The 72,089-nt window shown below is 35.7% G+C and overlaps 7 protein-coding genes across 7 annotated transcripts; 3 read left to right on the top strand and 4 right to left on the bottom strand.

Moving 5' to 3' along the window:
• Window positions 1-14,326: 14,326 nt before the first annotated feature.
• LOC131630029 (uncharacterized) lies at window positions 14,327-17,990 on the bottom strand. The gene is made up of 3 exons (XM_058900823.1): window positions 17,980-17,990; window positions 16,555-17,346; window positions 14,327-14,351 (listed from the first exon to the last, which is right to left on the bottom strand). Exons 1-3 carry the CDS (start codon window positions 17,988-17,990, stop codon window positions 14,327-14,329), a joined length of 828 nt encoding a protein of 275 aa, XP_058756806.1.
• Window positions 17,991-19,477: 1,487 nt separating this feature from the next.
• LOC131630030 (uncharacterized) lies at window positions 19,478-20,046 on the top strand. Its single transcript, XM_058900824.1, has 2 exons — window positions 19,478-19,724; window positions 19,804-20,046. The coding sequence occupies exons 1-2, from the start codon at window positions 19,575-19,577 to the stop codon at window positions 20,044-20,046; spliced, it is 393 nt and encodes a 130-aa protein (XP_058756807.1). The 5' UTR covers window positions 19,478-19,574.
• A 5,188-nt stretch (window positions 20,047-25,234) lies between these two features.
• LOC131630050 (heat shock cognate 70 kDa protein-like) lies at window positions 25,235-28,200 on the bottom strand. Its single transcript, XM_058900845.1, has 2 exons — window positions 27,882-28,200; window positions 25,235-27,024 (listed from the first exon to the last, which is right to left on the bottom strand). Exons 1-2 carry the CDS (start codon window positions 28,099-28,101, stop codon window positions 25,382-25,384), a joined length of 1,863 nt encoding a protein of 620 aa, XP_058756828.1. The 5' UTR covers window positions 28,102-28,200; the 3' UTR covers window positions 25,235-25,381.
• Window positions 28,201-33,841: 5,641 nt separating this feature from the next.
• On the bottom strand, window positions 33,842-35,877 carry LOC131630051 (heat shock cognate 70 kDa protein-like). The gene is made up of 2 exons (XM_058900846.1): window positions 35,658-35,877; window positions 33,842-35,508 (listed from the first exon to the last, which is right to left on the bottom strand). The coding sequence occupies exons 1-2, from the start codon at window positions 35,875-35,877 to the stop codon at window positions 33,842-33,844; spliced, it is 1,887 nt and encodes a 628-aa protein (XP_058756829.1).
• Window positions 35,878-41,997: 6,120 nt separating this feature from the next.
• Window positions 41,998-43,896, top strand: LOC131630031 (putative pentatricopeptide repeat-containing protein At1g16830). The gene has a single exon (XM_058900825.1). It carries the CDS (start codon window positions 41,998-42,000, stop codon window positions 43,894-43,896), a length of 1,899 nt encoding a protein of 632 aa, XP_058756808.1.
• An 8,235-nt stretch (window positions 43,897-52,131) lies between these two features.
• LOC131630032 (heat shock cognate 70 kDa protein 2-like) lies at window positions 52,132-54,114 on the bottom strand. Its single transcript, XM_058900826.1, has 2 exons — window positions 53,895-54,114; window positions 52,132-53,807 (listed from the first exon to the last, which is right to left on the bottom strand). Exons 1-2 carry the CDS (start codon window positions 54,112-54,114, stop codon window positions 52,132-52,134), a joined length of 1,896 nt encoding a protein of 631 aa, XP_058756809.1.
• A 6,982-nt stretch (window positions 54,115-61,096) lies between these two features.
• Window positions 61,097-61,837, top strand: LOC131630033 (uncharacterized). Its single transcript, XM_058900827.1, has one exon. The coding sequence runs from the start codon at window positions 61,097-61,099 to the stop codon at window positions 61,835-61,837; it is 741 nt and encodes a 246-aa protein (XP_058756810.1).
• The last annotated feature ends 10,252 nt before the right edge of the window (window positions 61,838-72,089 follow it).

The following is a 72,089-nucleotide window of genomic DNA, read 5'->3' on the forward strand; positions in this document are numbered from 1 at the left end:
CAGGATTGTACGCCTTAGAATTGATTATGAATGTGTTTGAAGTTGTTTTAAAGGCTTTTTGAATGGCCTATCGTAGTTTGAATTTGATCTGAAAGGCATTTTGAATTGCCTGGGATAAAAATCCGTAGTGTCGTGGTTTGATGTGTTTTAAGTGTTTTGGGCGTACAACCCTGATTTAATATGTCACCGTTAGATGCAGTGACCAATAGATTTGGTCAGTATAGCTAACGGATTGAGGGGCATCGCTGGTTACTCAGATCGATAGATTGATCGTCGCGGGCAGCAAATTAAATGTATTTTGAAATTATATTTTTTTATCTCTCGTCTAGTGTGACTAATAGCTATAGTCGGGTCGAGGAGAGAATTAATTAAGGGATAATTAAATGTTTTATTGCTTTATTCAGATATTTGATCAGTACGACATAGAGAGTCGACTAATTCGAAGGCGGGATGAAATAGATATTCATTCGCCATTTATCCGTTAAAGGGGAAGTTAGAGTTTATTGTTCTTATTATTTTTATCTCTCGTCTACTGCGACTAATAGATTTAGTCGGGTCGAGGAGAGAATTAGTTAGAATTAATCGAATTAATATTTTTGCCAAATGGCAATGGGATAGGGCAAACCCTAATACTATAAACCTTTATAGGTTTTATTGTGATTTTATAATTTAAATTAATTAAATAAATCAATCGAAATACTCGAATAAATCGGGAAAAATAATATAAACCTAAACCTAATCCTAAATTATTCTACTCCTAACCCTAATTTATTATTCTAAATCTAAAATAAATTGATTAAATTACATGCATATTAATATGTATAATTAAACAATGACATAAATAATAAATAAATAAAGATATATGTAAAGAGACCTGGGCTGGATCCTGTATGGTGCTCCTTGAAGTTTATGATATACCTGCGTCTCCTGGCCGTTAGATCTGAGTATTGGCATGATCTGACGTCATCGCGTGAGGGTGTACAACGAATTCCCCTAGTTGCGCAACACCGGATCCAGGAGCTTGTTTACGCAAGAAATTATACAAATAAAATGGTACACGCTGGGTCTCGAACCTGCGTTTTGAAGGTGACGTGCGCTTGGCCCTTGCCGTCTGCGCTGGGATGGCTAGTTGTATGATTAGCAAAACGAATGCAATATAACAATAAAAGAAATATTTGAACTACCACAGATTTCGCGCCCATGCACCTGCGTTCCTTCTTCTTCGTAAAACCAAAAAAATACGCAGACCTATGGCAACGGTTTTACCCCGTTGCTAAAACTCTTTTTCCCTCAAACCAGTAATCCCTCACCAATAAATATCAACCAAAAGCCCAGATTTGTTACCCGCGATCTCACAAACACAATAGTACCATTAATCTAGACTGATTTTGCCTCTAATTCAAAAGCCCCAATTCACAAGCTATGAACCCTAACAATGGTGAAATAGTGATTCCGCACAGAAACTCCAATTGAATTATTCTAAAACGTCCCAGGCATGATTGTGAACACAAATATATGATTAAAATACGTTTGCAATACACAAATTCATGAAATCGAAACTTTTAAGTATAAGCCAAACCGGGGCAAATCAGTGGCGATTCTGAGCGTGAATATGCTTGGAGGATGTCTGGATAGCTTCTGAAAAGTCCCAGGAATCTGTTTGAATCCTCAAAACTCCTTTATTAGGCCCACCTCTTCCAATCCGAATTTGATTTTTTTTGCTTTGAAATTTATGAACTCGGTTCAGACTTTGGAGGCCAGAATCCCCCCGCCCCCTTTGTGCCTGCAGTTGTTGTTAGTATATATGTGGGCTTGAATTAGGTCAACAACTTGAAGGAAATCCAATATAATCTTGCTCTTTGATGGGGGAAAATTTGATTGAGAATTTTTATCAAATCTTTCCAAAATTGCTCTTTTCTTGGCCTTGAAACTTGTGCACGAAATTGGATTCAATTATAGTGATATTATCATGATATTTTCATCACATAATAGACCTAAAACCAAATCTTTGATTTTCTATTATTTATCTTAATTAAATTCAAATTAAAATGAATTAAAATCAAATTTAATTAAATAAAATAATAACATGGCATGAGATTGGGCCAAGGGCTTATAACAATATTTGAATCAAGTTTGGATCAAAGAAATAAGGGCCTATTTAGAGAATTTTCAAATTTAGTCAATATCTCCTTCATACATTCTTTCAAACTTCGCCAACTTTAACAAGACATAACTCCTTCCATATTTGTCATATAAATACGTTCTAGGACTTTTTGGAAAGCTCAAAGAGTCCTCTAAACGATCCTTTTTGTTTCATCCCAATTGAAGTTTTCATGCTCAAGTTATGAGCTTTGATTCGAAAGGTGTTTTTATTGACTTTTAAGAGGACCTGTAATGTTTTTGTCCATATCTTCCAAATGGTGCGTTTCCTGATCTTGGGTCCAACATCAAAGTTGAAGAGGATGAAATTTCCTTAAGAATAGGCTTTGGTTGGAGAATTTTTGACAAACCATGCGAGCGTTATGAACGGTCAAAGTTGAGTTGACCTTTTTAGTTAAAACCCTGATCTGAACCTTTGAGTAGGAGAGAGTGGCTTGAGTTTAACCACTGAGCCTTGAACCCTTGGATAAAATAAGACGGGCAAATTTTGGGGTATGACAGCTGCCCCTGTTCAATCTTCTTAAACCTGAAGAATCGGATAGGCACGTCTGCCTATCGTGATCTAAAGGTAGAAGATGATTGAACACTGAGAATGCCCTGAAATTTGCTCTTGTCGGGAAGAAGCTCTGTGGGAGATGGGCTTACAGATGCCACCCAAGGTAAATACCCTTTTATTTTAGAATTTGAAGCAGATGCTTTCGAAAGGAACCCCCTGCTTTGATTGTAGCACGGCCTAAAAAGGCAACCTGAATTTTATGCAATGTTATGATGCATGCGATGTATGATGCAGTGAGCTTCTCAAAATAAATGAGAGCAATGTATGTATATGCATTATGTACGAATGAAGTATGTTAGTTGGATGATGCATGATTGTTAGTTGAAGTTAGTAACTTTGGAAAAGAAAAAATATAACCTTGCTTGAAATTTTGAAGAAGATCACTGCCGAGGGACTAACGTGATAAACCCAATTGAAGAATTGTTTGAGAAGCCTTGTGATCAGGGAAAATAGATCCCTATTTGCAAAGAGACGTAGCTTTGTGTCACTGCCAGGGGACTAATTGTGACAAGACATAACTTACTGCTGCTCAGGGACTAACGCAATAAGTCATGGTTGGGGTTGAAATTGGAATTGAAAGTGCCATTATCACTGCCAAGGGACTAACGTGATAAGACGTAACGCGAGGGTTACGATTTGGATTTGAAATTGAAGGTGCCATTATCATTGCCGAGGGACTAACGTGATAAGACGTAACGCGAGGGTTACGATTTGGATTTGAAATTGAAGGTGCCATTATCACTGCCGAGGGACTAACGTGATAAGACGTAACGCGAGGGTTACGATTTGGATTGAAATTGAAGGTGCCATTATCACTGCCGAGGGACTAACGTGATAAGACGTAACGCGAGGGTTACGATTTGGATTTGATATTGAAGGTGTCATTATCACTGCCGAGGGACTAACGTGATAAGATGTAACGCGAGGGTTACGATTTAGTTTGGAATTGCCGTTATCACTGCCGTGATAAGACGCAACGCGAGGGTTACGATTTAGTTTGAAATTGCCGTTATCACTGCTGTGATAAGACGTAACGCGAGGGTTACGATTTGGTTTGAAATTGCCGTTATCACTGCCGTGATAAGACGTAACGCGAGGGTCACGATTTTGGTTTGAAATTGCCGTTATCACTGCCGTGATAAGACGTAACGCGAGGGTTACGATTTGGTTGGAAATTGCCGTTATCACTGCCGTGATAAGACGTAACGCGAGGGTCACGATTTTGGTTTGAAATTGCCGTTATCACTGCCGTGATAAGACGTAACGCGAGGGTTACAATTTGGTTTGAAATTGCCGTTATCACTGCCGTGATAAGACGTAACGCGAGGGTTACGATTTGGTTGGAAATTGCCGTTATCACTGCCGTGATAAGACGTAACGTGAGGGTCACGATTTTGGTTTGAAATTGCCGTTATCACTGCCGTGATAAGACGTAACGCGAGGGTTACGATTTGGTTGGAAATTGCCGTTATCACTGCCGTGATAAGACGTAACGCGGGGGTTACGATTTGGTTTGAAATTGAAATTGACATTGGAATAGGATTTGAAATTGGAATTGAAATGGGATTTGAAATAACGGTCAGACGGGAACTGACTACCAGACGGGAACTGGATTTGAGGTAACAGTCAGACGGGAACTGACTACCAGACGGGAACTGGATTTAATGGTTTTCCAGGACGAGAACTGGACTTTGTAAGGATTTGGATTTGCACATGAAAATTGGACCTCTGTGATATGTAGTATGTGAATGCGCTAAATGATATGTATATGCTAATGCGTATGTACGTATGTTTATGAGTCAAATGGACGGCAGGGTCGCTATCATCGGTAGGGTTACCGGGATACATCAATCAGGTGATTGGAAATGAACCAACAGTAAGGTTACCGGCATTAGTAAGGTTACCGGGAAGCAGATGGATAGTATAGCTTAGCACCAGAGTTTTGAATTGGATGTTTTGATGTATGGGACAGTGCTTATGCATATGTTGATTGATGTAATGAGTGGAACGAAATAATGTCTTCTATAAGACTACCTGAAAAGGTTTCTGGAATGGACATGAACATCTGTCTTTTAGAGAAGACTACCTGAAAAGGTTATCAGCGAATGTAAGGGACGTCTTGAAGAAGACCGTCTGGACAGGTTGAAAGATGTCCAAAAGGACTACCTAAAAAGGTTTTTGGAAAGGACAAACGAATGTCTTAGAAAAGTTCTTAGAAAGAGAATGTCTTAAAGAAGACTACCTGAAGAGGTACTTAGAAAAAGAATGTCTTGAAGAAGACTACCTTAAAAGGTACCTAGAATAAAGAGTGTCCTGAAGAAGAATACCTGGAAAGGTATTTGGAAAAAGAATTGTAGGATTTGTCTTAAAGAAGACTACTCAAAAAGGTGTGGTGTATGTCATGTATCAACCCATGTATGTAATGCATGATTTATATGTATTTGCATGGTACTCGAATGATATGTTGTTGATAACCAAAGCGTATGCGAAATGTTGTGAGGTTGTTGGATAAGGTAGGGTGTGATGCTAGCGCGATTTCCCAATACCTATTTTGTTCGAATTTTGAAGATCAGTTAGGAGGAAGATTGATTCGAGGTTGCAGAGTATGAAAGTGTCTTTTGTTGTGCGCTTTATGGATTTAGTATCCATTTCCCCATTATTTTAGTGGAAGAAGATGCTTATGAGGGAAGTGCCCCAGGAAATAACCTTGTCATATGCTTCGACGTTTAGATTGAAGGGTATGCCCTTGACTTCCCAGATATGGAGGGTTACCCATGGTGTTCTATCCTTTTGAATTTGAATTCTTCCCATGTTTGACATGCCCCTGATTGAAATTGCTTCGAGATGTGATCCAGGTCGATTGGACCTTAGGAAGAATGCCCCTAGTTAATAGGATGTTTGGTTGTATGCCCCTGTTTAGGAAAACCCTATGGACGTGGTTTCCCCATTCAAGAGTCTTTATCAGAAATGATCGCTTTTGTGCTAAGTGTATATTCGTAAATGGCGTTGTATCCTTCGAAAGGTAATTCTAATGTAATGCGAATGCAAGTTTTGAAATCGAGGTCCGACATGAATTAAGACTGAATAATTAGAAACGAATGTTTGAAGAAGCGTAGTGATTAGAAATAGTTTTAACAAACATAGGAGTCAGTATAACAAAATCTTGCTTAATATGCTTTCGTAGTTAACCTTGCCTCAATTAGGACTTTTGAAGGTTGTAACTTGGCTTGGTTCCAGGTTTAAGAAACAACGGATATAAGGCTCAAAATTTATTTAACCCACCCATTTCTCCTTGATGTTCTCCAAGTCCTAAAGATTCGACTAATCCAATGAATGTGCTTTGTTTGTAAGAGAATCGTTTCAGTTTTGATGTTGAGCAGAAGCCTTAGTATAGATGCAAGTATTGATGAAAATGTTGTAGAGATCCAAGCATTTATGAGAAGCTTCGATGATTTAGCAGTCACAAGATGGTATTTTGTATTTTGCTTTTGCTTTGTTTTTATCCCTTATTTTTGCATGAACCAATTCCTTTGAGTTTGATCCATCGGGATGCCCTAATTTTTGCCTAAGTCATCCTTGTTTTTTTTTCCTGAAATTCTCCATTTTGACTTAGCGAGCGTTTTTCTTTTGAAAGCTCCTTTTGAGATTTGATCCTTGGATATTGAATATTGCGACTGCTATGTTGACTTTGATTTGTAAGCTTCAATTTTGATATGTCCTCGATCTTAATTGATGTATTGAGGAAGAAGATATTGTTATTCTCCATTGCCTCCTCAATCTTGGATGAATGCAAGGAAGAAGATGTGCTTGAACCTTCTGCTTGAACCTTTGCTTGAATCCTTGTTTGGATTGATTGATTCTCTTGACAACCAAAATACACCACTGAATTAGTCAAAATCTACCCTGCCCCTGGTTGAAATCAAGGTTTATTTGAAAAGTAGAAACAAACTCCAACTCCTGGCTCGAGGGGGTAACGAGGGATTAACATCCTTATGTCTCCACTGTTTGGGAATTGAAACAATGCCTGTACATCCTCGGTTCGGTCTTACTTCGAAAGCATATGTTTAGCGAGACTTAGTTATTTGTATTCGTCATTCTCCCTCAAGTTTGTTAATAATTGAAAGTTGAAATTGAAATGGAATAGAGGGGTGCGAGTAGAAAATCGTAGTAGTGAGCGAATGAAGCGAATGAATTGATTTCAAACATGCATGATTATTCCATTAGGATTTCTAAATCCGAAGGTACAACTTCTATCCTGAGTCACACTTGGCGGTCGTAAGGGTTGAAATTCTGACATGATAAACACCTATTGATCCTAGGGACAATATCCTTTGTAGATTCGTCGACCTTGTTTTACTCCCTAGTTGATGAACTTGTAGAAGTGAAGGGCAACCTCGAGTTCTCCTTGGACATGTCAAACCTGTTGGGAATAAATCGTTAGCGGTGGGTTTTCGTCGTATTGGAACTTCATGAGTTTCCTTTGACTGAACCTCTTTTCTTTTCCTAAGGATAGTATCACCTATCACCCTTTTTCTCCTTGGTGTGGGGTTGACATATGTCGCATTCCCTACATCGTAGTCATGCATCTTTGTTCATGGTATTGCCCCAGTTGGACTGACCCTTGCCCCTAGGTTGTCGTAGAGCGTCCTTGTAAGTTTGATATGTTCTAAGATGAACCCCCTTATGACTAGATACATCTTGAGTGTATCTATGAGGGAACTCTTTTGTTGAACTAATCCTTGCTCGATGACAACCTTTACTGTATTTATAATCCTGTTATGACGAGGCATGGACATGCGACATGACGAAAGGCATCCTTTTTCCTCCTTGTGAGACCAAGTTCGTTTTCGATAATTTACCCTCCTTTCTCCATGGTCTATGATCCTTTGATTTTATTTGGGAATTTTAGGAAATCGGCTAGCACGGTATGTGTGGATGCAGGCGTAGATGCGAATGTAAATGTATGAATGCATGAAAATGCAAATGCATGGGTATGCGAGACTCCTTGTATTATAACTCCGTGTATGCAATGTAGACGCGTGACGTATAGTCCTAGGGATAGCCTTAGAGGCGGCATTAGACCCTCGTGGAGTCTTTGCAGGATAAATGTTATGACACGCTAAGGGAAATCTCTTAGATTCGAGAGTATGCAGAAGGTAGCGGTTGGTGACCGTTCAAGACAATCACCAAGTCTCATGGCCATCGAGAGGCCAATCAACGTGTACCCATGAAGTTGTCCCTCGTGGGAAGGTTCTCTATGCGGAACACAACCTATATAGGGATGATATCGAATGAAGTGAAATCCCTATAGGCTAGGGATGAAAGACGTAGAGATGGGAATCCAAAACCCTACAAGTTAGAGGGTGCGTGAGAATAAGCATGGAGTGACCGTTCAGGACAGTCACTAGATCTCATAGCCATCGAGAGGCCAATCAAACTCATGCTAATGAAGTTGTCCTTCGTATGAGGGATATGATTTTTTTTTAGAGATGGAATCCCTACAGGATAGGGGACACGTAAATGTAAGCACGGGGTGACCGTTCAAGACAGTCACTGAATCGCATGGCCATCGAGAGGCCAATCGACATATGCTAACAAAGATATCCTTCGTATGAAGGATGCAATTTTAGAAACATAATCCCTACAGGCTAGGGAACGCGTAGATGTAAGCACATGGTGACCGTTCAAGATAGTCACTAGGTCGCATGGCCATCGAGAGGCCAATCGACGTGCGTAAACGAAAATGTCCTTCGTGGGAAGGGCACGTAGTTGAAAATATAAAGATATGAAAGGAAACTCCCCACAGGTTAGGGAGTGCGTAGATGCGGGCGCGGAGTGACCGTTCATGACAGTCACTAGGTCTTATGGCCATCGGGAGGCCAATCAACGTGCGTAAATGTAGATGCCCCTCGTGGGAAGGACATGGTCTTAGCAATAGAGTCCCTGCAGGCCAGGGAACGTGTAGGAGTACCTGCAAAAAAACTTAAAATACAAAGCATCCGCAGTATATAAATTGCACATATATAATAAGCACGTAAGCACATAAGCCCTAGGTTCATAGGTTCGACGTAACGGCTTAGGGTGCCTACCCTTCCCATTGGTATGTTCTAGAAGGTCTCATGGGGTCGTTCGTAGCCGTCGAGAACTTTTTGTCTCTTTGGATTTTAGAACAACTCATTTATCCATGAGGTAAGAGTTTTAGGGGTAGGTTCCCAGAGAGATCAGCCAAATACCAAGTCCAGCCCTCAACAAGGTCAAGCCTCGTATCAGACATTTCCGGATATTCAACCCACTCTGAGTGGAATTATAATAAGACTCGTAGGCGATGTATTTCCCCTCTGGTCATTATTATAATTCCCACGCTTAGGCTTAACAACAATCACATATAAAACCCAATAGTGCAAATTATAACAAATTAAGCAGATATGACAAATAAACATTTAATGAAAACAATAAATAAATAAATACAGAATTAAATATTTATTATAAAAAAAATATAAATCTTCCCCCAAACCCTAATCACTCGCCACAAACCTAAATAATTTGCCAAACCTAAACCCTCTCAAGCCTTAGGAGCATAATAATTCACCATTGATGATTTTCCCCAGCAGAGTCGCCAGCTGTAGCAACCTGCCCTAAAATTAATGTTTTAGAGTCGCCACCTATTCTGAAGGGCGAATAGGAAACCCTACGCAGTTAAGAGATTCGGGGTAAGTTATTATAATCAGGTTGAGGGAAGGTGTTAGGCACCCTCAACCCTTTCCTAAGGTTTTATGTTAAGGCAAAGGTTTCATGGCTAAAAATTAGATTCAATAGCTAAAGAATTGAATAGGGGAAAATTGAGTTTTTAGGGAGGGGGACTCGCCTTGTTGCCAAGTGCCTACGTACCTCCTTATGGAGGATCAGAGTCTACGTAGTTCGGGCACAGGATTGTACGCCTTAGAATTGATTATGAATGTGTTTGAAGTTGTTTTAAAGGCTTTTTGAATGGCCTATCGTAGTTTGAATTTGATCTGAAAGGCATTTTGAATTGCCTGGGATAAAAATCCGTAGTGTCGTGGTTTGATGTGTTTTAAGTGTTTTGGGCGTACAACCCTGATTTAATATGTCACCGTTAGATGCAGTGACCAATAGATTTGGTCAGTATAGCTAACGGATTGAGGGGCATCGCTGGTTACTCAGATCGATAGATTGATCGTCGCGGGCAGCAAATTAAATGTATTTTGAAATTATATTTTTTTATCTCTCGTCTAGTGTGACTAATAGCTTTAGTCGGGTCGAGGAGAGAATTAATTAAGGGATAATTAAATGTTTTATTGCTTTATTCAGATATTTGATCAGTACGACATAGAGAGTCGACTAATTCGAAGGCGGGATGAAATAGATATTCATTCGCCATTTATCCGTTAAAGGGGAAGTTAGAGTTTATTGTTCTTATTATTTTTATCTCTCGTCTACTGCGACTAATAGATTTAGTCGGGTCGAGGAGAGAATTAGTTAGAATTAATCGAATTAATATTTTTGCCAAATGGCAATGGGATAGGGCAAACCCTAATACTATAAACCTTTATAGGTTTTATTGTGATTTTATAATTTAAATTAATTAAATAAATCAATCGAAATACTCGAATAAATCGGGAAAAATAATATAAACCTAAACCTAATCCTAAATTATTCTACTCCTAACCCTAATTTATTATTCTAAATCTAAAATAAATTGATTAAATTACATGCATATTAATATGTATAATTAAACAATGACATAAATAATAAATAAATAAAGATATATGTAAAGAGACCTGGGCTGGATCCTGTATGGTGCTCCTTGAAGTTTATGATATACCTGCGTCTCCTGGCCGTTAGATCTGAGTATTGGCATGATCTGACGTCATCGCGTGAGGGTGTACAACGAATTCCCCTAGTTGCGCAACACCGGATCCAGGAGCTTGTTTACGCAAGAAATTATACAAATAAAATGGTACACGCTGGGTCTCGAACCTGCGTTTTGAAGGTGACGTGCGCTTGGCCCTTGCCGTCTGCGCTGGGATGGCTAGTTGTATGATTAGCAAAACGAATGCAATATAACAATAAAAGAAATATTTGAACTACCACAGATTTCGCGCCCATGCACCTGCGTTCCTTCTTCTTCGTAAAACCAAAAAAATACGCAGACCTATGGCAACGGTTTTACCCCGTTGCTAAAACTCTTTTTCCCTCAAACCAGTAATCCCTCACCAATAAATATCAACCAAAAGCCCAGATTTGTTACCCGCGATCTCACAAACACAATAGTACCATTAATCTAGACTGATTTTGCCTCTAATTCAAAAGCCCCAATTCACAAGCTATGAACCCTAACAATGGTGAAATAGTGATTCCGCACAGAAACTCCAATTGAATTATTCTAAAACGTCCCAGGCATGATTGTGAACACAAATATATGATTAAAATACGTTTGCAATACACAAATTCATGAAATCGAAACTTTTAAGTATAAGCCAAACCGGGGCAAATCAGTGGCGATTCTGAGCGTGAATATGCTTGGAGGATGTCTGGATAGCTTCTGAAAAGTCCCAGGAATCTGTTTGAATCCTCAAAACTCCTTTATTAGGCCCACCTCTTCCAATCCGAATTTGATTTTTTTTGCTTTGAAATTTATGAACTCGGTTCAGACTTTGGAGGCCAGAATCCCCCCGCCCCCTTTGTGCCTGCAGTTGTTGTTAGTATATATGTGGGCTTGAATTAGGTCAACAACTTGAAGGAAATCCAATATAATCTTGCTCTTTGATGGGGGAAAATTTGATTGAGAATTTTTATCAAATCTTTCCAAAATTGCTCTTTTCTTGGCCTTGAAACTTGTGCACGAAATTGGATTCAATTATAGTGATATTATCATGATATTTTCATCACATAATAGACCTAAAACCAAATCTTTGATTTTCTATTATTTATCTTAATTAAATTCAAATTAAAATGAATTAAAATCAAATTTAATTAAATAAAATAATAACATGGCATGAGATTGGGCCAAGGGCTTATAACAATATTTGAATCAAGTTTGGATCAAAGAAATAAGGGCCTATTTAGAGAATTTTCAAATTTAGTCAATATCTCCTTCATACATTCTTTCAAACTTCGCCAACTTTAACAAGACATAACTCCTTCCATATTTGTCATATAAATACGTTCTAGGACTTTTTGGAAAGCTCAAAGAGTCCTCTAAACGATCCTTTTTGTTTCATCCCAATTGAAGTTTTCATGCTCAAGTTATGAGCTTTGATTCGAAAGGTGTTTTTATTGACTTTTAAGAGGACCTGTAATGTTTTTGTCCATATCTTCCAAATGGTGCGTTTCCTGATCTTGGGTCCAACATCAAAGTTGAAGAGGATGAAATTTCCTTAAGAATAGGCTTTGGTTGGAGAATTTTTGACAAACCATGCGAGCGTTATGAACGGTCAAAGTTGAGTTGACCTTTTTAGTTAAAACCCTGATCTGAACCTTTGAGTAGGAGAGAGTGGCTTGAGTTTAACCACTGAGCCTTGAACCCTTGGATAAAATAAGACGGGCAAATTTTGGGGTATGACATCGCTCCCCCCCTAATATTCAATGAACCTATAATCATTGTTCACCTTCTTTATTCTCCTTCCTTACCTCCCCCAACTCCAAAGATTCAATCTTAGACAAAAGGTTATTCCTCCCCTTCGCATCGACCACACCGAGCGCCACAATGGCCGAACAAAATTTGCCCCCAATATCCACATCCATCAACCTCCATTGCCTCTTATTATTTCTCCCAATGTCCGATTCTTCATTTTGTTCCCCATAAAAGATTGAGTTATCGCCTACTGTTTCAACCCCATTGACCTCCAAATAATTAATAGGATTTAAAACCGGTTCGTTTACGCAAGGTTCAAGGACCACCGGCTCCCTCCTGTCCTTAACACCTTTCAAGCCTTTATTCCTTGCCCTCTCATTAATCATTTTCGTCCTTAACTTCTTCTTAAACTCCAATTTAACACTTGCTGCATTCTCCTCTAGCGAACAAGGGACAGTGTTGGGAGAGAGGGACCTTTTCGGTCCACACAACTTGCTGGAAAACGGTGCTGTACCAGCACTAGAACAATTCTGTTCAGAATCGAGGGTCTGCACATAAGAATTCGTAAGATCTTTGTTATTGGCAGCAGTACCACTATTATGAGTAACGCAACCGTTACGGACTTTCCGGACTGCATTATCAAACTCCCCTATTCCGATGTTCTTCTCCGCATCATTCGAACTCCCACCTACACTCATAGCACCTTCAGGCTGTTTCAAAATCGCAACCACCGCGGCATCCCCTAAGCTACCAGAATTCCTCCCAGTTTTCTCCCGTGAATACCTGTCCGAGAATTGCGTAATACTATCCTCCGAGTTACCCGCAGACAGAGCATCAATACTAAGGTTATCGTCCTCAAACAGCCGGTCATCCGAATCTGAAGAAGAAATGGACACAGATGGAGAATTAACGATACCTGCTGAAGCGGTAGGAGTACCCCAACGGTCCTCCCTAATCGTTAAGCAATACCGCTTGCCGTCAATGATTGCCGTGGTCGAGTTTGGAGCCAGAAAAGACAATTGAACCTTGACTAAAATCCTGGCAACATCAAAAGTGAGACCTTTAGAAGTCCTTTCGTCGATACAAACGAAATTTCCCAACGAATCAGCCAAAGCCACAAAGAACTCCGCAGTCCAAGCATGAACAGGTATACCGTAGACTCTCAACCAAACTTCCCTGTGTTCCTCAATCAGACCCTCCTCCCACTTCCTGACATCACTAAACCAATTCTTCCACCAATCCTGCCCCTCACCAATCAAGTCCTGAATAAAACCTTCCTCCGATTCTTCGAGAAGGCAAACGTTACCTCCCATCGGAGAAACTTTAACCGCGAACACCCCTTCCATCTCCATAGAAGTTTGGATATTGTAAGCTGTACCCGGCACTGCCACTTTCCCGACATAAGCTTTGGCCAATCTCTTTCTGAAACTATCCGGAGAGGAGAAGCAAAACTCCCTAACCACCGTGGCTTCCCCATTGATCGGTTTGATGTTAAACGAGTTGCCCTTGACTACATTGACAAAAGATTGGTCGAAAGGAACCGTACCCCCCACTCTTCTGTGAATCCCATCGTTGTGAAAATAACCTGGCTTCGCAAAAGTTCTGTGATCGACTCCCTGCTTCCTTTCAAACCGAGGCAGGTTTACATGGAGTTTCTTCTCCCCAATAACCACATTATCAAGTTTAACCGCTAGTAATCGGGCGTCTCCAACCTCCACGAACCTTGCGAATCCAAACCGTTTGCCAAACTTGTTCCTTCTAGGTGAAAAAGCCACCTCAACCACATTCCCTATACATCCGAATAACTCAAATAGGTCCTTCGCGCAAGAAGAATCAGGAAATTCAGATACGTAAAAGGATGTCACCTCCTTAGCTATATCCGGTCGATTCCTATTTCTTCCACCCAGCGGGAAGACATCCCATCTGACTGAACTCTTGACCGACTGTCGAAATCGCGACACTTGCTTCCACCCATCCTCTTGCTGGACAAATCTACGAAACATTCGAGATGAAGACTAGCAAATCTCGCCGCAGTCAAACCTGAAAAGAATGAACCCCAACAGAGAACCCAAACAGAATAGAATAGAACCAGAATGAATCCCCACACCAGAAAAGGAGAAAAGACAGCTCCTCCCCACAAACAGACCACCGAAACCGAGAGGCGAAGACAGAGAAACAGACTAGCTGAGTGTTACCACCAGGTGATACCAAAAGCCCTAAAACAGTATCGATTGAATCTTCTCACCAAGGTCCCTGAGCCCTAAAGCCAGGAATTTAAACCGAAGATGATATGAAACACGACACCACTCTAAAGGCCTTTAGAAACCACCGAAGAGCCAGCAAGAAAATCGCCTTAAATCTCACCGCGCGGCCGCCGGAAAGATTCGCCTCTGTTCATCGGAAATCGCCTTGAAGAAGAAAACTATGGTTGTTTCTTTTTGGGTTGTACTTAACTCATACACTAACTAAATATTTTGATTGAGTCATAATTAGTACTTTTTCAATTTTAAAATTATGAGTAAAATTCAACGCAATTTACGGCCAGCCAGCTTAATTCAGTTTATCATGGTTAACCAAATTGATTTTAGTTCATTTAAATACAATACTCCTACTTTTAGAATATCATTTTTATTTATGGACGTAATTTTAAAAACAACGTAATAAATATAAAAAGTATTTATGCTATGTTCAGTTGTTAGAATATAATGATGGAATGGAGCGGAATAAAATCAAATAAGATTATGTTTTATTGGTTGGATTGATTAAAAAATTTGTGAAAACGAACTCATACAATATAATGTATTTCATCCTGTTTCATCACTTTCCATTATTTTTGTAACTTTTAATTTGTATTGAATGACAAAATTGCTGGATTCTATTGTATAATACTGAGTTTGTTTGGTAAGACCGATTTATGAGTTTATTGGTTATAGTTTATAAACTCAAATGATAATTTAAACTCGTTTGGTAACGGTCATTTCACCACGAGTTTATAGTTTATTTTACTATTTTATAGCTTATTTTTCTAACGCTATTTTAAATAGCGTTTTAACTTATAACTTATATTTTTTTTAATCCTTATTATTTTAATAAAAACCTGCTTTTATTTTTATAATTTATTTTAATTTAATATAAAATAATTATATATTAAATATTTTTTATGTCATTTAACATTTATAAGTTAGTTGAACCGCTAGTTTTACAAACACTTCAATTAACTTATCAGAATCATAAATTATAAGTTACTCCCTCTGTTCCTTTTTAAGTGTCGTTTTAGCAAAAAGCTCTTCAACCAAGATAGTAGATTATTAGAGTTACTTTTTCTATTATACCCTTATTTATTTTTCTCTTTCCAAATAAATTCAACCACACACTCTCTTTTTCCAATAACTAATTGAAAAATTTGAGGTGGAGTTATTGAGAAAGTAAGGGTATAAATGACAAATTATAACATTAAATTATAAAACGACACTTAAATAGGAACAAAAAAATTCTTTTAAAACGACACTTAAAAAGGAACGGAGAGAGTATAAACTTTCAGTCATCAGCCATCAGACATAAACTATAAACTGTAAGCTAGCTTATAAGTCAACCTTTATTTTTAATAAACAGTTTCTAACAACATAATGATATCAATATTTTATTCTGCTTTGCTTTATTCTCTTTCGTTCCATTTTATTTTGCTCTTTTAGCTTTAAAATATTAAAACATAATGATTGTTTAATGATTGCATTCTACATCAATTAGAGGCTTCCCAACTCACATTTAATTATTTAAGGTTTTTATTCACAATGTAGGAGTTTTTTTAGGTTTATAAATTAATTAAATTTGATTTTAAATATATATATATATATATATATATATATATATATATATATATATATATATATATATTAGAAACTCTTTAAATTAATAATGTCAGGACTGGAGAAATTTATTAATTTAGAGAGCTTATCGATAAATTAATAATTATTAATTTAAAAAGTTTTTAAGTAATCATACTGTACATGTCAAACAAAAAGGCAAATTAGTCAATGCCTCTTAGAATTACGTTTTTTTTTTTTCATAAGCAACTCTTGTATTATGATTAGGAGTACTAGGGGTACACCAACCCGAATACAAGAAAAGAAGAGTGACTAAACAACAAAGGAACTAACAATGTGTACAAAGAAGAGGGTTTTTATACCACTCATAGAAATTACACTTAAGCTTTGAAGTTGATGATAACCACCACCAGGAATACCAAACAATCTTGTAGTATAGTTCATCTATATCCAACTTTGCATTGGTGAATATAATCTCATTTCTTACCTTCCAAATACACCAATAGAATGTTAACCAAATGGCAGCAGCAATGTTGTTCTTCATGGTACCCTGCAGTTGTTCAGTCCAAACCAACAAAAATTCACAACAATCTTCTACTGTAGGCAATTGAATTTCCAGGCACGAAAAGACTCTCCACTTCAATGATACTAACATAGGGCACTGCAGAAAAATATGCCCTGAGTCTTCAATCTGACCTTCACAAAAGACGCACCTCACTTCCTGCTGAAGAGATATAATATTCCTATTAAGAAGTTGTCGCCTAGTTGGGATCCTGTCTCTTAGTAGTCTCCATCCAAAGATCTGCACCTTTGAAGGCAATGCCGCTTTCCAATTACATCTAAGGCTCTCCATTAGACCAACCGAAGGCACCACAACAGAATTTTGATTCAACAAAATATAGCATGATTTCACACTGAAACAACTGGAGCTCTCATAAGGCCATACGTGACGGTCCTTGATACCTACCTTAGGGAAAATACCGCCCAAACAGTGAAGCAGTTCCCTGATCTCCAGCGATGCCTCCCTCCCCAACACCTTTTCACCTTTTATAAGCTTCCATTCCCATGTTGCATCCTTCCAAAAGCCAGCCTCAAGAACAGAGATATGTTTGAAAGAAATCTCATTGAATAGAGCTGGAAACTGAAGATACAAAGCCTCTGCCCCAAACCATTTACTTTTCCAAAACAGAATGGAGTGTCCATCGCCTAATCTGTTGTGTTCATATGCGTTGGAAATCAATAATGACTTTTGAAGTATAATAAATGTAAACAAGAGGAACAAATGTGTTCAATGTATTCTTAAAGGAAAACAAACAACTATTGAATCATATTTCAATATAGTGTAATATATTTTTTCCAGTTTCTATGAATTATTAATTTATGATTTTCTTGGGACCGAAAATTATAAAGGGATATGCCGAAAAATTATTATCTTATTATTTTATCGATTTCTTCAATTTTTTACATAGGCCCAAGTTGGGACTGGACAAATTTATTATTTTAGAGAGTTTATTAATTTACCGAGTATTAATATAAAGAGTTTCTAATATATATATATATATATATATATATATATATATATATATATATATATATATATATATATATATATATATATATATATATATATATATATATATATATATATATATATATATATATATATATGGGAGCGTATCCGATAAGAACTGATATCTTTTGTGAGAAACGAGAACTATAAATATTAATCGTTGGATTTAATTAACGATCCAGATTTTAAAATTTTAATTAAGGAGCACGTTAACATTTGCCTACCGGAACATTTTTTTATTTGCTATATTCAAATTGATTACACCTACCTCTACTTGTCATCCATCGTCTTCAAAATTAAAACACGTTAAGCCATCAATTATAAGCAATTGTTTGTTCTTCATATCTTCAATTACATCATGATAGCTATACCGCAAATAAAACCTACTACTATTGAAATCCCTATTCTCCATTAATTCAACTCTGATTTTCAATGGTTCATCGATTTTTGATGGTAACGTCTAGAAGAAATCACGATATATGGATAAATTCATTGCAAATTCAGTTTTTGAAATCAAATTGATGATATAGAATCTCTACAATGCTTATTCTCGAAAAAAGTTGTTCTCCAATCCATGCAACAACATCGAGTACTATGATCACTTGCAGAAGTTGATTTTTTCACTCCAAGTGTTTGATCAAATGTCTAAGTGTTTGGTTCGTCGAAGTCGACATCACTATGGGGTGCAAAAGGTCTGAAAGGTGTTTCTTACTTTCTTATAACTTTTGAATTCCTAATGCTAACGTTTTGAATTACTGATATATAGTCATTTACCTCTCAAAGTTCTGTTCATAGTGGTATTCAACAGTGATGCAAAAAACTGCAGAAAACAAGCTGAATGAGTTAAACAAGCTCCTTGACAAGTTAATTTTTTTCTATTGTTTACAGTTAATTTTGTAACTGATTTGAAGCCTATGAAATAGAAGGAATGAAACGGTATGTGAAAGTTCAACGTCGATGCATCGGTGTTTGAAGAACACGGTTTTGGAGAAATATACGGTATTTGAAGAACATAACTTTGAAGCGCGCATTAAAGAAATATGCATTTTAGACAACTCAAATTACCACAAGCATTGAAATTCTATACTAATCACTAAGCTATTGATTCCATTGTCTTGTATTGAAACCATTGTTTTTAACGAAATGACTAATTCTGTTTTAGGGACTAGTTCAAATATTCTTTGCTGCAACATAAAACTATATGCTATGATTGCTTTTTGACTAGTCTAAATTTTCTTGACTACAACATGAAAGCCATATGGTATGATTGCTTTAGGAACTTGTTCAATTTTTTTTACTGCAACGTAAAGCAACCTATAATAGGTTAAGGACCGAGTATTAAATATTGAGTGTAATTTTAGAAAATAGAAATTTTGTTCCGATAGACAAATGTTAATATGCTCCTTAATTAAAATTTTAAAATCTGGATCGTTAATTAAATCCAACGATTAATATTTATAGTTCTCGTTTCTCATAAAGATATTAGTTCTCACCGGATACGCTCCCTATATGTATATATATATATGGGTTAATTGTACGATCCCCCCCTACCATTAGGGCGAGATTTGGTTTCACCCCCCTTAAGATATTTTTTTAGTAACGCACCCTTGTAAAACCTGTAAACCCTTTTCACCACACCCTTTTACCAACACCTACTGACTGTGTATTATTTAATGCTGACTGTGTATCATTCAAACTCAGCTTTCTTCTTCACCGTTTCTAGGTTATATTTGTCCCAAATCAATTCTTCCTACATGCGGCGCCCCTAAACCTCCATAGCTCCAATACTCTTCTTCATCGGTGTGTTTCTGCAACTTTCATTCCCAAATCGTTCTTCTACAGCCTTCTTATTCGTAGACCCAATTGATCATGGTGGGAAGCAGCTCTCGAGGAAGCAGTGTTGATTCAGTGTCCCATCAAGTGTTGCCCAGATGCGGCTGTGATAGACCCATGAAGATGTGGGTCTCCAACACAGTTCAAAACCGGAATCGAAAGTTCTGGAAATGTCGCAATGCTGGGGTAAGTATGTTGGAAATGATTTTTTCTGCGTTTTTTTATGTGTGTTTGTGTTAGTAATTATGCAAATCGTGTTCTGTAGACTGGCAATAGTTGCGAATTGTTCTTATGGGATGATGAAAATGGAGACTCCATGAAAGACAATACAGTGATTCATCCATGTTGCAAGAAGTGTGAGGTACTTCAAATTCAGTTGGAATCAGTGACAAAGAAAGTGGTGAAATTGAAGATTAAGCTTGAAGCCCAGAAAAGGAAAACTTTGCAGCTCCAAATTGCTATATTTATGTGTTGTTTGATAGTTGGTTTATTGTATAATTTCATGTAATGAAAGCAATAAGTATGACATTGTGAATTTTGGTGTCAGTAATAGGTTAATTATCTATGTATTTTGAGTCAAGGTGGTTCTGTGCATTTTGATCTAGGTTGGTTCTATGTACTTTGAAAAGAATGTTGGTTCTATGTAGTTTGAAAAGAATGGAAAGAAATATTGTTTGACATTTGTTGTGTTATATAAAGCATATTGTTATCATTAATAGATGTCACAGATTGTATCCATTACAAGTTAGTGTAATTAACTGCTAAAACAAAGCACAAACATGTGTGCATAACAGACTAACCAAAAGCACAAACATGTGTGCATAAAAGACTAACCAAAAGCACAAACATGTGTGCATAACAGACTAACAAAAAGCACAAACATGTGTGCACAAAACACTATCCAAAAAACACTAACAACCGTCATAGCATGTCATAACATAAAAAGCACCAACAGATGTGCATATCATTGTGCATAACATAATCAACTAATGAGATCCTGAATTGACTTCTTCTTCACAGTCTTCTTTGGAGTCTTTTTAGGGGTACCCTTTGGAACCTGCTTCTTTGGAACCTGCTTCTTTGGAACCTGCTCTTCTTCTTCATCTTCTGTAAAACAGAAAGGCTCTTCAGGTTTAGATCCAGGACCTGTAAATGGTTTTGGTTTTTTAAACCAATTCTCTTTAATTCTCTCACTACACCTCTTTCGCAATGGTTTGAATTCTTGCTTCACCTTCCCCTTGCCTTTGTCTATGCTTTGCTTCACCTTCCCCTTGCCTTTGTCTATGCTACTTGTTGAGCCTATAGTTGTTCTTGTTTGTACACTTATGTCGGGTAGACTTGCAATCATGGCATCACTTATATCCCCAAACAATGAATCTTCGACAACAGAATTAGTAACCTCATTTGCACCATCAGGTTGAGTCTCTGTAGCACCATGTTGAGCAGATGTAGCATCCCCATCAGTTGTAGCACCAGGTTGGGTAGATGTAGCATCCCCATCAGTTGTAGCACCAGGCTGAGTAGATGTAGCAGCACAAGGTTTTTTCTTCTTCTGTAAGATAGTTTGCACAACATAATAAACATACAAGGATAAAAATATATGAATACATGATTAACATACAAAGATAATACTAACATACCTTTCTTTTCAAGGCATTAGGATCTTGTTTCTTGCTCTTGCATGACTTTACGTTATGTCCAATCTTGTCACACCTAGTACATCTATATGAAACCCCTGGTAACCTTCTTCTAGCTCCTTCCTCCCCCGTCTCTCTAATTCTTAGCTTTCTTGGTCTACCAGGCCCTTTTTTATATGTAGGAGGTAAGAGCTCTTCAGTTTCAACCTCGGGCCACATATCACGTCCATTTATAGGGCTAACAGCAAATCCATAGCAAAGGGCATACTTATCCCTTGTGTAACATTCATGAACAAACAGTTCTGGGTTCTGGTTCCTAAATCCCAATGCAGCCACAACATGCCTACAGGGAATACCAACTAACTCCCAGAAGTTACAACTGCAGGACCTTTTTCCTATATCAACTATGAATTCCTGATTATTATAAGCATGAGTCACCTGAAATTGTTCACCCATAGCCCAAGTTGGCAGCCAAAGCCCACTCAAAGCAACCTCAGAATCTAGTCTTTTCCTAGGAATTGGCATCACTTTGTGTGGCCACTTATCAAGTTTCAAGGTAGCATTACTACACCTATTCATCAGATATTTTCTAATCCACTCACACATTGTCAAAATTGGTTTATCTCTAGCAATTAGAATTGTGGCATTAAAAGATTCAGCTATGTTGTTCATCAATACATCACACCTAGGGAAGAAACTAAATGCATGCTTACACCAACTTTTAGGAGGAATTCCCATTAGCCATGTCCAAGCATTCGGATCTACCTTCTTCAAATCATCCATCTTCTGCATCCATGCCTGATGATATGTTGCTTTGGCTGCTCCCATCATTAAATCTCTTATGAGTGCTCCCCCACCAAATTTCTTCTTAAAATTGGCATATAAATGCCTAAGGCAGAGCCTATGCTCAACTCTTTCAAACATCTCTTCAAATACTGCTACCAATCCCTACAACACCAAAGACAACACAGTTACATAACATGGCATCAATCCCTAAAACATAAAAGACTACACAGTTACATAATATGGATTAAACACAATTAACATGGGTTACCTTTTGTTGATCAGAAATAAAGACATATCTATTATCTTTTCCTACATCTTCCATCAAGAGCTGTAAAAACCACCTCCATGATTCTTTTGTCTCTGTTTCCACAACTCCAAAGGCTAGTGGAAAGTACTGGTCATTGGGGTCCCTACCAACCGCTATCAAGAGTTGTCCTCCATATTTGGTCTTCAAATGACAACCATCAACCCCAATGAAGGGTCTGCATCCATTGATAAATCCCTTTTTACAGCCATCAAAACAAAAATAAAAACTACCAAACCTGGGCTGGATGGATGGGATTGGTCTGTTAGTGGTTATCTTCACAGTATTTCCATTGTTCACCCTATGCAACTCAGCTGCATATCTCCACAGATCAGCATATTGTTTATCTGCATCTCCTTCTATGATTTGTTTTGCAATCATCTTAGCCTTCCATGCTCTTGCCACTGTTATGCCAACTGAATAGTTTTGCCTCATGTCTTGAATGATGTCACAGATCCGGACTTTATCAGAAGTTTGCATTTTCTTGACCACAGCCTTGGCAACCCACTTGGAATTGGCAGTTTTGTTATCCAAAACCCTAGCACATGTGTGGGTGTCCTTTATAGTCTTAATGGCAAAAGTGTGTTTATGGCCCACCTTTGAACAAAGCATTAAAAAACCACACTTGGCCTTACATTCTACCCTCACTCTATACCCCTCATTTTTTACAAAATTTATTTTCCTCCCATTCAAAACAGTCCACTCACGAATAGCTTCCCTAAAGTCATCTAGGGAGTTGAACTCCATACCCCACTTAAACTTATAATCCTTATTTAATTCCTCTTTTTTAAACTTCTCAAACCTTGGCCCTTTTTCGTCTTCAGAGTTATCAGGATCAGAGCTCAATAAATCTTCACTAGCATACTCTTCATCATCACACTTCTTCTTATTTGGATATGTTAACAACCCTGCTATGACTGGACCCTCACTAAGTGGTATAGTGTCATCAATACCATCAAAACCATCAGCTATAGCAGTCGTCCTTTCATCCTCGCTATCGTTCAACCCTTCAACAATCTCTTCATCACTATCCTCCTCTAACTCAGACACAAAGTTTTGATTGCTCCCAGTTACACTTATGCACGCAGCGTGTTCAACACACAGTACCCCATCAACTTGCATCGCACAACAATATGCACCAAAATCATACGCATCATCATCACTCCTAATCTGAAAGTAGTTGCTATCAATGTCAGTGATTTTCGTCCACACTTTGTAAGAACCTTCTAAGTAACCCCACCCAGAAATTAGGTTTTGAATGCGCTTAAGGGTCCACAAATCTAATTGTTCCCCAGAAATCAAAGTTGATGAACCACCCCTGTAAATCGTTTCACCATTACTACGTTGAATGAACTCTCCACCGTGACAAATAACGGCGTTAAACCTTCCGTTTCTCTGCAGGTTGTTCACAACATTTAAAACAACAAAATAAACATGCATGTTATAAACAAGTTGCAGATATGCTCTTTTGAACTAACCTGAGACGATTCCACCGTTGCTTCGCCGTTCCCAGCCTTCGCGTCATCTTCTCCGTTCGTCTTGTCCACACCCATGGCAATAGAAATGAAACCTAAGTTTTACGGGGGTGAAACTGAATGGTTTCTAAACATGTAAGTGGAATTATATCACACAATGGTATTTTATAAATTCAATTTCCACCTGGACCAGTTTGAATGATACACAGTCAGCATTAAATAATACACAGTCAGCAGGTGTTGGTAAAAGGGTGTGGTGAAAAGGGTTTACAGGTTTTACAAGGGTGCGTTACTAAAAAAACCTTTTAAGGGGGGTGAAACCAAATCTCGCCCTAATGGTAGGGGGGATCGTACAATTAACCCTATATATATATATATATATATATATATATATATATATATATATATATATATATATATATATATATATATATATATATATATATATATATATATATATATATATATATATATATATATATATATATATATATATATATATATATATATATAATCAAATTCTATATATGAAAATATTTTTAAAATGTACTATACGTAAAGAAATTTTGCATGGTGCAAATGAAATTTATATGCTATTTTATATAAATTTTCTTGCAATCAACCTCTTTGCATCTGAAAAAATTAATGGTTATATTTAATTTCTTGTCTAATGTAAAAAATAGTACATTAAAAAAATAACAATAATAATAGCAAATATATTTAACCTAATAAGAGTACGAGCTAAAAAAAAAGCATATGCAAAATATACTAAAGTAAACCCTAATAACTAAGTAATCAGATTACCAAAGACAGTGTTGGTTGGGTTAGAGGAAGTTTGACTTTTGGCAGCATCGCCGATCAGTCTTTGTGTGTTGGTAAAAGCAACACAAGTTGTTGTTTTGTTTCCTTTATCACTGTGAATGATTTCAACTCGATTGTTTTGTTCTTAGCCATTCTCTATCAAATGAATGAAGTCAAAATGTTTGTAAAAAAGATTTTGATTCAAAATTTGGAAGGGAGGCGTGTGTGTAATGTAGTACTAGTACTAATTGTTATAAATATGTGGAATATGAAAGTATATAAGCTGAGAATGGGAATGGTCGTAAAAAGAAAGTAAGAGGGGAGAAATAGATAAGAGAGCTTTTGAGAAGAAACAAATAGGTAAGAAATAGAATATTCCTAGTGTCATTTCTACAATTAGTATAATAAAAATTACACTAATTATTGTTTCTCTTCTACTGATAATGATTATACTTGTATAGTTAGTTTAGACAATAGAAAGAGAATCTTTGAACAGTCAATTTTTTCAAGACTGCTAAAGAAAAATATCAAAAATATGAAAGTTAAATTTTGTTGTTATATCATTTGCTGAGCACTGACATGAACATGTATAGGCAGTTTATCAGGAATGGAATATCTGCTAAACCAAATGGATTAACCTGAAAGTATAGCTTTGGATGATTCCTATCAACAAACATTGAATGATATCTCAAATCATAATCTCATCATGTCGATCAAGAACACTCGTGTCAAAGATACAAAGAAGCAAAAATAAAAGCAGGTTCAAAATTAAAGACAAAGATACAAAGCAAATGAGCAAACAATTAGGAGAACTAATTAAAATCCAAACCACTTATTTTATCAACCTAGCCATTTTTTATTGTGCCCAAAAGCAGATTCAGATATGCTCTCAAGCTCCTTCAACATGTCCACAAACACATAGGTTTCTTCCTTCTTGTCACCATCAAGCAAATATTCACATTTTGTTATAAGAGAAGTGATCTCATTTTCTCTTTCCGTGGGAAGCAAATAACTGACACTCTTATCCTTCATAACTTTTTTGACATTGTAAACATAATCATCCAAAGCATTTACTGCGCTAACTTTCTTCTTGAACTTCATGTCTTCAGCCTTGAAATCCTCAGCTTCTTGAATCATTCTCTTAATTTCAGCCGTTGATAGTCTTCCATTTTCATTAGTTATCGTAATATCTTTCTTATTTCCAGAGGTTTCTTCCTCACATGACACATTCAAAATACCATCAGCATCTATTGCAAAACGTACTTTGACAGGAAGGCCTCGAGGTGCACGGGGAACTGAGATTTTAAAAAATCCCAACAAGTTGTTCTCATTCGCTATTAATCTCTCACCTTCATAAACTTCAGTCAAGACAGCGGTTTGGTTATCGTTACAAGTAACATACCTTTTTGTCTTCTTGACAGGAATGGAAGTGTTCCTAGGAATTACTACACTCATGATATCTCCTCTATTTGATTTACCAAGAGACAAAGGTATAACATCTTGCAGCTTCAAGTTCGGAACAGTCTTAATGCCTCCACTCAACAAAGCAGCCTGGACAGCAGCACCATACGCAACAGCCTCATCAGGGTTGATGCTCTTAAAGATATCCTTTCCCTTGAAAAAGTTTTGCAATAGATTCTGCACTTTGGGAATCCTAGAAGAGCCCCCAACAAGTACAACATCGTCAATACTATTTTTGTCCATCTTAGCATCACTAAAACAATTCTTAACAGTCTCCACACATTTTTCAAAGAGGTCCATGTTGAGTTGCTCAAACTTGGCCCGGGTGATTGATGAACACAAGTCAGTACCCTGGCATATACCATCTATGTCAATTGTGGCCTCAGTGTCGTAAGAGAGTGCCCTTTTTGCCCTCTCGCAAGCAGTTCTCAGCTTCCTCAGGGCTTTTGAGTTTCCACTAATGTCAACTTTGTTTTTCCTCTTCAACTCATTCACAAAATGATTCACCATTCGATTATCAAAGTCCTCTCCTCCAAGGTGAGTATCTCCGGCAGTGGCCTTGACTTTAAAGACATTATTCTTCAAGGTAAGAAGAGACACATCAAAAGTTCCACCACCAAGATCAAAGATGAAAATATTTCTCTGCTCAACACAATTAGCTCTCTTTTGAAGTCCATATGCAAGGGCGGCAGCAGTTGGTTCATTGATTATCCTTATCACATTGAGGCCAGCAATGACAGCAGCATCTTTGGTGGCTCTTCGCTGTGAATCGTTGAAATAAGCAGGTACAGTAATCACTGCATTTTTAACAGATGCCTCCAAAAATATCCCTGCAATCTCCTGCATCTTTGAGAGAATCACAGATGATATTTCTTCAGCAAAAAAGTGCCTCTCTTCTCCTTTGAACGTCACAACAATCATGGGCTTATCATTAGCATCAGCTTTTACCTTGAATGGCCACAACAGAATATCATTTTTAACCACAGAATCACTATACTTCCTTCCAATCAACCTCTTTGAATCTGCAAAATTTAAATTACTGAAATAAAATGTTTTGTTCTAATGTAAGAACATCACAGCAAAAAATCTCAATTATAGTAATAACTAAAAGAGTTAAATAGGGTTCTAAGCTATGTTTGAATATCTTAATACCAACGGAGTGAAATTGAGCATAATGAACCGGAGCAGACTAGAAATTTCTTTCCATTGTTTGGATATTTTAGGATGGAACAAAGTAATTTTCTCATTCCGTCCAAATCCGAAGGTAATGAAAATGATGGTAAGTGATGAAATGAAATAAATGCCACTTCATTTTGTTCCACTCTATCCGATTTTATTCATTCCATCCTATACCACTCTACTCAACTTCATTGGTTTTATACCATTTTGAAATTCCAAATCGTATTGAACCGTTAGAAGTTAATTTTTCCCAAACCAAACCGTTAAGCTATTTTTAAATTTTTTTTTAAAAAATTAAAAAACTTATATTTTCATTTTCAGTCTCGGTTTGGTTTCAGGTTTTTTTCTAAAACTGTTTGTGCAATATGGTTTGGTTCAATAACCAAACCGTTACCTAACGGTTTGGTTATTTTCGGTTCGGTGGTTTCGTTCAGTTCATGATTTTCTTAACAGCCCTATCCACCACATTCCATCAATATAAACTAAAACTAAAACTTTATAACAATATTGGGGGTACTCACTCTTCAATCCTACAAATTTCAAAAGCATTCAACTTTATAACTTTTAGGAACAAATAATGAGTTACAATTACAAAGGGTAAAACCAAAACAAAAATGTAAACTTTACATGAAATATTAAGAATATATTTAACCCTAACTGAAAACTAAACAATGGTGAACAAGAAAAATAAACGGATTACCAAAGACAGTGTTGGTTGGGTTGGAGGAAGCTTGATTTTTGGCAGCATTACCGATCAATCTTTGAGTGTTGGTAAAAGCAACACAAGAAGGTGTGGTTTTGTTTCCTTGATCATTGTGTATGATTTCAACACGATCGTTTTGTTCTTGCCACACTCCAACACATGAGTAGGTCGTGCCAAGGTCAATTCCGATAGCAACTCCCTTGTATTTGTTGGCCATTCTCTATCAAATCAATGAAGTCCAAGTGTTTGTAGAAAAGATTTTGATTCAAAATTATATAGAGTGAGGAGATGTAGTTGAAAGAGACGAGAGAGAAATAGATGAGAGAATGTATGCGAATAAAGAAATAGGTAAGAAATAAATAAATACGAGAGAAAAACATGTATAAAATTTTGAAAAGATAAAGTTATTTTAATTTTATATATATATATATATATATATATATATATATATATATATATATATATATATATATATATATATATATATATATATATATAACAAGGTGTTTTGAAAATAAATTTTCGAAATATCCTAATATTTAATTTTGAGATTTTTCAGAGATGTATTTCTAAAAATATTTCAAAATCAAAGATTGAGACATTTGAGAAATGCATCTCTGCATCTATATATATGAATTTGGGGAATTTAAAGATATATCTCCAAAAACACCAATAAAATGTGGTGTATGAGTACAGGTGAGGTACACACGCTTTTGTTCTCAAAATATAATCAAAATATAAAAAATAAAACTAAAATTGTTTTACCAATAGAGTTTAGAAAAAATATTTAGAGACTACCAAAAAATGGTCTCCTGCCACGGCCACGAAACTACGGCTATATGCAAAATAATCGTGGTGTAACGCTTTGGCCACGATTTGGCTACGGAAAACAGACTGTGGGATATGCGGGCGTGGCCTAAAGTATAATCCACGGTTTTCTTATTTGTGCTACGTTTTATGGACATTCGTGGCTTGTATAGGCCACGGTTTAGGTATCTAGATTAAGGTCGTGGTTTGTCTTTCGCCATGAGTACAAAATTGTGGCCAAATCGTAAAACCACAGTTTCTATTTAATGTATAGCATACGATTTAATTTCAAGGTCTTGCCACGGTTTGTTTATGACCATTAATTTAAAACCCTGGTTATATTTTATACGCTTTACACCATTAATCTTCCCACGGTTTATTTTTGTGCCATGACATAAAAATGTCATTTTACAAGCAAATTAAATATTAACGTCAAAAACAAAATATTCATTAAGAAATAAGTCTACATCAAAAATCAATAACTTAATATCAGTATCACATGCGCGTACTATATTAGCATGTGTTTGCATAGGAACTAATGTTAATGTGTTACACGCATTTATTTTTAAAAGATAATAAAAATGAAATAAATAAAAGATAAAATTGTTTAAGCAAAAGAATTTATTATTTTAAAAGGGAATAAATTGGTGCCTAAATTTTTTTTTCCGTATTTGAATATTTTTTTTGCTTTGACATTATTTTTGTTTTTCTTTAGTTATTGTCATTTTTAAAAATATTTAGATCAACAATATATTATTTTACGTTTATTTGTGTGAGAAAAAATATGATTATCCGTGTGTTCACACAGTGCTGCTATGCACGGGTACTGGTGTATTACATGCAGTTGTTTTCAAATACATATTAAGAATTAAATGAAAAAGGACAAAATTGTCTAATCAAAATAATCTATCATTTTTAAAAAGATAATAAATCGAATTTAATAATTTCTTTCATATATAAAAAAATTGATTCAACAAGATAATTATTCCTATATATAAATATTATTGATTTGAAATTATTTATAAAAAAAATTAAATCAATAATAAACTTGTTTATGTTATTGTTAAATATTTAAATCAATAGCTTAATATCAAATACAATATGTACGTACCTAATAAGTATCTGAGTGTTTGCACAGACACTAATAGGTTACGCGCATCTGATTTTAAAATATAATAATAATATAAAAAAATTGCTTTACAAAAAAATTTTATTATTTAAAAAAAAAGACAAATTTTAATTTATATATGTATCATAAATATAATTTTTCCATTCATAAAGATATTTGAATGAATAATATATTTTGTTGTATGTAATGTTATTTGTTCTCATTTAAAAAGAATTCATTAATTAAAAAATATAATTTTCTGTTATTAATAATAGCATATATTAGTGAAATGTTAACATCAATATAATATTATATAGCTCAATTTTTCATATATTCTCTTAAAAAAATCATTGTATTTTAAATTAAAATTATTATAATTTTAAAATAAAAATATTATCAACATAAATAACGTAAAAAAAAAATACATTTTTCTAGTGTTTTGCGGGGGATAATTTCGAAAATGCATTTTCAAAATATTCCAAATTTAAATATTAAGATATTTGGAAAATGCATCTTCAAAAACACCCTAAACTCGACCATATATTTATGAAAATATCTAAATTTTAAATGTAAAAAAAGGAATTTCACCATAAATTCCTAAAAAAAAGTTAAGAGGTAGAAAAAAAATTCTCATAAAATAAATATCATTTTATTTTTTATTTTAGAGTAGATTAGAAATAATAGGTGGGTCCATACAATTTTATTCTTTCTTTTCTATTCTTTAATAAATCAATAAAGAGGAATGAAACATTTTTTTTATTCATACACAAGAATTTTACACCGTATGCTTACACCAAATTAAAAACACCATGGTCATATTTTCATATGTATTAGAAAAAATAAAAAATAATTATTAAATATAATTAAAAAAGTAAACCGTATATTTATGCGGTGTAGATGTATCATTTTATATCATTCCTCTTTTTTTAAATTCTCTCTTTTCTACTACATCTAAAACAAACACATGGTGGTTGAAGGTGTAGGATTATATGTATCTTGATTCCCTAAAATGAAATTATATTTTGCAAATAAATAAATAGAGTCTCTACATTTTTTTTATTTAGACGGAATGGAGTCTCCTTGTTGTCCGGTTATATTTCGTGTGTATGGAAATTGGGTAAAAAAAGAAAAATTATGTGAGTATTTTGGATTAAAATCTTCTCTATTTGTTTGTTTTTTCTATTTTCTTTAGAGAATTTCTTTGCCAACCTCCTAACCTTCTAGTCCACCTTTGGTGAAAAACCCAAACTACCCCTGACTTCGGAAGTTCATTTCCAAAACGCCTTTTTTTTGAAAAAATTATCTTATTTCGGAAGTTCATTTCCGAAAACAGCATTTCGGAAATGAACTTCCGAAACACTGCGCGTTCTGCAGATTTAACAAAACACTCCCCCTTCCCCATTCATTTTGGATTAAAATCTTCTCTATTTGTTTGTTTTTTCTATTTTCTTTAGAGAATTTCTTTGCCAACCTCCTAACCTTCTAGTCCACCTTTGGTGAAAAACCCAAACTACCCCTGACTTCGGAAGTTCATTTCCGAAACGCCTTTTTTTTGAAAAAATTATCTTATTTCGGAAGTTCATTTCCGAAAACAGCATTTCGGAAATGAACTTCCGAAACACTGCGCGTTCTGCAGATTTAACAAAACACTCCCCCTCCCCCATTCATTTACCCTAACTCAAATCAAAAACAACCAAAGGCGAAAATTTGTGCAAACACACTTCCAAGGCTGCATCAAGGCTCCAATCACATTGCTATACAACATTCAAAAGCCCACAAATCACTCAATTTGTAAGTTTTGAATTTGTTAGATTCATTATTCAAATGCATGTTATTTAGGGTTTCAACTGCATAAATGATATATGGACTGGTTGTTAGTAGTATTTAGGTTGTTTAGAAGCATTTTGAATTGGTTTTAGGTTTGGTTTTGGGGTCTGCCATGGAAGTTGCAGACAGCTCCATCGTAGGGGTGTTTCGGAAGTTCATTTCCGAAAACACCTCCATCCCAGTTTTCGGAAATGAACTTCCGAATTGTATCAGAAGTTTAAATTTTTTAGTTTAATCGATTTCAACTGTTTACAGGAACATGTCAGACAACCAACCAGCACGCATCAGACAGGAGGTGAAGGAGGTGAAGAAGGTTTCGACCGGCTCTACTTCGTGCTCTCGCGGAGTGAAGGAGGTGAAGGAGAAGAAGAAGGTTTCGACCGGCTCTACTTCTCGTTCCCAGGGGGCCCGGGGCCCGGATGCTCAAGCTCAACTATCTGGCGTGAGAGTCGTGGTTGATGCTGATGGTTCTGAGACTGAGTGGGATGAGGATTGGTATCAGTATCTTCATTCGGAGGAGTTCGCTCGTCGGGCAGAATAATGTGTTTTTGTTTTGTTTGACGTGTTTTGTTTTGTTTTGTTTTGATTTCGGATTGTATCTTTCGCACAGTGTTTTTGGATTTTATTTATCATATTAGTATTTTCTGTTTATATGTCGCTTATTTTATTTGCCGTTTGCGTTTAATTAAAATGCGAGACTGTTTAAGAAAAAACATAAAAAAAACCAGTTTCTGCATAATTCGGAAGTTCATCAGGGGACGATGTTTTTATTCTAGATAACCTTCATATGAAGAAGCTTTTTGAGAGCGAGAAAGTTTTTGTATGGTATCCAAAGAAGAATCATCTGTTGTGAATGATGATGTTAAACTCGAGCATGTTGATCCAAATAATATTCTCAACTTAAGGGGGTTGGTTAAGCTTATTCTTGGTTTTCTTGCATGTTGTAGCCTGAAAATGGAACAAAGTAAGAGACATAAAGCTGTTCAAAGTCTTGTCAACTTGAGTTTCCGCGAGACAAAGGAGCCAATCAATGTAAGCTATAGTTTATCATTAACATCAGGGGACGTCATTACAAAAAAATCAAACAAAGGGGTGCGCTGGGAAAGTCAAAGTTCTATGTTTATAATCCAGAAGATGGATAGTGTTCGCGGCGATGAAATGAAACATACTTCAAATTTCTCTGAAGCAATATCTGAAGGCGTTTTACGCGAGAATCATGATCATGTCGCTTATTTAATATATGTCGTTTATTTGTTTTTTTTTCAACAGGAGTGAGAGCCGTTGAAAATGCGAGACTATTTTAGATAAAACATAACAAAAAAACACAGATGCATAATTCAGAAGTTCATCTCCGAAGACACCCCCATGAGGTGTTTTCGGAGATGCACTTCCGAATTATGGAAATTTTTTTAAAAAAAAAAGCGCTTCGGAAGTTCATTTCCGAAGCAGGGGTATTTTGGGATTTTCGCTGGGGTGACCCCCCATAGGGAGGTGGCTAAAGAAATTTTCTTTTCTTTATTATTATAATTTTATGTATAAAAAATTTACATATTAAGATATGTGACATATATTAATATTTATTTAATTTTATACATACAAAACTATAAAAAATATATTAATAAAATACGCAGGTAATAAAATCCTTACCGGGGTATTTTGGTGTGATGATATTTTTATTTCAAAAAAGGGAAAAAAACCTTTATATTGCTAGTATTTTAGAAAAACCATTATATTACTAGTATTAAAAAAAAATTATTATTAGGATAATTGGTTAAACTTAATTTATTTCTAAAACTTCTTTATCATGTTAAATATATGTTGGTTGACAAAGAAGTTTATCAACATCCATCAATCATAGTATCATCTTCGGAAGCTAAATTGAGTAATATGTCTTTTAATAAAAAAATTCATAATTTTGTGGCTAATATGTCCATCTACAGTGTTAGTGATTGCTCCACCTTTGATCTTGTCCTTATGTGGGCTTACAATGTTAACATGACAATTGTTGTGGGACAAAATATTTATGAAAACATTGTGGTGGTTTAGGAGATGATTCATATCATGCATCAAATGCAAGGAAAAGGGATATTCAAGTCTAAAATTAAAAAGGAATAAGTACCAAGTATGACATATTCAATCAAAATCTGTCATCTCAGAAGCAGAACAAGAAGCTCCCACATTATACATGAGGAAGCAAATCAAATAACAAAAATTATCAGGAATCTGAATCACTTTCCTCATCAGAGTAACTTTTGTTGACCTTGTTCATAGCAGATTCAAAGACGCTCTCAAGCTCCTTCAAACAATCCACAAACATAAACATATCTTCCTGCTTGTTATCAGCAATCATACTTTTTCCCTTTATCATTGCAGAATTAATCTTCACTTTGTCAACAGGGTTGAGCTTGGAACTTACACAATCATCCTTCATTACTTTCCTTACGGAGTAGAGATAATCGTCCAGAGCATTTATTGCTTTAGCTTTCTTTTTGAACTTTGTGTCTTGAGCCTTGAAAAATTCAGCCTCTTGAATCATTCTCTCAATTTCTTCCCTTGACAGTCTTCCATTTTCATTTGTTATTGTAATTTCTTTCTTATTACCACTAGTTTCTTCCTCTGCAGACACGTTTAATATACCATCGCCATCTATATCAAAGCATATTTGAATACGAAGGCCACGAGGTGCACGGTGGACTGAGAGATAAAACAAATCAAGCAAGTTGTTCTCACTTGCAACCATTCTCTCACCCTCGTAAACATCAATTGGGACACTTTCTAAGTCATCTTCAGATGTAAGGTATCCTTCTTTCTTCTTTACAGGAATCGGAGAATTCTTAGGAATAATTACACTCATGATATCTCCTTTTACTGATGTACCAAGAGACAAAGGTGTAACATCTTGCAAAAACAAGTTTGGAACATTCTTAAAACCTTCACTCAGCAAAGCAGCTTGGACAGCTGCACCATAAGCAACAGCCTCATCAGGGTTGATGCTCTTGCACAATTCCTTCCCGTTGAAAAAGTCCTGCAATAGTTGCTTCACTCTGGGAATCCTAGTAGAGCCGCCAACAAGAACAACATCATCCACACTACTCTTGTCCATCTTCGCATCAGCAAGACAACTTTCAACGGTCTCCATACACTTTTCAAAGAGGTCCATATTCAGTTGCTCAAACTTGGCCCGAGTAATTGATGAACAGAAATCAATACCCTCATATATAACATCTATGTCAATTGTTGCATCAGTATCGTATGAAAGTGTCCTTTTTGCCCTCTCGCACGCAGTTCTTAATCTCCTCAAGGCTTTTGAGTTCCCACTAATGTCAACTTTGTTCTTCCTCTTAAACTCCTTCACAAAGTGATTCACCATTCGATTATCAAAGTCCTCTCCTCCGAGGTGAGTGTCACCGGCAGTCGCCTTGACTTCAAAGACATTATTCTTAATAGTAAGGAGAGACACATCAAAAGTTCCACCACCAAGATCAAAGATGAAAATAGTTCTCTCTTCAACACAATTAGCTCTCTTTTGAAGTCCATATGCAAGAGCCGCCGCTGTTGGTTCATTGATTATCCGCATTACATTAAGACCAGCAATGACACCAGCATCTTTGGTGGCTCTTCGCTGCGAATCATTAAAATAAGCAGGTACCGTAATCACTGCATTTTTAACAGGTGATTCCAAAAATGCCCCCGCAATCTCTCGCATCTGTGTGAGAATCATGGCTGATATTTCCTCAGCAACAAGTTGTTTTTCCTTACCCTGATAGTTCACAAGGATCATTGGTTTGTCATTATCCCCGGCAATTACCTTAAAGGGCCACAGTAGAATATCATTTTGAATAACAGAATCACTATATTTTCTTCCAATCAACCTCTTAGCATCTGGAAAAAATTAAAACGGTAATGTATAGTTTGTTGTTTAACGTAAAAAAGTACAGAAAAAAGTAACAAAAATAATAGCAGATATATGAAACCCTAATACTAAAAAGTAAAAACTAAACAATGATGGAGCAAAATAATAAACAGATTACCAAAGACAGTGTTGGTTGGGTTGGAGGAAGCTTGATTTTTGGCGGCATTACCGATCAATCTTTGAGAATTAGTGAAAGCAACACAAGAAGGAGTGGTTTTGTTTCCTTGATCATTGTGTATGATTTCCACTCGATCGTTAAGCTCCTGCCACACTCCAACACACGAGTAAGTAGTGCCAAGGTCAATTCCGATAGCAACTCCTTCGTACTTTTTTGTCATTCTCTTTCAAGCGAATTAATGAAACTGATTGTAGAGAAAATTTGAGTTGGATTCAAACTTTGAAGAAATATATTAGGATTGCCTACGTATATGGAAACTTTGAAGTGAAAGCCTTTACTAACTAAATATTTTGATTGAGTCGTAACACTAGTAATTAGTACTTTTTCAATTTTAAAATTATGAGTAAAATTCAACACAATTTACGGCCAGCCAGCTTAATTCAGTTTATCATGGTTAACCAATTTGATTTTAGTTCATTTAAATATAACACTCCTACTTTTAGAATATCATTATTATTATTATTATTATTATTATTATTATTATTATTAGAGGTTAAAGGTAGTACACTGACAGTGTAAAAAAGTTTTACACTGTCATCCAATAAAAACAAATCGTTTTGCCATGTCATATAAGTTTTTTTAAAATTACAGTCTGACTTGTCCTGATTCATGGTCGTGATTGGTTGACACTGTAAAACTTTTTTACACTGTCAGTGCATCACCCATTTTCTCTTATTATTATTATTATTATTATTATTATTATTATTATTATTATTATTATTATTATTATTATTATTATTATTATTATTATTATTATTATTATTATTATTATTATTATTATTATTATTATTATTATTATAAAATGGAGGGCCGAAGCCCAAAGACAAACAAAACTAAAAAATTACTGACCGAACAAAATGCTCATCACTCCGATTCTTCTCTAGTAGGTGAGTCAACCAAGGAGGTATCTCATTATAAAAGATAGTTTCTCCCTTCAACTTCTTTCCTTCACGAGCAAGTAAATTGGCACAACTTCTTCTCTTTCAACACTTGCAACACCACGCGCAAATGCTTAGCATGTTCTCTTCCAATTTATAATAAATCAAAATATCATCAATGAACACCACTAAAAACTTATCTAAATATGAATGGAAAGTCCGATTCATATATTCCATAAAAACACCTGGAGCATTCGACACACCGAATGACATCACAGTATATTCATAATGACCATACCTCGTTCAGAGAGCCGTCTTTGGAATATCATTTGGCTTAACGCGAATCTAATGATAGCCCGACCTGAAATAAATCTTACTGAAAACATTAGCACCCACCAACTGATCCATCAAATCGTCAATTATTGAAAGTGGATACTTATTCTTGATAGTCACTTTATTCAACTGTCTGTAGTCCACACACAATCTCATACTTCCATCTTTCTTCTTAACTAACAACACAAGCGCACCCCACGGAGAAACACTCTGTCGAACAAACTTCTTCTTGAGCATCTCTTCCAGTTGCTTCTTCGTACCTGACACCAATTATATGGAAAACTCCATTTCGCGTTCCGGGGGCAAATCACTTATGTCATCCGGAAACACCTCAGGAAATTCAAAAACAACAGAAAATTCAACACTTGCAGCTTCACAATCACTTTACAACGAGGCAAACATTGCAAACATCACAACTTCGTCTCTAAGGCACTCACTCACTTGTTTAGTAGTCAACAACATCAGTTCTCTGTTATCACCGAACTCGGGGAACCTCAACGTCTTATTGTAACAATTGATATGAACATAATTGAACTCCAACCAGTTCATTCCAAGAATCACATTGATTTGGTGTAAGGGTAGACACACCAAATCCATCACAAAACTCTTATCAAAGATAGTCAAAGGACATTCCTTACAAACAAAAGTAGTAGTAACAGAACCACTATTAGGAGTATCTATTACCATACTACCACCCATAGAAGATAATTTCACTCCCAACATAGTAGCACAATCAAGCGAAATGAACGAATGAATAGCACAAGTATCTATAATAGCAACCAATTCGATATTGCTAATAAAACAAGTACCTCGAATCAAGTTGTCCTTCTTGGAATCCTCTTATCCACTCAAATTAAACACTCTACCATTAGTCTTGGCAGCATTTGCATCCTTCTCGGCCTCTAGCACTGGGTGCTGGTGCGACCCTATTCACCGTAATTAAAACAAGTCGCTCCAACGTCTTTGCATACAATCGAATTTAATCAATTCTATCCTATGAACAACAATCGAATTGAGCAAACAATTGTAATCAAATTAAGCAATTGATTTCATAGAAAAGAATTGATTAAATTTGATTGTATGCATGTTCCTAAATTTAATTGCGTGTTACCGTTTGCTTAATTCGTTAACTCGTCATACTCTTAACTGTTTGTTTAATTCGGTAAACAGGAACATAACTCGTATGATTTTGATAAGCGCTTGTCTGATTAATCTCATAATCGAATAGGAACGAAGTCGTTTAGGGATTGGTGTTATTATAACCGATGATAAGTCGGAACCCGAATCAATAGGATTAGCCGTTTAGCTTAACTTTGATAATCACTTATTTACTCAGTTTTACAAATTGATTCTAAAACCATAAACCCCTAATTTTATTTATATTACTTAATAACAAAACAAGCATCCTTGTGATACGACTCGAGTCATTGTCGCTATATTACATTTTCAAAATCTCGTTTTTGATCCGCGCGGGACAGCGGATCAAATTGGCGTCATTGTAGTATAGTGGTAAGTATTCCCGCCTGTCACGCGGGTGACCCGGGTTCGATACCCGACAACGGCAATGACTCTGATCCTTTTTTGCATGGGGTTCTGGTACCTAAGTGGTATACCCCTTTTATTCCCCAATTGTAGTTGCGGGGGATCGGACCATAATCCATCCTACCAAGTTCAGCACCAGAAACCTCTGAACCAACTAACAACGGGTCTTGAAATAATTTTTTTGTAGGTTCTACAACCGTTGGGTTAAATGACCGGGTGACGGTCACCAAACTTAGAAGGTGCATTCCTTTTCTTTCTTTCTTTTTTTTTTCCAAAAAAAAGTTGGATCACTCACTTATTTTCATCGGCTTCCTTACGTAGAGCATGTGTGAGATGGTGCCGACTGCAAAGATAAACTACTTAAGAGCTATTAGAGAATGAGAATTCAAGGCTATGTCATAATAAGTATTCAAATTATTTTCCATATGCAGGAGACTTACGGTGTTAAGACGATACCGGTCTTGTGAACTTTTCCCAATTCTCCACAACTAACCTCAGATTAATCTATAGCCCAAAACTTTCAAAAAGATGCTTTTTTTTAAGAACGAAAACAAAGGAAACCAAAAAAATAACAAAAACAAAGAAAATAAAGAAAATAAATTATTCCCTCCCTCACACTTAAAACATGCATTGTCCTCAATGAAAGAACATAAATATAAAATGAGAGTGAGAGAAAGGAAAGAACACACCCGAGGGGTTAAGGTGGAATGAAGCTTTCATGTCTGGTGGTTTTGGTGGAGGCCTTTCTGCACTACGAACACATGAAATAGGAAAAAGTAAATAGCAAGTGAACTTGGATATTAGTAAAAAATTTGGTGGCTTAGGAGAAATATTCTACACATATGGTAAACCTGCAATAGCAAAAGTATGAAAAATAGAAAAATTCATATTTAGCTTGTGAGTCAGATAAAATAGGTGGAAGAGATGCACAAATGGTGAAAGATAACTTCATGTTGTTTGGCTTAATTAGAGTTTCCACTAAAAAAAATTCTGCTATGGGCAATGGTTGTTTATGGCAAAAATCTATATTTTTTGTGTCAAATTCAAGAGTTATTGAATTTGCTAGAATTTCTGCACAAGTGGTTGTCGGCATAAAACTATCTTCACCTAAAATGGCTGCACTGATCTCAAGACAAACATTACAAACACCACATTCACAAGCAAAAATTTCAAGAGAGTTATCTACTTCAAGAGAAGTAAATAATTCATCCAAATTAGATTTCAAGAAAATTTGTGGCATAATCTCTTTCATGCATTCACTTGAATTTTTGTTTCTTACTATGAGTTCATCATATGAAACAAACACTATTTTAATGGGCTCACCTGGAAATTCATCAAGACTGGTATCACACCGTGTTAACTCTAATGATGCAACAGTTTGTACATCATCATGAAACATCACGTTCTCTTGAATTTGATGGATGCTTGAGATCATTTGTTCACCTTGGATTTTTTTACTTGGAAACATAGATTGCATATGTTGTTGAAATTGCAAACTATTTTCAGTCATTCGCTTATTATTTTCAGCCATTTGCTTGATAATTTCTTCCAAATATGATTGTGTGTCAGCTTCCAATGATGCATTTTGTTGAAATTGTTGATATGGCCAAATAGGCTGCTCTTCAATATATGAGTATTGTCCTTGAAGATCACCTACCATTTGAGTTTCACCACAAAAATTAGTATCTAACAACATAGGACATGCATCATTACCATGAAAATTTGAAGAACAAATATTGCAAATTGCAAGTGGAATATGATTTTGATAGCACAATTGATGTTCTCTTGCTTCCATCAAATTAATAAGATAAGCCAACTGATCCAATGAGTCTCCCATTTTTTTATATATATTTTTTTGACATGAAAGAACAAATATGATTAAAATAAATTCAAAAAAATACGAAAGCACAAAATTTAATCCAATGAAGACAAATAAAAAGTTTGAGAATTTTTTTTGGAATTTTCTGCAACTATGAAAACAGTAAAGAATTAATTAAAAAAAAAAAAAAATTTGCGATTTTTAGAGTTGAAAAATTAACTATTCCTCAATTTTTTTTCTGATTTTCCGGAAAAAAAATCGGAGCAAATTGAAACAGTAGGTTTCAAAACTTACTTGATAGGCTGAAAAACTTACCACTTTCTGTAACTGGTATTGCAACCAAGAAAATCAACAAACACAACAACAACAACAAAAAAACAAGAAAATGCTAGCAAGAACCATATACCTATGACTCTAAAATTACTTAATAACAACAAGAATCCCCGTGATACGACTTGAGTCATTGTCGCTATATTACGTTTTCAAAATATCCGTTTTTGATCCGCGCACGACAGCGAATCAATTCCCTTGAAAGAGACCTATGTTAAGCTTAATGTAAGTCGTTCGTGTGGAGATCATGGCTTATCAGGGTATGAAGGGATTATTCGGGATGCTCATGGAAGATGGATATGTGATTTCTCTAAGTTTATATGAAAATGCAATGTTCTCATGACTGAGATCTGGGGGATTTTTGAAGGCCTCAAATTTACTATTGCTCGTGGGTTTGAGAGAGTTGAGGTGAATGTTGATTCCTTAAAAGTCATTGATACCATAAATATGGCTGGTTAGAAAAAGAATGTGAGCTATGTAACACCCAAAGACAAAGAAGGCAGAGGGTGGTTGCACCGCATGTAACACTCGTGGCTAAAGATGGCAAGGAGTGGTCGCCACATAGAAATAAGAGGGATCCTGAGGTTATGCAAGGAAGAGACTGCATGGTTGAAAGAAGGCTTATACGGATTGATTAATACTATTTATACCAACAAGATGCATCTTCTTTTCAATAGCATAACCATAGAAACTCAACATTAAGCGTGCTTGACTTGGAGTACTATTGGGATGAGTGACCTTCTGAAAAGTTTCTCGAAAAGCATGTGAGTCAGGTCAAAATAAATTTTTTCTTCTTTTGACAAAGCTTGAGGCAAGTGACATGGTTCACTGAGAGGCGAATCGTTGCGTCGACGATGAATTTTATCACTAATTTTTTTGAAGAGAATATTCAAGGAATTCCTACTCTTAAAATAATTTCGTTGTAGCTTTTCTTTTTGGGCTTAGACCACCATTTAAAAAAAATGGATTGATAAATTTTTAGTAAAGTATAAAATAATAATAATAAAAGTAAATCCTACTCTTTTACTTTTTTTTTCTTGTCTTTTTTTTTTTTTTTTTTTTTTTTTTTTTATAACTCAAAACCCCTGCTCTTACAAAAACACTAAACCCCAGAAATGAACTAACAAAACTAAGCACCCCCGTCATCTTCCCCCATCGTTCATAGCCGCAGCTGGCCGTCAAATGCAAAACCTCGCCGGAAAGCACATCCGGACTTCTCACCGGCCGCCTTCAACACTTACAAACTCCTCCAACTTTCTCCTTTTCCACATATTCATTAATTTCCCTCACTTTCCCCCTTCTCTCTATCGCGCGCATGAACACCATCTTATCAATAGCATTGCGGCCACACCACCGTTTCATCCCAATCCTCTTGAAAATGATAACAACTCAAACAAACTCTCTCCAAATCCCTATCACCACCACCACCACAACCAATCCAAACAACAACACCGTTTCAAAAATTTCAAATATCAATAGCCAGATCATAAAATCGAATTCCTCCGATTTAATCACCCTCGGCAGTTTCCTCCGCTCCTCGAATCAACCTCGCCACGACTCGCTCGACTTCAATCGAATTCTCCCGGTTCTCAGCCGCCTAATCGACCGTTACGAAACCCCCGAAACAATTCTCTCTGAGTTAGAGTCAATTGGTTGTATTAATCTTTCTAACTCAAACAGAAACCCTAATCCTTTACTACTCTTGTTGAGGATTTTCTCTCGTGCAGGTAATTATACCATGCTCATTGAAACTTGTCTGCACATGGTAGAATTTCATGGTTTTGCGATTTTTCGGAATACATTTGCTTCGAATTTAGTTATGGAGTCTATGTTTAAAACCTCTCAACCCGAACGGGCGTTTTACATTATGGAAAATACGAAGTTCCCGAATTTTCTTACTTTCAACATTGCACTTTTCCACCTTTCCAATTTAAATGACATTGCCAGTGTTTCGCATGTTCTTAGACAGATGTTGAGATTGCGTTATTGTCCTAATCATGCTACTTTTAGTGCGGTTGTGAATTCGTTTTGTAAAATGAATGCGTTTCGGCAGGTTTATCAGATATTGGGTCTGATGGTTGGTCTAGAGATTGAGTTTTCTGTTAATGTTTGGACTGTACTCATTCATAGGTTCTGTAAATTGCGTAGGCTAGATGTTGCTACCAATTTGTTGTACAAAATGATCAGAACCGGTTGTTCTCCTAATGTTGTCACGTATACCGCTTTAATTAAGGCATTTATGGAATCCAATATGGTGACTTCTGCCTTACATTTGTTTAATGACATGGTTTCTACTGGCGTAGATCCCGATTTAGTTCTTTTTAATATGTTAATTGATTGTCTTTTGAAGTCCGGAATGCATGATGATGCAATTGAAGTTTTTCACCGGTTGTCGGAACAAAAAAATATGACACCTGATTTGTATACCCTTACTTCATTGTTGTCTATAGTTTGTCGGTCTGAACGGTTTGATCTCTTACCCAAAATAGTTCGAGCTTGCGGACATATAGGTGGTGATTTAGTGTTCTGCAATGCTGTTTTAAGCTCTTTTATTAAGTCAGGCCGTTCTTCTTGTGCTCTTGAATACTATGAAGATATGATTGTTAAAGGTTTTAAGCCGGATAAATATAGTATTGCTGGGCTACTAAGTGCACTTTGTGCTGAGAGAAGAATTGATGAAGCAGTTAATGTGTATCGAGGTAGTGCTATGATGTATCATGCGAATGACGCTCTCATCCATACTGTGTTAACGAGTGGGCTTATAAATGCTGGTCAGTATCACTTGGCTGCCATTGTTTTTAGATCAGCGGCAGTTCAGAAATGTCCGCTTGACAGTGAAGCATATGCTGTTGGCATCCGAGCACATCTTAGAAGTGGTTTAACTCTAGAGGCCAACACATTGTTTGACCAGATGAAGGACAATGGTCTGGAACCTAATGTTCAGACGTTTAATATGATTCTTTTCAGTTCATTTAAAGAAAAAAATCTTCAAAAGATTCAACTGTTACTGAAAGAGATGATTGATTCAAGGATTGAGTTGGGTGACAGAAATTTCTTCAACTTGTGTAAATTACAATGTAGTTGGAATTTGTTGGCTGAAATGAGAGATTTGGGTTTATTATCTGCTAAGGTATTGCATACCTTAAGCTGTGGCAGGCATCCTGAAAGTGTAAAGGAAAATTATAAACACTGTGCTGAAGTTGATACCGGATGCAAACTAGTTCTGGATTCATCCATTTCTGAAGATATGTCAGATGTAGCTGTGTCAGTTGGTTGAACTCTTGTTGTTACTACTATGTTGTGACCAGCATCTGATTGAATGGTTCATTCAATTCCTATACCATGAAATGCGGCAATCTATCCACAAACTGGTACTCGTTATCATGTCTTATATTCTTTACTTGTATTTTATTTTCTGCAAGGATAAATATTCTTGTTTTCCAACAAGCCTCAAATCTTGTTGGAGTGCTTGTGTCTTCTTGTATCTTGTGTTTCTACCCCTTATTGTTTGTCCTTGATTTGGGTCTGTTTTTTTGCAAGATTGCACATATTGGTTTAGTGGTGTCTGATTTCAAAGACATATTTGATTGGAATGCCAGTGATTTGAACATATCATGGTAACGATGATAATATATATTTATATTTTTAATTCTTTACATTACTTTGTTTTACTACAAGCCTCAAAATTTCAAGTTTGTTTCACGCCATGGATTAATGTTTCTATGTTCAATTTTGTTAATTAGGTTAATCTATGAGGAAGGAAGGTTCTTATCCCATGAATGTTTGTCTGTGTTCTTTCTGATTAATTCTGCATCCCAACAGGTTGCTGTTAGTTAACATTGAAGGTAATTTTCTTCAATTTTCATGGTGAATATTGAAATGTTATTTTTTAAAACTTCATTTGCTCTGCTGATAGTTTCTTGTTTTTAATTAAACTCAGGCCGAGTTAAGCAGTGGTGAGCTTCAAATAACTTTATGCATTAAGCCGTGGTTATCGATTAAAGGGCCACTCTGGTGTTTTTTGGTAAGTGCTACTACTATATTGCTTATATTTACAGTATGAATTTTATGATTAGATTAATGTAATCATTAGTGATAATCTGATTTTATTTTGTTATGTTATGACTTATGAATAATATAGTAATTTTATTTCAAAGATGAAAACTACCTTTGATAATCAAAACAACTCACTCCATAATAATTAATACCTGAAGTTTAGGAATAAACCTATCTGTATTCTGTTTGTGCAGAATTCTATGAACATTTTGTTTCTAAAGAGATGTCATCTTCAAGATAAGAGTTAGAAATAGTTGAGCTATATCCGGCCATACTGACACATTTGAAGAGAAAGATCAATCCCGTCATGTCACAACCCGAAGGCTGAAACTGTTATTAGGTTCACCGCCTTTGTCTTATTAGCCTCTAATCCATCGTGATTCGTGAGAAAAGTACTAGAAATCACAGGAATTGAGTTGACATTCAGATTTATAACATAATAACTACTGGATGACTTGATTTTCAAATGAGACCTAAACAACTAAAGATGTTAGGTATAGATTCATATCTGAATCAAACACTGATAGCACCTTAACATGTTTTCAGGCAGAAAATGGTATCACTTGGTATGCCAATTGGTGTCATCTCAATGATGAAGTGCCTATGGAATATTAGCATGTGGTTTGGACATGATTAACATGGGGACTTGGAATAATATAACAATGATGAAGTGCCTATGGAATATTAACATGAAGTTGGACAACTTATGGGTGAAATGGGTCCATGTTTATTACTTGAAAAAGGAGACTGTCTGGACTGCTACCATTGCCAATAGTAGCTCTTGGATAATGAAAGCTATCATGGCAAAGAGAGTAGATGTCATTAATCACCAACAGTTGTGGGAAGAGATGCAGAACAAGAGCAAATTCTCCATGAAGAAATTTTATGACAGGATTATGGCTGAAGAAGTTTATGTTACTTGGAGTCACTTGATTCAACACAGCTATGCAAGACCTAGAGCTGTATTGTGCTTATGGTTGGCTTGTCATGAGAGACTTGCAACCAAAGCAAGACTGAAGAGGCTTGGACTGTTACAGGAAGAACAATGTAATCTGTGCAATGAGGCAATTGAGAATATAGACCATTTGCTGTTTGCCTGCAGGATAACACATGATATCTGGAGGGATGTTTTATGATGGCTGGAGCTCAAGCACACTCCTTTACAATGGACAGAGGATAACATATGGATTATAAATCACATTAAAGGGAAAGGATTTACTGCTAGCATGTTGAAAATCGCCATAGCTGAAACAATCTATGGAGTTTGGATGTATAGAAATGCCAAGATATTTGACACACTATAGAGGATAATACTAAGATAGCTAGAAATATTGTGGGAAATCTTGCAGTATTTAAAGAATTAATTTAGAAAACATAGAATATCTTCCTATTTATGTACAAATTAATATGATTAGGAAATCTCATTAATTTTAGAGATATGCAATTAGAACTGCACAATTACTATTTCCTTAAATAGTATAGGAATTCTGTATATATTCCTTGTACCTTTCAATGTTTAATATACAAGAAATAATTTACTTTTTCACATGGTATCAAGAGCATCCGTTCTGGGTGCCTCTTTCCGCTGCGATACCTAAAAACACCAGCCTTCCTTGTTGGTGCTATTTTCGTGTGCATTCATAGCACATTTTTTCTTTGACTGCTACGGCAGTTTCCATTGGTTTAAAAAAAAGTCTTTTGAACCACTTTTTTTTTTTTTTTCTTTTTTTTTTCCGATCCTACAATGTCGGGATCTGATACCGACTCTGAAAAACCCACAAAAGTTGGGACAGAAGATGTCAAATCCCAGAACTCTGGAGAGCTGCAGAATATCCATTCTGCCTACAAATTGAATGGAAAAAATTATCTCAAATGGTCTTAACTCATTCGTACAATTCTGAAAGGAAAAGGTAAAGTGAAGCATCTAACAGATCTTGCACCTAAGGAGGAGGATCCCATCTTCACCAAATGGGATGAAGAAGACTCCATGATTATGGCATGGTTGTGGAGTTCCATGGTTCCAGAGATAAGTGACACCTGCATGTTTCTCAGTACAGCAAAGGAGATTTGGGATGCTATAAATGAAACATACTCCAAGGTCAAAGATGTTGCCCAAGTATATGAAGTGAAGGAGAAAACTATGGCAGCAAAACAAGGTAATAGAACAGTCACCGAATATGCTAATCAGCTCAAGGCATTATGGATGGAACTTGACCATTATAGGGTCATAAAAACCAAGTGTTCTGCAGATGCAACAACTTTGAAGGAGTATATTGAACAAGACAGGGTGTATGATTTTCTGGTTGGTTTAAACTCTGATTTTGACCAAGTCAGAATTCAAATCTTAGGGAAACAAAAAGTTTCCAACTTTAATGAAGTGGTATCTATTGTGAGAAGTGAAGAGAGCAGAAGGAGTCTAATGTTAGACACTCCAATAGTTGAGAATTCAGCCATGCTAGCTAACTTCAGCAAAGGAGAAGGGGCAGCCAAGAGTGTTGACAAAAGGAATGGAGAACCAACAAACATGGAAAAGAAAGGGGATGAAATGTGGTGTACTTTTTGTAATAAGCCTCGCCATACTAGAGAGAAATGCTGGAAACTACATGGGAGACCTCAAAACCGAGATAGAGAGTGGGGGTCTAAAGGGAATTTCCCAAGAAAAGCAGGACATGCTCATGTTGCTGCTGTTGGCAAAAGTGAAGGGAATAAACCAGCTGAAATGACCCATTTCAATTCGGAGGAAATTGAAAAGATGAAGAGTTTTTTGAGCAAATTGGAAAAACCAGCTGCTGCCTCATGTTCATTGGCATATTCTGGTAAGCTTTTATCTTTTAATTACGACAAGTTACCATTTTCTTTTGGACTAAATGCCTCAGGTACACCCTCTAAAACTTTTTGGATACTAGACTCCGGAGCCACCGCAAAGAAAATTGCCACTGCTGATGGCACTCTTATAACAGTTGCTGGTCAAGGAGATGTCCAAATTAACCATTCAATAACCCTACAAAATGTTCTCCATGTCCCAAAATTATCTATGAGTCTGGCCTCAATACAAAAACTTACACAAGATTTGTCATGTAATGTTATTTTTCATAATAATGATTGTGTGTTGCAGGACAAGATTTCGGGGAGGACGATTGGACATGCTAGAGAATGTAATGGCCTTTATTATCTAGAAGAACCTAACTTGTCTTCTGGAAAAGACTTGCCTTATTCACTTGCATCAGTGATGACAAATAAAGAAAAAATCCCACTATACCATTGTCGCTTAGGACATCCTTCATTTCAAGTCATAAAGTTGTTATTTCCCTTTCTATTCTCTAAGTTAGATGTTGAGAGTCTTCATTGTGAGGTGTGTGAGCTTGCTAAACACAAGTGTGTGTCCTTTCCAATAAGTAATAAAATGAGTATTTTTTCTTTCTATCTTGTTCATACTGATGTTTGGGGTCCCTCTAATGTGCTAAATGTGTCTGGTGCTAGGTGGTTTATAACTTTTATAGATGATTGCACCCGTGTTACATGGGTTTTTTTGCTTAAACACAAATCAGAGGTCAGCTCAACCTTTTTGAATTTTTACTCCATGATAAAAAATCAATTTGGTGTTAACATCCAGAGACTTCGATCAGATAATGCCAAAGACTATTTCAATAATGCACTTAATTCTTTTTGTCAAAAAGAGGGCATTATCCATGAGTCTTCTTGTGTTAAAACACCACAACAAAATGGAGTGGCAGAAAGGAAAAATGGACACATCCTCAATCAAACCCGGGCTCTTTTATTTCAAAATAATGTCCCTAAAATTTTTTGGGGAGAAGCTGTCCTCACTGCAACCCACCTTATTAATAGGCTACCTACTAGAGTTTTAGAATCAAAGAGTCCTATGGATGTCCTATCCTACTTTTATCCAAATCTGTCCACAACAAATGATCTTAAACCAAGAATATTTGGGTGTGCTTCCTTTGTTCATACTCATAGTTCAGAAAGGGGAAAACTTGACCCTAGAGCTCTTAAGTGTGTCTTTGTAGGATACTCTTCCACTCAAAAGGGATATAAATGTTATCATCCACCTTCGAAAAAATTCTATGTGTCTAGAGATGTTACTTTCAATGAATATGAGAACTATTTTTGTAACTCTCATCTTCAGGGGGAGAACTTTAAAGAAGATGAGGGATTCTTCTTTCCTGATTTGTCATCAGAACCTGCTGACCATCCTGTACAGGTTGTGCAGCCCGAGCATCCTAAACAGGTTGTGCAGCCTGGGCAGCATGTTGAACCTGAAAATGTTGATGTTAGATTTGGAAAAAAATTGGTGTACTCTAGAAAATCAAAGGCTGTTTCAATGCATGTTGAAGAGTCCACCCAAAATCAAGATCCTAACAAGGTAACCTTTTCTAATTCTCTATTAATTCCTAACCCACCAACTGAACTTGCAGAAACTGAGAAAGTAAATGAAGATGACTTGCCTATAGCCATTAGAAAAAAAACCAGAGAATGTACCAAACATCCACTTTACCCTCTTTCAAATTACTTATCCTTTAGAAACTTCCCACCTTCCCATAAAGCCTTCCTTACTAACCTAAATAACACCTCTACACCTACTACCCTATCTGAGCCATTATCTGATAGAAAATGGAAGCAGGCCATGAATTTAGAAATGGAAGCTTTAGAGAAGAATGATACATGGGAGTTAGTGACTTTACCAATAGGGAAGAAACCAGTTGGATGCAGGTGGGTGTATACAATAAAATACAAAGCTGATGGTTCAATTGAAAGACATAAGGCAAGGTTAGTGGCTAAGGGATTCACACAAACTTATGGAGTTGACTACTTCGAAACATTTGCCCCGGTTGTCAAAATGAACACGGTAAGAGTGATTTTATCCCTTGCAGCAAATTATGGTTGGGACTTGCAACAGTTTGATGTAAAAAATGCATTTTTACACGGAGAACTTGAAGAGGAAATTTATATGCAGTTGCCACCAGGATATGATGGAAAGGGTGCTCCGAACACAATGTGTAAACTAAAAAAGGCCTTGTATGGGCTGCAACAGTCCCCACGAGCATGGTTTGGCAGGTTTACCAAAGTTATGACAAATTTGGGTTATAGACAAAGTCAAGGTGATCATACCTTATTTATCAAACACTCAAAGTCGGGGGAAGTGACCGTGTTACTGGTTTATGTTGATGATATTATATTAACAGGAGATGATGTAAAGGAGCAAGAAAGGTTGAGTCAATGCTTGGCAAATGAATTTGAAAGCTAACTCAATTCCCTATGAATTTCGAGCCATGGCAGACTTATATACTTATCTCACACCAGGCCAGATATTGCCTATGCAGTGAGTTTAGTCAGCCAATTTATGCATAACCCAAAGGAGAATCATTTGCAAGCTGCACTCAGAATTGTTCACTACCTTAAAGGAACCCCAGGAAGAGGAATTCTATTCAAACGTAATGAAAATGTTAGGCTTGAAGCCTATACAGATGATGACTATGCAGGGTCAATTGTGGATAGAAGATCAACAACAGGTTATTGTACCTTTCTTGGAGGAAATCTTGTAACTTGGAAAAGTAAAAAGCAAAGTGTTGTGGCAAGGTCTAGTGCTGAAGCAGAATTTCGAGCCATGGCACAAGGTATATGTGAGCTCCTTTGGCTGAAAATCATCCTAGAAGATTTAAAGATAAAATGGGACGAACCAATGAAGCTTTATTGTGACAATAAATCAGCAATTAGCATAGCTCATAATCCAGTGCAACACGATAGAACCAAACATATTGAAGTTGACAGACACTTCATTAAAGAAAAACTTGACAGTGGCTTGATATGCACACCATATGTGTCATCTCAAAATCAACTTGCAGATTTTCTAACTAAGGGACTCAACAGCCACAATTTTGAAAGAATCTTGTCCAAGCTAGGAATGGATAACACCTATTCACCAGCTTGAGGGGGAGTGTGGGAAATCTTGCAGTATTTAAAGAATTAATTTAGAAAACATAGAATATCTTCCTATTTATGTACAAATTAATATGATTAGGAAATCTCATTAATTTTAGAGATATGCAATTAGAACTGCATAATTACTATTTCCTTAAATAGTATAGGAATTCTGTATATATTCCTTGTACCTTTCAATGTTTAATATACAAGAAATAATTTACTTTTTCACAAATATCATAGATACTATATTGTATAGAGGGTGGATGAAGCCCAAATATAGGAGCAAACTTGCATCACTTGTGATGTAAGGATGCTGTTTTTATGTCGTTGTAGGAGCTGGATCGGTTGATCGCATTGGTTGTAATCGATACTTTTGAAATATACATAATCTTTTATTTCCAAAAAAAATAATAAAAAGTGGTGTCATGTGATAGAATGAAATAGATACTACTAACCCATCCAATTTGTTATCAGATACTATGACACACCTAATTCCTAGAGGATCCAACTGCTCAAGGATGATTGAAAGTACATTTATTTTTTCCTCATTGTTCCTCATGAAGAGTTATCAATAGTGGGCGCTCCAGCCGCTATCCCGGCGCACTGTAGCGGTGCGGCACCCCCCCGCGCGCTATACATGGTGCGGTTGCGGAGATGAAAAAGCGGCCGCTTCAGCCGCCTTCCCGGGTCGCGGTTCGCAGGATTTTCCCGGGCGGAGCGGCTCCGGTTCTCTCTCTTTTTTTTTTACATTTTTCTGGGCAAAATCAAAGAAAAAGAAGTCGTGAAGATCCAGATGGGGAAGATAGAGAGATGTGGACAGAATCGTAGAAGAAGAAGTCGTGAAGAGAACCGGCTGGTTTCAAAAGAGTAGAAGGAGATGAAACGGTGCAGATAATAAACAATTGAGATAAAATAGGGTTGAAAAGTCAAAAGTGACTTTTCAAAAGCCAATGAAATGTGATACAGCTGTATTTCATATAGCCACCAACCATAAGAGTACATTGAGTACATCTGTCAAAAAAGTAATAATAATATGATTTTTTTTGAAAAAAATTAAATAATAACAATAGTAATAATAATAAAATTTTTATATGTATTACTTCTTATATTTTTATATAAACATTACTTATTCATATATATATATATATATATATATATATATATATATATATATATATATATATATAATTTTTTATATAATTATTCAAAAATTTATCCCGCTATCCGGGATACCGCTATTCCCACTATTCCCATTCTCGGAGGTCGGCCGCTCCGCTCCGCTATCCGGGATTAACAACTCTGCTCATGACCACTTCAGGGTGTACACAACAGTACTAAGCCAAAGACAATAGTTCAATTTTATAAAAAATTTAGAACATAAAAACCATCCAAGATACGTGGTTATCAGTTCTCCCTTAAATTTGAGTGTTCTATCATTTTCAGACAAATTGTTCTATTGTCAAGGAGCTTACTTCTTGAATAGGCTGAAATACTTCATTTAATTAGTTCTAAAGCTTCAGATTCCAATAGTGATCTTGTACAAAGCAGAATCAACCATGCTCTGAAATTCCTTTAGAAAATCCACTAAGACATGTGTTTCTTCGTCCTTGTTTCCATCCAACAAATTTTGGCCCTTCACAACTGCAGTATAGATCTTCAATTTGTCAACGGGGGAAATCAAAGAACTAACATCATTATTAGCAATTACTTGCCTCACATGATAAAGATAATCGTTCAAATCATTCATTGCTTTAGCTTTCTGCTCAGGTTTCTTATCTTCCACATTAAAGTTCTCAGCTTCTTGAATCATTCTCTCAGGTTCTTCAGTTGATAGGCTTTCTGTTTCATGTGTTACTGTAATATCCCTCTTAGTACCACTGGTTTCTTCCTCTGCAGACAAGTTTAATATGCCATCCGCGTCTATTGCAAAGTATACTTGGATAGGAAGACCGCGAGGTGCAAGAGGAAGTGAGAGAGAAAACACACCGAGCAAGTTGTTCTCACTAGCTATTATGCTCTCACCCTCATAAACCTTAAATGAAACTCTACTTTGGTTATCTACATCTGTAAAATATGTTTTCTTCTTAGTGATAGGAATGGAAGTGTTCCTAGGAATCACGACATCCATAATATCTCCTTTTTCTGATGTACCAAGAGACAAGGGTATGACATCTCGCAACGTTAAGTTTGGAACATACTTGACATTTAACATAGCAGCCTGGACAGCTGCCCCATAAGCCACTGCTTCATCAGGGTTGATGCTCATACACAAATCCTTCCCATTAAAAAAGTCCTGCAATAGTTGTTGCAATTTGGGGATTCTGGACGATCCACCAATAAGGACAACATCATCTACACAACTTTTGTCCATTCCAGAATTCACAAAGCATCTCCTGACAATCTCCATACACTTTTCAAAGAGGTCTATGTTGATCATCTCAAACTTTGCTCGAGTGATAGATGAAGATAACTCAATTCCCTGAAACAAAGCATTTACCTCAACAGTAGCAACAACAGCAAAAGAAAGGATCCTTTTCGCCCTCTCGCAGCTAGTTCTTAGCCTCCTCAAAGATCCAGGGTTTCCACTAATGTCTACTTTGTTCTTCCTTTTAATCTCCTCTACAAAGTGATTCATCATTCTGTTGTCAAAGTCCTCTCCTCCGAGGTGAGTGTCTCCAGCAACAGCCTTAACATGAAAGACATTATTCTTAATTGTGAGGAGAGATACATCAAAAGTTCCACCACCAAGATCAAAGATGAAAATGTTTCTATCTTCAACAAAATTAGGTCTTTTTTGAAGGCCATACGCAAGGGCGGCAGCAGTAGGTTCATTGATTATCCGCTTTACATTCAAGCCTGCAATGGCACCAGCATCTATTGTAGCTTTACGCTGAGAATCGTTGAAATAGGCCGGAACTGTAATCACTGCATTTTCAATAGGTGTTTCCAAAAATTTCTCTGCGATCTCCCGCATTTTTCGGAGGATCATAGATGATATTTCCTCTGCCGAAAAGCTTTTTTCTTGGCCCCTGTAATTAACAAGGATCATTGGGTTGTCATTAAAACCAGCAATGACCTTAAAGGGCCACAACTGCATATCATTCTGAATAATGATATCGCTGTATTTCCTTCCAATTAACCTCTTTGCATCTGCATAAACAAAATTGTAGGTGATATATAATTTGTTCTTTTCTATTCAAAGCATTACAAAAAAGTATTAATAACTAAAATAATTAATTTATCAACTATTTATGCAGGAACCAAAAGAAGATAAATTACCGAAGATAGTGTTGGCTGGATTTGAAGCAGCTTGATTTTTAGCAGCATCACCGATCAACCTTTGATCACTAGAGAAAGCAACAAAAGAAGGTGTGATTCTGTTTCCTTGCTCATTGTGGATAATCTCTGCTCGGTTATTTTGCTCCTGCCATACAGCAACACATGAATAAGTCGTACCAAGGTCGATTCCAATAGCAGGTCCCTCATATTCTTTGGCCATTCTGTTTCAAGTGAATGAATCTGTTTTAGGGAATTCTGATAGGTAGAATAATGGAATGATTTTGGTTTGCTTTAATATACACTGTGAAATGTAATTAGCTGAATGCGTCCACTTTTTAATCTTCTGTCATAAAAGTTGTATATGCAAGTATAAGCTTCTTGGCTCCTTAGATTCCATAAAATGAATTAACATATACTTCCTATACAAATCCATGACCTTTTATCATCCCCATCACTAAATAGAGTCTCTAGGTTTTCTTTTGTGAAAAATAAACTGAATGCTTTTCAGTGAATTTTTTAAAGTATACGGAGAAAATTGACTAGTGAATATACTGTATTTTGTATCTTCTGAAAATATCTTTTGTATAAGCACTGCATTTCTCTTTCTATATATAAGATCTCTTTGACTAAATTATATAATTAAAAAAAAGTTGTAGTAGTAATAAATTTTTTAAAGTTATTTTACAAGTTTATCATTCATTAGTGAGAGGTAATCAATGAATTCTTAATTCTCACATGCCATTACTATTGTAATGGCCAATTATAGCATTTGAAGGGTCCTGATAAATCAAAGAAGCTCATGTTATATAATACTGTATGATATGATAATATGATATAATGTACATCAACTTTTTACAAATCCAACACAAAAATTTCATCCCTACTGAGGAAGTGACCTTCAAGGATTTAATGGGTCAACAATAAAGCCATGTGGGTATACAATAAGTTTATGGGGATTACTAATCCCACCCAAAGAGGTGAAAAAGCACCTTATAAAAATATAAAATTCTCTATTAGATTTTGGAGGATATTATAAAATTCTCTATTAGATTTTGGAGGTATATCTTCGGATGCATCCCTTGTCTCACTGAATAACACCTCAAATGAGGGTCATTCCATTTTTTTAAAATTTATTTTCGGAGATGTATCTCCGGGCAAATTTCATTAATTTATTGATTTATTGATTATTGAGCATTTCAGTGGATATTTCAGAAATACATTTCCGTTTTTTTGCAACGAGAATTTGATCTGTTTGCCTTTGAATCAACTCAATATGATTTTGGGGATGAATTGGCTAGAGTTCAACCATGTCTATATCAATTGATTTGATAAGATTGTGTTGTTTCCCGAACCCGAAGAGAGAACATATTCGAGACTCATATCCGCTGGCCAGGTTGAGATGTCTTTGAAGGAGAATGATCAGATGCTCGTGATGTCCGCTTCCTTGAGAATGAAGAGCGATGCTGAGGCTAATGATATACCTATGGTGTGTGAGTTTCCTGATGTTTTTCCTGAAGTTATTCGTGACTTGCTGCTAGAGCGAAAAATTGAGTTTGCCATAGATTTAGTACCTGATACTAGTCTTGTGTCGATGACACCATTTGGAATGTCTGCGTCAGAGTTGGGTGAGCTAAAGAAACAATTAGAAGATCTGTTAGATAAGAAGTTTGTTAGACCTAGCGTTTCGCCGTGGGGAGCGCCAATGTTATTGGTCAAAAAGAAAAATGGTAGCATGAGATTGTGTGTTGACTATCAACAATTGAATCCTCTTCCCAAAATTGACGACCTTATGGATCAGTTGGTTGAAGTTTATGTGTTCATCAAGATAGATTTGAGATAAGATATCCTCAGATTATAGTGAAGTTAGAAGATATACCAAAGATTGTGTTTCAGACTCGTTATGGTCATTACGAGTATTCATTGGTGCCTTTCGGTGTATCTAATGCGCTAGGAGTATTCATGGAGTATATGAATCGAACCTTTCATCCTTATCTGGATCAGTTCGTTGTGGTATTCATCGATGATATTTTGATATATTCGAAGTCTGATAAAGAGCATACAAAACATCTGAGAATGGTGTTATGGACTTTAAAAGATAAGAAGTTGTATGCAAGGTTATCCAAGTGTGAGTTCTGGTTGAAGGAAGTGAGTTTCCTTGGTCATGTGATCTCTTGTGGTGGTATAGTAGTTGATCCGTCTAAGGTAGATGCAGTGTTGCAGTGGGAGACTTCGAAGTCAATTACTAAAATAAGAAGTTTCCTGGATTTGGCTGGTTATTATAGAAGGTTCATTGAAGGCTTTTTGAAGTTGGCTTTGCCTTTGACTTCGTTAACTAGAAAGGGTCAAACTTTTGTGTGGAGTGTTCAATGCGAAGACAATTTTCAAGAGTTGAAGAAGAGGTTGACGTCGGCGCGCGTTTTAATTTTGACAGATGCGAAAGAATATTTTGTTGTGTACTGCGACACGTCGAAGATGGGCTTATGTGGCGTACTTATGCTGAATGGTCAGGTTGTAGCTCATGCTTCGAGAAAACTAAAGATTCATAAGAGGAATTATCCTACCAAAGATTTGGAGTTGGCAGCGGTAGTGTTTGTGCTTAAGGTATGGATGTATTATCTGTATGGTTCAGGGTTTGAAGATTTCAGAGATCATAAGAGTTTGAAGTATCTGTTTGATTAGAAAGAACTAAATATGAGGCAGGCGAGATGACTTGAATTTTTGAAGGACTGCGACTTTGAGTTGAGTTACCATCTGGGTAAAAAGGGCATGGTAGCAGATTCTTGGAGTAGGAAGTCCTTGCATATGTTAGCGCTTATGATCTGAGAATTGGATTTGATTGAGCAGTTCAGAGATCTTAGTTTGGTGTGTGAGATAACTTATAATAGTGCGAAGTTGGGTATGCTGAAGTTGACTAACGGTATTTTGGAAGAAATACGAGAAGGTCAAGAATTAGATTTGGGAGTGACCGATTGTTTGATGTTGATCAATCAAGGTAAAGAAGAAGATTTCAGGGTAGATGATAATGTGGTTATGAAATTTTGAGATATGGTCTTTGTGCCATATTTTCCAGAGCTTAAGAAGAGAATTATCGAAGAAGGTCACATAAGTAGTTTGAGTATTCATCCCGGAGTTTCTAGAATGTATCAAGATCTTAAGAAGATGTTTTGGCGGCCTGGTATAAAGAAGAAGATTACAGTGTTTGTGTATTCTTGTTTGACTTGTTAGAAGTCAAAGACCGAGCATCAGAAGCCGTTCTGGATTGATGCAACCACTAAGTATTCCTAAGTGGAAATAGGATAACATTTCTATGGATTTTATGATGAGCTTGCCGAAGACTTCGAAGGGGGAGTGATTCGATTTAGGTTGTTGTGGATAGATTGACTAAGTCCTATAATGTTGTCCAACCAACAAAGACGCTTCAATACGTAAAGCACATTCAACCCGAAGCTTCAAGGAAAAGCAATGGTTGAAGATATTGGATACCGTCCGACCGCTCCGAGGTTACCGTCAAAGGTTATCTACTTTGTCGGTTACCATTTATTTGTATTAAACTCAAATTATATTTTTCTTCCTTTACTGTGTGCTTCTTTGTCTCTTTCTACTATAAAGCATGGAACAAGAGAACAAAGATAAAATGCATGAATATGTTTCCAATACAGACTTAAGCATTTATGCGATTTTAATACGACATAAGCGTATTCCAAGCCTATTGTGTATCTTATACGGACTTAAGCATTTATGCAATTTTGATACGTCATAAAGAACACTCAACGTCAGGTTGTGTACTCGATACAGACATAACATATATATGCAATTCCGATACGACTTAAAATGCACCGCCTGCATGAATGTATATCTGATATAGACTTAACATATCTATGCAATTCTAGTATGGCTTAAGCACATTCCATGTCCAATTGCATATCCGATACAAACTTAACGAATTTTTGCAATTTTGATACGACTCGAATGCACACCTCACATCTGAGGCTTATTAAACACAATTCCGCGTAGCTGGCGCACCCCCTCGGGTCTAGCCAATCCTAGGGCGTATGTGGTGGAGCCTGGAGACGTCAACCTCGATTCAAGCTATGCCTCAGGGGAAGGGTCGGGGATCCTACCCTTGGTCGGAGAACAGTTCTCCGTGACGCGGAGAATAGTACAAAATAAACATAAACTCAATTTTGCGGATCCCAAGCATCATCCCGGAGAATGAAAGTAATTCTCCAAACACAACATATAAATCAATATGCTACTACAACAAATATGAAAGACTACGAGCAAATACAACAACAACAAATAGTTGCTAACATTATTCAGTGCACCAAGTTGCAAAAAGCAGGAAAAATCCAGAGGCATATGTTCCATCTCATTGCAATCAAATACACTGCTTCTTTCATATAACAAAGCAATAAAGGTTCTCACGCCCGTAACAAATATTCTACCATTACTGATGAACATCCAAAGCTCACTCTACTCGTTCCAATATATAAAGACCGTTCGAATGCTACGAGAAGGTACACAAACTCTGATATCCAAATTCAATATACTCATCTTGAATCTTGAACTAGCTTGGATGTTGAAATGCTAACCATGAAGATCCACCCCTTATCACCGTAACGGAGATCGAAACCATTGTTCAAGATCAACAATTATCCAACTCTCTTCATTTCCGGTTCCTTCGTGGATCTTGATTATCCATTTCTAGTTCCCTAATGGAACAACTGCGTTTTTTTTTACATTTTCAAACTATCAATTAATATATAATTTCACTATCATTTATTGTAATTGACTAGGTTATCTTGTTACTTGATTTCGTCATTTTATCATAGGAATGTACCTCGAATTATCTCTCAATCATTTAGATTGAAACTATTACAATTTTTTTTTTTGTGTTTAAACATATGGTCAAAGTCTGGTTTTTTATTTTTTATTTTTTCTAAACCTTTGTCGGTTTTCAGCTTGTGGTTCTTTTAGGTGTGTGGTTGTTTTGGCTGGTTTTCTTATTTGTTTTTCTTTTTAGCCCCTTCTTGCCGTAGTCTCGGAGGTAGGGAGGTCTGGTTGTTGTATTTGGGCGGAGTATCCCTTATGCTCACTTTAATATATCATTGCTTATGAAAAAAAATCTATATCTCACAAATATACGTCAACACGATAATATCAGCATACCTCAAATTGCTCATCAACACGATAATATCAGCATACCTCAAATTGCTCATCAACACGATAATATCAGCATACCTCAAATTGCTCAAAACATAGAAAAGAGAAAAACAATCACAAATATACAAAAAACATCCACCCACATGTTATCATATATAATTCCTAATACAAGAGGAAGTTCCACCCTTACCTTAGATATTGAGTTTTGAATTTTTTTTAAAGGTTCTCCTTCCCCTATGCCCTAGCTCTACTTTCTCTTTTTCCTCTTTTTCACCTTCTTTTAATTCTCCCTTTTTTTCTTCCCCTTTTCTTATTTTATTATACTATAATTCTAATAAAACCTTATTCAAACTAAAGAAATTAAATAACCACTCAAACTCAATATTTATTTAAATAATATTCTCCCTACTATTATTTAAAATAAATAAAATAATTCTAATTAATTATTAATAATTAGTTCCACTTTTATCACCCCCAACTACGTTTTACTCAAACACCCCTTACAACTTAAAACAAATATTTCTAAGGCTACCACCCTACACTCAAGGGCTCCTCCAACACAACACATTAATCAACAACAAACACAAACAATCACACAATATTTATGAAAACTAATTAAATAAAAATTGGGGCGTTACATGACCCACACTTGTGCGGGGTTGTTGAATTTCAAGTGTTAAATGTTAAAGTTCCAGATCGACTAGGAATGAAAATAAATATTGAATTTATAAGAGAAGTGACTCATAACACTATTGCATTAAGGTTTTGGGAGGATATGTGACGTCAATATCTCTTGGAACCTCAATGTTAGACGCATTAACACTTCAAGGCCTTACTCCTCGTCATATTTATAGTAACACATCTTGGAAGTGGATCAATTCGGGTAGATTTTCCTCTCCTTTTTGTAGTAGTTATTATGATTGGTACACTGTGTCCCTATTATCGCCTTTTTAAGGTGTTCTTTCTGTTTTTGTATGTTGGGTGTGAGTACCCCTTGTACTCTATGAATGAAATCCTTTGTCCATTAAAAAAAATTTATATGGAGTTAAAAAATAATTTTTTTTCGTATCTATTAAATATAATAAAAATATATTATTTATTTCATTTGTGTTAATATTTTAAAGGACAAAATTTAGGTACAATTCTTTAGGTTTCCAATAAAAATATGACAAATATATGTAAATATGATTTAGTGAGGGAAAATAGGAGAAATTTGCATACATGTAATAAAAAATTATACACTTGTCATATTTTCATTGGAAAATAGTAAGAACCACAACTAAAGAATTGTACCTAAGTTTTGTCCTATTTTAAACTACCCCATATAATTCTTCATAAACTTCATGTCTCCAAACCTTGAAAAACCAAAAATTAGTGTGACAAGAGAGTATTCTTTTTTTATAAAGAATCCAAAAATTTGGGAGAAATTCAAAGTCAAAAACCTAAAAGAACCAAATTGGGAGCGAATTTATAACTTTAATTAATTAAGTTGCATTTGATAGCGTAGACACAAAGACAAAGAGGAATGCAGGTCAATTCTTAAGCCAATTTCTAATTTATCGTCATCATCACATCACAACCATATTTCCATTTATATTTTTTTATGCAAGTTAGTAACGTAGTCTCTTCACTATATTTTCTAAGAAATGCTTACTCAGAATGATTCAAATTAATAATACTAAATTGAGATAATGTGTTTAAATGGATAACAATTGTTAATTATATAATGCTGATTCATTTTCTTAGCTGGAAGTTGGAAAGTGTATAATATCTTCTGCTATCTTAATTTCAAATGCTAAATTCACATAGTTAAGGAACTAAGTATGAATGTTCCAGAAAGATAATGAATTTTCTAGAAAAGAAGAACTACGTAACTTCACGTATATTAAGAAATCATTTCTTGGAAAGTCATCAAAAATAGAAAGAAAAAAAAAAAGAAACTTATTGGGCACGCTTTTTTTCGCTGCATATATATATAGAAGCATAAACGTTTGTGATATTTAAAAACCAACTTCCAATATTCACAGAAAATAACTGAGATGGATCATCAACACTTGTTACAACAGAAGCCACCAGGAGCACCGTACACATGCAGCGGTTGTAGACAACTAGGGTTTGGAACAAGTTACTGTTGTCAGAACAGCTCTCATTGCAACTATGTCCTACATGGAGAATGTGCATATCCTGATCGTTACGCCTTTCATCCATTTTTCGAGAAAAGCTATTTCGAATTTCACAAGAAACCACCTGGAGATAGAGAAAGATACTGTGATGCTTGTGGAAAGGATATATTAGGGTTTGTCTACCATTGCTCTACGACGGGATTTGATCTTCATCCTTGCTGTTTGAAGCTGAAAAACAGTGTTTCTGATGAAAGTGGAAGCGTGACATTGAAATTGTCTAAGAAAGTTCATTCGAAGTGTGTGAAATGTAAGCATAGAAGTGTTGTGGGAAAAGTGAAAGGGTGGTGTTATTATGATAGAAATAGTTGTTATCATGTGTCATGTTTCAAGGATTTGATACTTGACAATTGGAGGAGAGGTTATTTTTCTCAAGTTGAAGGATCAATTTCAACTACAAGCTCGAGTAGTGAAAGAGAAACTCAACTTGCAGTCACAAGCATGCAGATGGATCAACGTTTGAGGATTTCAAGGAGAGCAAGAACTATAAGCAAGTACACAAAGATAGCAATTATGGTATTCAAACTAATATTTGCCGCTATATTTGGAGATCCAATATCTGCTGTTGCTGCTATTTTGGAAGCTCTTGCTTCAGATTAAGTGACCATGAGAAGATAGAAGAATTGTCCCTTTTTTATTGCTTGATCTCTTCTCTTGTTTTTCTCTATTTCAGAATGGTTTGCTTACTGTTTTTTCTTATATTGTGTGTTGCTCTTCTGAGATTGTTTGAATATTTTGTTGTCTTGGTGTTGATATGAATCATGGAGTGATAATGTTCTTAGGCATTCTAGATATGATAATTTTATTTAGCTTTCAATAAAGAGACTATTTTTTCTGCGAATAAAATGAAGACACGAGTAAAAATATATTAATTGGAATATCTAGGTTACTTTAACTTATTACAACAAACACGTACATACGCACGAGTTCCATTCGGTTACGCGAATTTGGATACATCTTTATTTTAAATAAGAATGTTAAAAAAGAAAGAAAAAAATTTAGATAAATAATTGATTATTTCATATATATATATATATATATATATATATATATATATATATATATATATATATATATATATATATATATATATATATATATATATATATATATATAAATATTTAGATAAATATGATATTTTTTTCCGTATACAATTTTTGGATTAAAAATATTCAATTATAAATATCATTTCTCGTATATAAAAATATTTAAATCAATAATAGAATTTTTCCCGCATACAGACTTCATTTTTGTTTAGGTATCATATACAAAAATATTTGGATCAATACTAAATTTTGTATTTAAAAATATTTAGATCAATAATAATTTTTTTCCCGTATACCATTTTTAAATAAAAAATATTTGGGTCATAAATACCATTTTTTTTGTAAATAATAAATTTTTTTCCGTATACAAATATTATTTTTGTTTAGGTATCATTTACAAAAATATTTGGATCAATATTAAATTTTCGTATATTAAAATATTTAGATCAATAATATATTTTTTCCCGTATACCATTTTTTGATCAAAATTATTTGATCATAAATACAATTTCTCGTATATAAAAATATTTAGGTCAATAATAGATTTTTTTCCCGTATACAGACTTCATTTTTGTTTAGGTATCATTTACAAAAATATTTGGATCAATAGTAAATTTCGTATATAAAAATATTTACATCAATAGTAGATTTTTTCCCATATATCATTTTGGATCATAAATACCATTTTTCGTAAATAATAGGTTTTTTTCCATTTACAAAAATATTTTTATCAATATCAAATTTTCGTATATAAAAATATCTAGATCAATAATAGATTTTTTGGCCTATTCCATTTTTGAATAAAAAATATTTGGATCATAAATAACATTTTTCGCATATAAAAATATATAGATTAATAATAGTTTTTTTTTTTTCCGTATACAAACTTCATTTTTGTTTAGGTATCATTACATGGATCAATAGTAAATTTCGTATATAAAAATATTTAGATCAATAATAGATTTTTTCACCCTATAATTTTTGAATAAAAAATATTTGGATCATATAAATAATAGATTTTTTCCGTATACAAATATTATTTTTATTTAGGTATCATTTACAAAAATATTTGGATCAATATTAAATTTTCGTATATAAAAATATTTAGATCAATAATTGATCTTTTGAATAAATTTTTTCCATATATCATTTTTTACAAAAAAATATTTCGATCATAAATACCATTTTTCGTATATAAAAAACTATATATCAATAATAGATTTTTTTTTTGGAAGAAAGAAGTGAGAAAGTGATGAAAGAGAAAAAAATAAAGAATAAAGAGAGATTTGATAAGTTTGAGAAAATATAAGAGTTGTATTATTGTAATAATAAAATTAAGAACTTTATGGTACAAAGACCAAAAAACTATATTTTTAATATGGTGGCAAAAAATCAGATAAGGGTATTTTGGACTTTTCCACAACCATTAATTTTCTTATATTATAAATTATGTTAACTGAAGCATTAAAACACCATTAGAAAAATTCAAACAAGATTTAATCTTAGTCTAGCCATGAACCAAAACCTAGATAAAGTCTTCTACCCAAAAGTCACACATCCAATATAGTTCTTTTAAAAGATATCATTCTACACGAACCAAACATTTCCATTTTTTTTTGGATCAAAATAAACTTAATTCATTTCCAATAGCAATTGGTGAACAATACAAGGAGGAATAATATTAAACACACTACGCCTAGACCAAGAATTGACCGCCTTAGCAAGAGTATGAGCAACCGAATTCGCTTGGCGATTAATAAACTTAACCTCAAAGTTGGGAAAATTAACTAACAAATTCTTAATAAATGTAATAATGCAACTAAATTCAGAGCTACCGACATGATTGTGTTGAATAGCTTGGATCACCCTTTGAGAATCACTTTCGAACGTCACATAGTTGAGTTGCAAAGCTACAGCTGCATGAATAGCCTCTTTTAAAGCTAAAGCTTCCGCTTCAATAACTGAGAGAAAACCAATGTCCCAGTTTACACCTGCAGCGATGAATCTACCAAGAGAATCTCTGATGCACCAACCCCTATTTGAAGTTCCCAGTTGCTTATGAAACCCTGTATCCACATTGCACTTCACCCTCCCTTCACTCGGGGGTGTCCAACCAGCTTGATGGGCTATATCCCTATCTCCTATAGAAACTTCTTGCGCATTATACCAATCACACCAATTAAAATAAGCTTGCACTCCCAATCTTGTACCCTCTTCCCGATCATTATTCCAAATCACATTATTACGATTATTCCGAAGCATATAAAGCATAACCACAACTCTCCCCGCTGTCCTCCTATCTTCCTTACTACAAATATCAAAGATAAGCTCCTTCGCACTGTTAAAGGAATGAATTCGAGGCTCAATAATATACGACAAACCTGTTGCCCCCCAACATTGGAACGAGGAATAACACCCAAAAAACACATGCCACTCAGTTTCCTCAATATTACTACAAAACTAACAATTAGCCGGACATTGGACGTGGTGACTTCGAAGTCTTGATTGCGTCAGCAAGCAGCCCCTACAAATTCTCCATAACAACTGTCTTGCCCTTGGCGGCGCTTTAACCCTCCATAAACTACCCTAATCCTCCCCCCCGTACTACACACCACCCAATTATTTTGAGCACTTCTCCAGAATCTATAACTAGACCTCACACTATACTCTCCACTTTGTTCTTCTTTCCAAATCATATAATCCTCTTCCACTTCACTTACCAAAGGGACCAAAAGAATTTCTTTGGAAACTTCAATGTCAAATAACTGATGGATTTTGTGAGCATCCCATTGTTTCACCCCCAGAAGCATAATATTATTAACTTTGAGCTCATACGCCTCACGAGTTTGAGGTCCTCTCAAGCATCCCTCTCCTTTCCCTCTTAACCAAGGTTCCTACATAACATTTACCTTGCTCCCATCACCAATACTCCACCGACACTCAAGAGTTAGAACTATCTTGGACTTCCATAACCTCCTCCACACAAAACTCGGGTTACTACCAAGATTAGCTTCTAAAAAAGAGGATCTAGGAAAATACCTTGCTTTGAAGATTCTGGCTACTAATGACACCAGATTAGACATCATATACTAACCTTGTTTAGCAATCATAGCCATATTAAACGCTCTGAAATCTTTGAATCCCATCCCTCCCTCCTTCTTCGGACACGACAACTTATCCCACGCCAACCATCTTATACCTTTATTATTAGCGCTACCTCCCCACCAATAACAATTCAACATTTTCTCAATATCATTAACCACCGCATCAGGAATAAGGAAAATACTCATAATATAAGAGGGTATAGACTGGAGCACCGATTTATCATCACTTCTTTACCTGCTCTAGATAACGACCTCCCCCTCCAAGAATTTATCCGCTTCCAAATCCTATCCTTGATAAAAGCAAAAGTCACCTTCTTACTTCTACCGATCATAGATGGTAACCCTAGACAAGTACCCGTACCAAGCACATGCTTGAGCCCTAGAATACGAGCCAAATGTTCTTGGGCTGAATTACTCAAATTGCGGCTAAAGAACACTTCTGACTTGGCCATATTAATCTCTTGACCAAAAGCTTCAGCATAGATATTGAGCACCTTCATGAGTTGAGATACTTCTGCTATATTGGCCCTGCAAACCAAAAAACAATCGTCAGCAAAAAGCAGATGGGACACACTAGGTGCCCCTCTGCATAACTTGACCCCATGGATATCTCCTCGAGATACCGCACTTTGTATAAGTGCGAACAGTCCTTCAGCTATGATAAAAAAGATATACGGCGAAAGAGGGTCCCCTTGGCGCAAACCTCTCCCTGGAAGGATCGGTCCAACCTTGTCTGAATTAACAAGAACAGAATACTGAACAGACGTAACACACATCATCACCCAATCAATCCACCTATATGCAAATCCCAATCGAAACAACATTCCTTTCAAAAATCCCCAGTCAACTCGATCATACGCCTTACTAATATTAATCTTAAGAGCCATATCCGCCTTACCACCTTTAGTCTTCCTCTTAAGCGCGTGGATAGTCTCTATAGCAATCATTGCATTATGCAAAATAGAACGACCTTCAACAAAAGCTGATTGCTCCTCCAACACACATTTAGGCAAAAACTTCTTCATCCTGTTCGCCAGAACTTTAGAAACCAATTTATACACCACATTGCAAAGAGAGATAGGCCGGAGATCCTTCATGTTATTCGGTTTTGAGCATCTCGGGATAAGACAAACGCTGGTCTCATTAATAAAAGGCGGGAAGAAACCCCTATCCAACCAAAAAGTAACAGCTTCAAAGATATCATCACCACACAGATTCCAAAAAGGTTGGTAGAAAGCTGGATTAAACCTGCAAGGCCCTAGAGATTTGTCGGGATGCATATAATTGAGGGCCTCTTGGAGCTCTATCTTAGATATAGGCAGAATCAAACTTTCATTCTCCTCCACAGTAATTTTTGGCTGAATGAGTTCAAGAACCTGATCATACTGCCCTTCACGAGATGCAATCAACTCCTCAAAATAACTCTTTGCTACATTGCACAGACCTTCTTGCTCTCTGACCTGAACCTCATCACCCTTCATAAGCATGTCAATCCGTTGGAATTTACTCCTCGCAGTAGCAGACATATGAAAGAATTTAGTATTAAGATCACCGTCACGAAGCCAATGCATCTTCGCCCTTTTCTTCCAGTATGTTTCTTCCTGAATAAGAATATTATTATAATTGCTCTGAGCTTCAAAGAAATGAGAAATAGCTCTAGGATCGTTACTTCCCCGACATTGCATCATCGTCTCCACACAAGTTGCTACCTCACCTTTTACTTTCCTTCTGTTCAATCTGTTCCACCTCTCCAATTCTCCCGCACAAGACTCTATACTCTTCACTACATCAGACTGATTTCCTTGCTTCCAACAATATTTAACCACATCTTTAATATCATTCTCCTTCAACCATTTATTTTCGAATCTGAATAAATACCGTCTGTTAGCCCGTTGCACATGATCGCATTGGAGAAGAATGGGGCTATGGTCCGAGTGCGCCGCTACCAAGTTAACAAGCTAAACATTCGGATATTGAGAGAGCCAAGAAGTATCTGCCAACACTCTATCCAACCTTTCCTCCACCACCTGATCCGTTCCGCGACTTTTAATCCATGTGAAGGGGTGACCCTCAATAGGAATATCAGATAAGTCACAATACCCCACCGCTTGCCGAAACCCCGCACAGAGCCAATTAGGATGATGATGGACCTCTTGTTTATCTTGTTGCGATAGCAAGTCATTAAAATCACCAACTATACACCACGGGAGGTTCGACATAACTCGTAATTCCCGTAACATATCCCAAGCCAGTTTACGTCTACTTCGCTCCGGGTACCCATAATAACAAGTAAGCCTCCACTGTCCCCTCGTATCATCTTAAATCAAAAGGTTGACGAAATTCTGCGAGAAATTTATGACAGTACATTGACACTCCTTCTTCCATAAAACTGCTAAACCCCCACTCCTGCCCTCCACATCAATAGTTAAGCAGACATCATTCTTTAACATAACTCTAATATCTTCCATTCTTTTCGACTTCGCCAATGTTTCCGATAAAAACAAAATATCCAGGTGGTGCTGTTGAGCTAATTGTCGCAAATTCGGGACTGCTCCCGGGTTGCTCACTCCCTGTCAGTTTCAACTAAGTATTTTCATTGGTCCCGGCAGTCCTGGCTGCCAGGACTTGTCGATAAAAATGCTGGTTATAACCACTGCTGCCAGTACCATTGCTGATGAAATCTTCCTTATGACGCTTACGTTCTGTGTGACTATCCATAACATCCTGATCCAACACACTGTTAATATCTTGGTTAATAGCTTGGTCAGGTGGTTTTAGTTGCAACATCTGCATGGGCGAAGCTGGTGATAGTTGGGATGGTAAGAAGCTGTGATTTGAGATAATAAAAGAAGGTCATTATTTATTTGAATTTTGCGAGCTACTGGTGTTTGTGTGTAAAAGGCTTTTGTTTTTTAGTTTGGACTTAACATTAGCACGTGGGTTCTTTGTATGTGAAGGTAAGCTATTAAGTAGGCCGTTAAGGGTGTCATATTTCCTATTGGGTAAACTAAGGTTGAAAGCATGGTTGAAACATGGCTGTTGTTCCCTTAGAGCATCTCCAATGGTGCAATCTATTATTTAGTTCTTTATGGGACCCACTAGTCCACATCATCTTGAAGCAACTCATTCCATTTTTCACTCCATTGGTATAATTTAAAAGAACTCATATTGGGTCCCACAATTTAAAAGAACATCATCTTGAAGCTACATTTTTATTAATATTTTAATGCAAAGGACCGTTGCATTGCACTTCACCTGCTGCATATGTGGCGGACTGCATGTTTGGAAAAAAAATGGACAGCTGGTGGACGGAATGGTACATTACATGCGTTGGAGATGGCCTTAGTGGGGTGTTACCATCAACATCAGTAGAATCCGCGAATGGCTTTTGTTGGAATTGGAGCATTACATGAGCTGTTTGTTTTGTCGGGACAGTTGTGCGGAATATTCCATCATCATTAATAAGCCTACCGTTACTGTTGGAGACACCATAACTAGCCCCATCATTGCCAAATAAATTACCATCAGTACCTGGAATTAATTGGCTATGATTGCCAATAACTTCTTGCCCATTTTGGTCTGCCACACGTAACGCAAGAATCCGTGGCCCCCTTCCCCACTCACAGCAGGTTCATATTCCTCATTGGGAACGTGCATCTCACGCGCCGGATAACCTTGGCCTCCACTGGAATTCTCGTGACCACCTTCCTCCTTCAGCCATCTAGATGAAGGACCACCATTAACTCTTCTATTCTCAGCCCTAATATCTCCAAACCACCCTCTCACTCCCACTGTCACCAACTTTCTAAATTGAAGATGCACCAACTTTTTTAAAAAACTGTATGTTACTGCAAAGACAACAACAAGAAAACAGTTTGGAAGATGTCGAAATTGATACTATTATTCATTGTTTTTTAGACAAAAAATAAATTATGATTAATTCACATTTTAACAACCATAATCAGTATCATCACAACACTTTTATTAACTGAAATCACGAAATTCTTTAAGTGACGCAACACGACTCATGTTCGAGTGGTTCAACACCATCAGAAGGTGTATTTCTAGAACGATCACATACTATGCAAGTAATGATTGTGTAATTGAACTGGACTACTTTATCCTAGAGGTGTCGTGGTAGTTAGATTGCTTTACATATTTTTGGAGAGTACGGTGAAACGTCTTAAAAAGAGCGAACTGTTTCACGACTCATCCCTGTAACTTCTTCTGCGGCTATCTTCAAAAGTCCATAAAACATCAATTTTAAGACTTTTTAAAAAATTGCAACGGTTATCGAAGAAGTTATTGGTAATTCTGCGGACCTGTTTCTAACAAACTATTTAAGTTTGAGGGTTCTCACTACTTCAAATGTTGGCAAACTAAAATGAAAATTTTCTAACCTTAAAGATGATCATCGCCTTCATTTTGACTAAGGATATTCTTGTTGTTCCTCTTTAGGATCAACTAAACAAAATAATGGTAACAAACTGTGAATTCAGATGGAACTATTAACTCGCCTAAATTAGACTCTACTGCAAAAGTTAGAGCCACATATGATTTACATCGCAGAAAAGAAATGACCATTTGGAAAGATAATGATTATTTTTACAAAAACCACATTCGGAATAATCTTGCAGACGATCTATTTGATTAATACAATAGTTGCAAGTTTTCTAAATAGGTATGGGAAGCTCTGCAAAAGAAATATTATACTGAAGAAGATCACTACAACAAATAATGCTTTTTATGACGAAACTTTCAACACGTACAATAAAAAACTGCGGGTGCATGTGACCGGAGCGCATTGTTTTATTTAAAAAATAATAATAATAAATATGTAACCTCGAATTTAAATAAAATCGACATAAATATATGCTCAAGATTTGAGGTTCGTTCCCAACTCCTACTATTTAATGTTTTATATGGAACCAAAAAGGCGCCTTTATTTTTTTTAGATGTTACGACGGATATGTTATCTCGGTTTTCTATAAAATCGAGATAAAAATTCACTAATTTTTTATTCTTTTTACAACAAAAAAGAAGGCTTTATTTTTTATAGATTTTACGTCAGCTATGTTACCTCGGTGTTTTAGATTAACCACGATAAATACTCTTTATATTTTTTTATTCCCTCAGTGTCTACCTAATTCAATTTTCGAGTTCTAACAAAATAACACTACTGTAGTTCTTGTTGTTGTTGAGAAACTTTATTTTATGAATCATAGTTGGGTCTCTTCGCTATGTTCATTTCTTATTCAAATTTTGTGATAATAACTTTTGGTTGTTTTAGATTTTGGTTTTGGTGTTTTGGATGGTTATACAAACGCCTGCTTTTATAAGAATAAATCTTGGTTAGTGTAGTGGTGAAAAATTGAGACCAAAGCCATTGGATTGACTTGACTCATTACTTTAGTGAAAGTTGCCACCGCGCTTTATTGTTTCCAAAGGAAAAGGGAAAATAGCAAAATAAAATCCCATTTTATTTTTAAATCAAAACTAATAAAAAGCAGAGATCTTAGGTACGAGGGTTGATTATGCAAGGGGAAGGTATTAACATCCTTTACATCTGTGGTACTCCACAAAAACCTTTTTGTAAATCTGTGTTAAAAAAAAGAATTGTGTGCAAAAAAGAGTTTTCTTTGATTTGAAAATTATGCTCGGCAAGATAATACATCTTGTGCCTACATACCTCCTGAGTATAATGGAGAATTCAGAGCAATTGTAGTTTCATTAAAAAGGGAAACAAAAGTTTTGTTTTAAAATAGGATAAACACTTTTTCATCATAGGAGAGAAAACTCAATCAACCATACTTGAACATGAGAATAGATGGATCCTTTACATCAAAAGTGAAAGAATGACTCAAACTTGAATAAATCAACAAGTATGCCACTAGCTCTTTCAAGTGAAAAAGAATCAATCATATCAATCAATATCAAGGGGATATGGGATTACATCTCCACCATGATGATTAATCATGGCTAAACTTTAGAAAAGGATTTTAAGAAGAAATGCCATAAAAGGAAAAAAAAGATTTTGAAAGAAAGTTTGGTCAAAAGAATTTTAAATTATTTGCAAACATAAGAAGATTTTTTGAAATAGGGGGAGAAATTTTGAAAATTTAAGAAGATGAGAGGAAATGGAGGGACTATCCTAAATGAAGGGACTATCCTAAATCTAACCAATCAAGAAACCAACACTTGACGTAAAGTCACCATAAGCATTCCCTTCCTTTGGATTTGAACCATAAACATAGCAAACAAAGGAAGGGAATGCTTATGGTGACTTTACGTATATTAAATTTACGTCATATTCACCATAAGCATTACTATATTAAATTTTTTGAAATAGTTGGATTACTATATTAGATAGTAGTAGCCACCAAAACCAGTCAAATAAGAAAACAAAGAACTCACAACACAACACATGACCAAAAACACATCTAATATAAAATCAACTTCTAATCTTTCTCTCTTTGATCTTCGTTAGTGGAAGGACTTGGAGAATCCCTTTGGTCGGGGGAACTAGAAGCATTTGTCACCTATAAAAAAAAATACAAATTCAATTAAGTTGATATTTTGATAATATTTGAAAATATGAACTCAAAGAGTAAAATTAATAAAATATACCTGTCTTGTAGCTCGTAAAATGTCATTCACATCTTCTCCAGCAAATCTATTTTGAATCAATGATAACACATTTTC

This window comes from Vicia villosa, unplaced genomic scaffold, assembly GCF_029867415.1.
Source record: "Vicia villosa cultivar HV-30 ecotype Madison, WI unplaced genomic scaffold, Vvil1.0 ctg.000637F_1_1, whole genome shotgun sequence".
NCBI classification, from domain to species: Eukaryota; Viridiplantae; Streptophyta; class Magnoliopsida; order Fabales; family Fabaceae; genus Vicia; species Vicia villosa.

Coding starts and splice junctions, on each gene's coding strand:
- LOC131630029 (XM_058900823.1), bottom strand. Junction 14,352..16,554: donor CTATACTACAAGATTGTTTG/GTATTCCTGGTG, acceptor CATTCTTTTCAG/GTTTGACTGCGGCGAGATTT.
- LOC131630030 (XM_058900824.1), top strand. CDS start 19,575: ATGGTGGGAAGCAGCTCTCGAGGAAGCAGTGTTGATTCAGTGTCCCAT. Junction 19,725..19,803: donor GGAAATGTCGCAATGCTGGG/GTAAGTATGTTG, acceptor CGTGTTCTGTAG/ACTGGCAATAGTTGCGAATT.
- LOC131630050 (XM_058900845.1), bottom strand. CDS start 28,101: ATGGCCAACAAATACAAGGGAGTTGCTATCGGAATTGACCTTGGCACG. Junction 27,025..27,881: donor CCCAACCAACACTGTCTTTG/GTAATCCGTTTA, acceptor TAAATTTTGCAG/ATTCAAAGAGGTTGATTGGA.
- LOC131630051 (XM_058900846.1), bottom strand. CDS start 35,877: ATGACAAAAAAGTACGAAGGAGTTGCTATCGGAATTGACCTTGGCACT. Junction 35,509..35,657: donor CCCAACCAACACTGTCTTTG/GTAATCTGTTTA, acceptor AATTTTTTCCAG/ATGCTAAGAGGTTGATTGGA.
- LOC131630031 (XM_058900825.1), top strand. CDS start 41,998: ATGATAACAACTCAAACAAACTCTCTCCAAATCCCTATCACCACCACC.
- LOC131630032 (XM_058900826.1), bottom strand. CDS start 54,114: ATGGCCAAAGAATATGAGGGACCTGCTATTGGAATCGACCTTGGTACG. Junction 53,808..53,894: donor TCCAGCCAACACTATCTTCG/GTAATTTATCTT, acceptor TGCTTTGAATAG/AAAAGAACAAATTATATATC.
- LOC131630033 (XM_058900827.1), top strand. CDS start 61,097: ATGGATCATCAACACTTGTTACAACAGAAGCCACCAGGAGCACCGTAC.